The sequence below is a fragment of the Astatotilapia calliptera genome, chromosome 18 (genome assembly GCF_964374335.1).
Source record: "Astatotilapia calliptera chromosome 18, fAstCal68.1, whole genome shotgun sequence".
Taxonomy (NCBI): Eukaryota; Metazoa; Chordata; class Actinopteri; order Cichliformes; family Cichlidae; genus Astatotilapia; species Astatotilapia calliptera.
This window is the reverse complement of record NC_137439.1, coordinates 3,324,927-3,394,915: the sequence shown is the minus strand read 5'-3', so window position 1 is coordinate 3,394,915 and position 69,989 is coordinate 3,324,927. Positions and strand designations below refer to the sequence as shown.

The following is a 69,989-nucleotide window of genomic DNA, read 5'->3' as shown; positions in this document are numbered from 1 at the left end:
ATGCTTCCAAAGACAGTGATTTAAATGATAGAGACGTGAAGACTTCATCCACGTCCATGTTTGTGGTGAATAACCACAGATCTATTGTGTGGTGGGTACACAGTGAAAAGTCCCACACTATCGTCGTCCTGCTAGTGTCTGAAGGTTTGTAACATTTTGTGAAAATGAGGTCTGATGTGTAGCAGAGTGGGTGGAGGATAAAGGGCAGGTCTGTGTTGACAGTGTTGGTGGACAGCGATCAGCTGCAGACTGTGGACTCTCAGTAAACACTGGGAGTTAGTTATTAACACAGCAGAAACAGCGAAGCATCGTCTCTGTCCACGGCTTCCATTCTTCACATGTAAGTACCAAAACTCTCCTGAAAGCCCCTCGTTTCTCCGTGACTCTGTTTCATGTCCTGTGAACGTTTTAGGATGTTGTCTCTGTGGCCCTGTTGTTAGCTCACAAGGTCAAAGGTTGTAGAGGTTCACACGGTGATCGTGTCCTGCTGTGCCCCTCTGACTGGAGGCCTCTGTGTTCCCTGCTGATCAATCTTGTAGAAATATTCCACTGAGAGATTTTTTTTTAACTCACAGTGAGGACTCGGTTTTGTCTCGTCTGCAGCTCCTCCAGAACTCAACTTTTCAACCCCTTAAATCTGTAAGTGTCATTATGCTGGATGTTAATGCTAACTGGATAAACACAAGCAGTAAAGACATAAATGTCTGATTTCCTGCAGGAGTGATCGAGGTCATGTCCCGCCTCGCCCTCTGTCTGTGTGTCGTCGTTGCTCTGTGGTCGGCGTCAGTCATCAGTCTGTCAGGTAGGTGTGATCAAAGACGAACGGGATAAGTAAACATCAATACGTCTGTAAAAGAAAGAAGAGACACGGAGGTTAGGTAGCCACAGATTTTCTGTTACACGGGTGTCTTGGAGTCTCACTGAATTACATAAACCTGACGGGAAATAATGTGAGAGCTTCACTGTCAGCAGGTCAGCCGTGGAATCTGTTTTAGCAACAAAGCATTCATCTGCCAAGAAAGTGAACCTATTGTGCTTTTACCTGTTCCTCAACTGGGCGCTCATATTAAACATGGACAAAGTTTCAGGTAATGAGGTCAGCGAGCACACCTACCTGATCCTGAGCCAATCAGAAGAAAGCTGGCTCCAGTGGACGGTGACCTTAAAGCAGCGGTCCCCAACCTTTTTTGCGCCACGGACCGGTTTATGCCCGACAATATTTTCACGGACCGGCCTTTAAAGTGTCGCGGATAAATACAACAAAATACAACTAGTACCGAAAAAAAGATTTATTCATAACACACGTGAAAAGACCCAGGAAAACCGAGTTAACGATAAAAATATTAACACAATAACAGTGAAAACCGATAAAAACCCTGAAAACCAGACATTTCACACCTGAGCCTCAACTCTCGTGGCCAGGTACCAAACGACTCACGGACTGGTAATATAATATAATATAATATAATATAATATAATATAATATAATATAATTCTCTCTCCTCTGGGAGATGCTTCAGTCACCTCAGACTGTCCAGATGCTCGCTGATGTCCTGGTCCAGATCTCTCCATTTGTCGTCTCATTAGGAACATTTTCCAGGCATGCATACAACACACGGGAATCATATGAATTGATGAGAGTAAATTCACAGAATCCCAAAGATTTAAGTCCAAATGACAACAAAGTGCTTTCCAAAAACGTGATGTTTGGGGAAAAAACAGTTAAAGAAGCCGTTGTCTTAGCATTGGTCTGCATGACTGTTTCACTCTTTCTGTGTGTTCAGTATTCTCGGACCCGCGACGGGCTCACATGCTGCTTCGCTCTCGTCGGGCGAACTCCTTCATGGAGGAGATGAAACCAGGAAACCTGGAGCGAGAATGTAATGAGGAGAAATGCAGCTTTGAAGAGGCCAGAGAGATTTTCAAGACCAGAGAAGCTACGGTAAGATGTCTCTTTAACACACTGTAGTTCAAAATAAGCAAAAATATCTGGCTTTTTGATTTATGGCTGATGAGAACATGACAGGGTAGTGTCGACTTGACAAATACCCACAGGAGGTGTGTGTGTGTTGTTCTGCAGCGATGACCAGATGAGTGCGATTGGTGATGTTTGTTTCTGTGTCTTTACAGCTGGAGTTCTGGACAGTTTACTTAGGTAAGACAAGTTTGTTCAGCTTGACAGTGAAAACATACTAAATATCAGCTTTAAAAATAATACCATGTATAAATTATTAAATATTATTTTAATATTTCTGATGACTGGAATGTGAATGATGTGTAGACTGAGGAGAATTCAGGACAAGGTTCTTCACAGGCTGCATCGTTTATTTCTTGGGATGGGGTGTGATATGCTTGCCTGATTACCCAAAAGCACAAGATTACAGTACATTTACAACAATACGACATCAAATAAGATTTAGCCTGCTTCTGTCTTCCTCCCAAAGCGTCACTAAGGCGAGGCTTTTGACATCTTCTTTCTTTGCAGATAGTCATGGGAAAAATACTCATGTTATCTGACTGTATTTCAGATGGGAACCAGTGTGAGTCCAACAAGTGCAGTCATGGAGACTGTGTGGATATGCTCCAAGCCTACGATTGCCGCTGTCACTCTGGATATGAGGGCAAATACTGTGAATATCGTGAGTCAGTGTCTTTGGTTACCTAGGAGCATTTCTAACGTTATATTAAAAAAAGACTACAAAAGTGAAGCAAGGAGTGTTCAATATAATGAAACTGCATCAAGCAACAAACGACATCTTTAATTAAAGCTTGAGAATCAACGAAAAGAATACAAATTACCCACTGTGCACACAAACGAGCCTAAGTAACAAAGCATTCACGAGGGTTATTTTTTTGCTAAAACTTGTTAGCGAGACTTTGTCTGGCAGCTGGACGTAGCTGCTGTTTGATTTCTTTTACAGGCGGAGTCACATCAATGTAACATTCACTAAAACTTAATGTGAAACCTGAAAAGTTCCCGTGTTCCTGTTTCCCATCTCCATCTAGCTGTAACAGCCACCAACTGCTCCGTGGATAATGGCGGCTGCGACCACGATTGTACGGAGAGCAGTGACGGCCTGTCGAGGACTTGCAGCTGTGTGAATGGATACAAACAGACTAATGACTCCAAGAAATGTGTTCCCAACAGTAAGAGCAGTTCTAGTCTGACTTCACTTGCTGGCTGTAAACAAAATGTTTATTAGCAAGCAAAAATTAAATTCTCTCATCACTTTATATAGACTTGTTATTCAATATATCTTTATGGATTATGATTTTCTGGACAATCCTTTCGATAATGAAGAGCTGACGAGTTGGACAGCACATGTCCTGACACGATTCGCACCTACTGGCTAAAGAAGCTAACTGCACTCCTTGAGTACCTGGAAGCATAAATGAACCACCACATGATTCTTAAGGATTAATCCCATCCAACTACCGACCAATAATATGTCTCATCACCACATGGATGCTCCTGCCAGGCATCATAGGAGCTAGCATGAACAGGCACATGGCAAGACACAGACCTACTAGTAGACAGAGCAGTTGCTCGAGACTATAAGATCAGATGGACCAACCTGTTGCCTGTTTTGGCTACATGACAGCCATGTACTCAATGTCTCACACATGGATGCTAGAACAGGACCCTAAGAGCCTTCATCAACTTAATGAGGATGTGGTGACACTATTAGACACTTCAAGCCAGTTGCACAAGTCAAGTCATCAAGTGAAATTCACTGATGCTGTTTTACTTGCTGTGTTTCCATATGAACCACAGTTAGTAACTGATCTCAGAACAGTGAACGCAGACTAGTGGCAGTTTGCTTCGCACACTGCTCATCCACAACAGGCATGCACAAACCACAGACACAAGCTGCTGGCCTCTCAGCTTGAATGAGATGAAAAGACAGAGATTATTTTATGTTTCTCTTAATATTTTTCCATTGTAGCTTTAATACAGTGTTTTTACAGGCCGATCAGCCTGTGGACAGCTGTTAGCCACCACATCATACAGCCCACCACCGAAAGGCCTCCGTCCCTGGATGGTGGGGGGGCAGGTGGGCAAGAAAGGGGAGAGTCCATGGCAGGTACTACAAAAAAAACCTACAATACACACTGGGTGTGTCATGCTGGCAACTTTAGCTTGTTAGATTTGTATCCTTACAGCAGCCTGCAGTCTGAAATCAAAGTGCTGTAATGGTGATATGGTTATTAAGATCTTAAGACTCCAACATCAGATGTTGGCAACGCCCTCTTTTTATGTTATATACATTTGAATTTGGTAAGAAATCTGCTAATTTGTTTAAATCTGTTGTGTTTTTTTTTTCAAAGATTGAACTAATATGTGAAACAAAGCTGTTTCACAATGTCAAGATGTTATCTTGTCAGCAGAATCCAAGTTGGAGCATTAATACCTGATAGTGTGTTTATCTGTAGGTCCTGGTAATGGATTACAGGGGTCGATTTCACTGTGGGGGTGTCCTCATCGATGAGAGCTGGGTTCTGACAGCTGCTCACTGTCTTGACAACAGCTTAACGTTCAGTGTACGACTCGGTGAGTTTCCATTGCAGATGACAGACACTAATTATAATTAAATGAAAAATAATCATAAATGAATGACATTGAAGTGATTAGAAAGATCAACGCGGTAACGAACTGATTAACAAACTGATTATACTGAAGTACAAATGACTGGAGAGACTGCCTGTAGTTTTTACCTGAAAGGCTGATAGGGTCTTGTTTGTTCGCCCACAGAGAGAAAACACTTCGGTTTACCTTAAATTTAGTTTGTATGACACAGAAATAAACTAGAAGCAATATATAAAGTTATAAAAATCACCACAGTGAAGGAGTTTTTTAATTGCCTGTGATATTGGGAGAACAATAAGGACGAGACTAAAAGTGATTCAAACAAACTGAATAAATTAAATGAATAAAGAGGAGCTGGTAAACCTTGCTGGGCCTTGATCTGTGGGGTATGACCAGGCACGACCTCAAGAAACTATCGGCCATTCTGTAAACCCATCACCCACAGAGATGGGCACTGGGCTTAGATACCTGGGAACCTGAGCTGGAGCAGCACAGCAGACTGGATCTCGTACCATCAGGTCTCTGGTTCTTAGCAAATAAACTCGATATACTGTAGTGGGTCACACCTCAGCCCATAGCCATGGGCTCTAAACCCATATATACTTGTGTATATATGTTGTTTTGTTTTTTTTTTCTGTATATGTCTGAAATAAAGATACAATACAAAAAACCCAAATCCAGGTTTGGGACTGGACTCTTTCTATTTCTGGACTTACCCAAGGAAAGAGGTGCCAGATGGGTGAAGGATACTCATGTCCCTGGCCTTTGGGGTTTTTCCCAGAGTATAAGGGCGCAACTCTATGCAACTACAGGTCATGGAGGATATGGTTCTGAATGTGCTTTTATGCTCAGTACTTCAAAATACCTGGCCTTCTTGGGTCTATATGTGAAATTATTGAAGGGGATTCACTTGCGAGCTCTCGGGAGACTTTACCTCTCATGTGGGCAGTTGTAAAGAACCCTGGACCAGCTGATAAACTGCCCAGAGTTTTGTTTTTGATGAACAGACATAAATTAGCCCAGACAAACACCATGTTCATGCTCATGAGTGTAGTTATTAAAAAAGAAACACAGGCTAAAAGGTTTACAAACTGCTAGGCATGCATAACTGGTGGAGTCGCGTCAGTCTATGTTTGATATTTGGGTGAAGAGAACAGCATCGCTGTCAACTGATCACCAGTATTAATTTGTATTAGATGGCAGGAAGATGCCATGGGACTGATCTGTAAACCTAAACAGGTAGTGAGAGTGAGACTCCATGGCAGAGGCAGCTGGTAGGTTGTCACTGCCCATTGTAGTGACAATCCTAAGGACTCCATACATGAACATTAATTCAACAGTGACAAATAAAGCTGGAATACTACTACTATAATAATGGATTGCATTTATATAGCACTTTTCGAGACCCTCAACGTGCTTTACAGTTCTCACATTCACACACTGGTGGAGGCTACAGTTGTAGCCACAGCTGCCCTGGGGCAGACTGACAGAAGCCAGGCTGCCATATCGCACCACCGGCCCCTCTGGCCAACACCAGTAGGCGGTAGGTGAAGTGTCTTGCCCAAGGACACAACAACCAAGACAGAGCTGGGGATCGAACCTGCAACCTTCCGATTATAAGAAGGTCACCCATGGGGCGACCGTGGTTCAGGGGGTGGGAATTAAGTACATTGAGAAAACTCAATGTACTTAAATTTTGCAGTTTTTATTTTTTATTCAACTGTATATACAATTATTTGAAGTAATTTGCTATTTTGCCATTAAGCACTAAAACTTTACAAAACCAAGGTTGCTGATAGGTCACATTGTAGTCCAGGGGTCTCGACATCCAGGCTCCGAGGGCCGGTGTCCTGCAGGTTTTAGATATCTCCCTGGGTCAACACCCCTGATTTAAATGATTAGTTCATTATCAGGCCTCTGGAGAACTTCAAGACATGTTGAGGAGGTAATTTAGCCATTTAAATCAGCTGTGTTGCATCACGGACACATCTGAAACCTGGAAGACACCGGCCTTCGAGGCCTGGAGTTCGAGATCCCTGTTGTAGTCAGAGTGAAAACACACATCAGCTTTCATTAACCATGAGTCCACGCCCTGTGTCTTTAGGTGACTATGAGCGTCTTAAACAAGAAGGCACTGAGGTCATCCTGGATGTTGTCCAAGGTTTCAAACACCCGAACTACAACACCAAGACCATAGACAATGATATTGCCCTGCTGCGCCTACAGACCCCCGCTCCCACGACTGAGTACATCGTCCCCATTTGCCTGCCAGGACGCGAGATGGCCGAGCGGGTGCTCCACCTGAACGGCACTAAGACTGTTGTCTCTGGCTGGGGCAAAGAGGACATGAACAGCACTAAGCACAGCTCAGTGCTCAACGTTATTGAAATCCCATTGGTCAGCCACAGCATCTGTACTCAGCAGATGTTCCCCCACACGATCTCCAACAACGTCCTCTGTGCCGGTATCCTTGGACAGAGGAAGGATGCCTGTGAGGGTGACAGTGGGGGCCCGATGGTCACTCTGTACCGGGACACCTGGTTCCTGGTTGGCCTGGTTTCCTGGGGTGAGGGCTGTGGACAGCTGGACAAACTGGGAATCTACACAAAAGTGTCCAACTACAATAATTGGATCAATAGTGTGCGTGAAGAATGGGACAGAGGCCATCGCCCGGAAGGACGCCCACGCTTCTGAACCAATTTATCCACAACAGCTGTTTCGGGCTCTGTTCTGTTGAACCCACATAAAAATGTAACACACTTTGTTAAATAAAATGATTTACCATGAAGACGCAGCTGTTTGCTTTTTTAAAACCAGTGATTTCCACTAGTTCCAGACAATTTAAATTCCCTCTGACCTGTAGTGCTACGTATCTGTTTAAAATAATGTGAAATACTCAATTAATCAATGGAAAAATGTCTTCCTATAACAAAACCAAATGGTGTTTGCCTTTAGATGCTCTAAGTGCCAAAAAATATATTTGTATCAGCTGACTCTTTCCAGAAATTACTGATGAATTACTCAAAAAGAAAATCTTTGATGAAAAATGTAGGACTTATTTTCTTTGTATCAAATTACATCCATCAAATAAAGGAAAACATGCAAACATTACAGCTCAGCTGCTCTCAGTGTTTCAAGCCTCTCACCACACAGGTCACAGCCATAGTTTGGTAAGATATCATCGTCTCCTTGAACAGACAGATTTGATCATAGGCTAGGGTGGAGTCCTGTATCCATGAAGTGTACCTGCTAATTAGTACAGAATATGTCTTTGATTGGCTACACCACAGAGACTCTCTGTTAGTTTGATTCTTGGGTATTGAATATAGCTCCTGGGACATGGAACGTTACACCTCTGGTGGGGAAGAAGTCAGAACTAGTTGGTTCGAATTGTTGGCACTACGTTGGACATGTTTCTGGTGAGCCTTGGATCTGTTCATAGTTTTTTTATGGACAGAATATCTAGCTGTAGTAGTTATAAAAGGTTTTTATCTTTGGATGTTGTGGGATTTTCTTTGATGTGGTTCTGTGGCTTCATCGATTGGGGACCTTCAGCTTGTCCTGGAGCAGTTTGTGGCCGAGTGCGAAGGAATCAGGATTAGCATCTCCAAGTCCAAGACGACTGTTCTCAACCAGAAAAGGGTGGAGTGCCCGGGGAGGCATCGTGGTGGGGGGCAGCATCACGCCCCCCACCACGAAAAAAATAAAATAAAAAAATTGCTCGTACTCATGCTGCCCCAACATCATGCCAGTGCATATTGGGAATGGCACAGGCACCGATCGGTTTTCTATCGCCCATTTGCTGGGAGTAAGGGCGCCCTCCGTTTGCGAGGTGCGCCTGCTGCTGGTGGTACAGGGAGGAGAGGGCGGGGCGGCGGGGGATTCTCTGGCTGGCTGGAGCAGCATCTAATAACCAACTCGCAAAATAAAACAAAATAAAAACAAACCAACAAACACAAAAACACCAGACATCATGATACAGACTTATAATTTGCACCGATGTTTTTTCGAAATTCTACACGCGAAAAGTGAGCGCGAGAGCCCTCGGTGCGCCTGCTCGCTGCTGAAGTCAAAGTAAACTTTATTGTCATCTCCGCTACTTACAGTCCAGTATATAGAGAGACGAGACAACGAGGCTCCAGTTACAGCAGTGCAAGTAAACAAACAATAAATATAAGAAGAGTAAGAAAATAAAAATACACTTTAGGACTCGGGGTAAAGGGATCAATAACAATTTAACATTTATAATTTAGAGTTTGATGATTTAAAGTCTCACACAACCCGTTGAAAGGGGCGGTGGGCCCTGCTGCTTCCAAATAGAGCACATTTCATTCATAATGTTGTAAACCCAAGCCCATTATGTATTCATGATTTGAATCATGGGTTGTGTGAAATCCCAGAAATAAGCCCTATAGACAAATCGAATCTGTGAACTAAGGTGTTGGTCTGTTAGGTTATGTTGTGGTGATTCTCGGGTTGGGGGATGTGTGTTCATACTGGAGTGCAAGATTAAAACCAAGATGGACAAGAAAGGTTCAAAGCCATCAGGTGCTCAGTTTATAAAAAAGAGAAAAGAAGAGGAGGAGAAACGAGCAAAAGATACAGGTAAGCAGATGTGTCACTGGATAATGGCAGGTCATCCTGAAACAATCAGAGTCAGAATACTTTATTAATCCCGAAGGAAATTATGTGGGTTACAGGTGCTTCAAGAAGAAATGGTAAAAAAATAGCAACAGTAACAGACTAAACTCCAAACAATACATTATGTTACAGATTTTAATATTAATTAGTCATTGTCAGTTGTTGATTTGTCCTGTTCTCATTGTATGACGAATTATGATGGCTGTTTGGTAGCTGTTTGCATACTATGCATACTCTCTCTCTCTTCATATGTGTGTACGTGTGTGTGTTTCTCTGGCGAAATTCAGCATGGTTCCGACAACAGTTTTATGTTATTGTACAATCCTTAGTACATTTCGCGTGTGTGTGTTTGGGGGAGGGCAAAGGGAGTGTTCGCCCAGGGCGCCAAACAGGCTAGGACCGCCACTGGGGACGAGTTACTACCCAAGGTGTAGGAGTTCAAGTATTTTAGGATCTTGCTCACGAGTGAGACGTGCGATTGACAGTTAGGCTGGCGGGACATTCACAGTCATGCGGCTGCTGTACCAATCTGTTGTGGTAAAGAGAGAGCCGAATGAGAAAGCCAATTTGTTATTTCACTGGTATATCACGCCATCGGCCCTCTGCTCAACACCAGTAGGGGAAGTGTCTTGCCCAAGGACACAACGACCGAGACTGTTGGAGCCAGGGCTCGAACCGGCAACCTTCCGATTACAAGACGAACTGCCAACTCTTGAGCCACGATCACTAGACTAACAACTGTGAGCCTTACTCGTGTCTTTGGAGTATTTTTAATCAAATATTGTGGTTTGCAGTGTTTTTTACTTCAGCTTCAGAAACAAACACATCTCAGGACAGGAATAAAACATAAAGTTAAACCTCGGCCAACATATTGTAGACAATGACCACAGAGCTCATTTTTGAGTGATCAACATTTAACTTTATTTTTATTTTCTCACAAACGATTGTTTACAGCAGCCTGGTCTTAAAGAGGCAGGGCAGGATTATTTCTTTAAGCGCCTGTTATGGTAACACCCTTTAGCTAACACAGACATCTGTTTGCTTTTGTAATTATAGACTCATTACAATAAAAACTGAGGTCACAGGTGGTTTAAATAATATCTGTGCAAATAAAATCATTTCTTTTAGATTCTGATGGCAGCATCAAAAGGAGGACACACCTGAGATCAACAGTAAGACTCTGCAGACACCAAAGATTTTCACAAGGTTTTTTGTTTTGTTTATTAAAAGATAATTATTAACCAGAAGCAGCATTAAAACTCACAGAACACATTTAACATATAAAACTGCTGAATTTCACAGACTTACATGTTTTACATGACGAGATCGTTCAGACTTAATAAGCTGCCAAAATGTTAAAAATTCAGACCGTTTCCCACATAAGTACTTGAATATGTTTGTTTCTTTTCTACTATTTTAACCTGAGTATTTAATATGTTGTATATTTACAGAGCTTTAAGACATCTGATGGAGCATTAAAAAAACTGACAATTAATAATTCAGTGGCTCTTTAAGGCAAGACATTTTTGTTTGTGTTCTTTTGTTTTTATGCCCAGTTTCAAGATTTTGTGCTTTTAGAGATTAATAATTAATCTTCTTTCTTTCTTTTTGTTTTTTTGTTTAATTAAATATAAAAGACCAGGAACATGTTGCTTTCCTGTTCATGTCCAGGAAAATGTTTTTCCCGTGTATCATTCAGAGGCTGATTCATAGAATATTAATATAAACTGTTACTTGATCTCGACATTATTATCAGTTTTATAAGGTGATTTAAACTAAAAAGCTTTCAAATCTCTAACTTGTAACAACCTTTGACTTTACTATGACAACATAAAAAGTTTAAAGATTTCTGTTCTGGAAAATTTCAGCTTTTCACTTATTTAAATGAACAATTCCACGTTGGCATATGTTAACCTAAGTTCAAATTAAATCTCAGGTGAAGTTAAATTGGAGCCTCCTGGGAAATAATTCTTTGACAAATAATAAATGTAAAGGTTTTGTGTGAATTTAACAAGTTTTAACAGGAGAGGCTTAAGTACCTGGAAAGCTCCATATTATCGCATCTTAACTGAAACTCTCAGTGTAACATCATCCATGCTCTACAGTGAAACTGACCTAGGATCAGTGAGATAGCCTCCTAAGGTTACATCCTGTCAGAATAAAATCCAGGTGAGTTCTCATTTAATCAGGTTCACAAGAGAGACGCTGATGAAGATCGAAATCTCACGTCACGGTTTATTATCATCCCTGAGCTTCTTTGTGGATTTTTTTAATGTTTCAGATCAAATTAAAGAGGAGCCTGACTCGTCACGTGTTCACGGGGCTGCATTATTTTCTGTGTAAGTGATTCCACCTAGAGGTAAAAGGTGGGACTGCAGCCACGTGTGCTCAGACTTGGACAAGAAAAGAAAACTGAGTGTTTAGACAGAAAATAATCATTCTTTTTGATTTTCTTATGATTAGTGAACCACTGAGAGGACAAGCATAAAAATAATCAGTTTTTATACTATTTTGTTGCCAATTATGGTTTAAAGTATTTTATTTTAATTTAAATAGAAGTATTGGCTGCAAAGTAATCAATAGTGAAACCAACGGTGAGCAGCAACCTGATAGATCGTAACTGATAATTGGATAATAAATATACTTCTTAGTTCATATTTTGAACTTTTAGATATAAACCACATTTTCGCTCTTTTTGATGTCTTCACCTTTTATTTTCCACAAACTTGGTACAAATGTTGTCCTGTCTGTTTTTTCTTTAAGTGCTTTGTAACAAAGTAAAGGTTTATAAAAGAAATAATGTTATTGTGATTACGTACAGTAAATGAGCCTCGTTTTCTGTAGATGAACATCATGTAGTGTGTATATTCAGTACATTTAGGAGGTAACAGTTCCACCTTCACTTCAGCTTAGTTCAAATTTTATAGTTAATTTGTCTTCTTATGTTATTTGACTTGATTTTAAAACTTTCTATACTTTTTCTCATCATCTCCACTTGTTCAGTTTTTGTAATAAAAACTTTCCTTAAATATTGTTTTTATCAGGTCACATTTTAGATACTTGGATATCTTCAGTATCCTAACATTAAAATAAGTTCAATACATATTTGTTGGGACTTCTTTTTAAAAACAGGCCGTAATCTAGAGGTTAATTCATTCATCTAAGCCTTAATTAAAGTGACGGCGTGTAAAATCCTGCAGAAGAGGAGGACGGAGGTGAAGAAGCTTCAGCACTGCTTCTGTTTTCAGCTGCGGACTCTGAGTTTTGTAAGAAGGATCAGGACTTTCCTCGTCTCCGCTTCAGCTCCTCTTCGTATCTCTGCAGCTGAGACATGAAGCCGGGGTTCGGGTCGATCACGTGACGAGCCGTCTTGACTTTCTGGGAAAAGGGAAATGAACAGTGACGAGCTCTGGTTGTTTCTAAGGATCTGTGGTTGCTCTGCATGATTTGTATTTCTGTACTTTACAAGTTATTTTAATATTTTCTAAATATTTTTGTATTTCATAAAATTTTTCCTGTTTTCTCTTATTTGTTTTATGGACATATTTTTTTTTTGATTACCTGTCATGACGTTTGCAAAACTTCAGTCCTTCATTTCTGTCAAATCATAAAACTCATTTAATGTTTGAAGTTATCGGAGAAACTGTGGGAAAATATTTTAGTGAACAGTATAACATCTGATTTAAACTCTAAATATAAATTAATAATAAAAAGAAATGATGATTAATAAATAGATAATGCATAAATTCAGCTTCTTCTCAACACAACAAGATGTGGAAGATTTTTTAAAGTATTTATGTTGTTTTTCAACAATTTTTTCCAAAAAATTTTAATTTTACGTTACAAAAAGCAAAAAAGACATTAAACAAAGATGTGTTTCTGTTGTTGGGGTTAAACAGATAGTTAATGTTACGAATATAGGTCAGTAAATAAAATTTAATTAAATAACATTTTTTCTTTTTCATTTGAGCCAAATCTGCAGCACAAAACAGGACCAGGGGTGTCAGCCTTCAGAGAAGGGCTGAATTGTTGTATTTGTCCCTTCTGAGCATGAATATAGCAACGCTCAGTGTGCAGCTCATCTTTCAGTGTTGTGTTCAAGGGCACTTTGGATAATAAAAGCTTCAGCGTCAGAAAACAAACCTCTCAGCTGCAGGTTGAGCTCAGTCCTCCACATTTTTGACCTTCATGCAGCAGGATTGGGCTGATTTAGACGGCTCAAAGCACAGTGAGACTTATAAATAGGATGATTGGCATTTTAAAATCTGCAAAATAATACTTATTAAATGATAAACAAAAACTGTATGTGTGAAAAACTCTGAAGCAACCAAAAGTTCAGCACTTTTTCTGTGACTTGTGTTCACTCTATTACTCTTTCAGTCCTCAGACCTTCATTTGAAGACTTGATCATTATTTATCAGCACGTTCTCCCAAAGCGTAATGCTAGGTGACAAATCGTCAACATATTACGTTTTCAAGGCACCCAACACATTCCTAAATGACGAGATTGGAAAAATGAGGAAATATGACAACCGTTTGGACTCAATCTACACATCTTTGTTCATTTTCTTCAAACCTCTTGGGAAAACACTATTTAACGTCATTAAAGTGCTGGTTAAAGTTAGGAATAAAGTTATGGTTAGACTTAGGGAGAAGGTTAGGTATAGGGCTGGAATACATGGCTGGAAGGTCTATTACCGCGGGAGCGTCATTCCACTGGATTTCATCCATAACCTGGTGCGGACCATAAGAACGCGGAAGGTCACTTTTCGCGTTCTCACGGTCCGCTGCGGGACGTGACAAAACGTCGAGATGTTACGTCTCGGGAGAGAGAACAGTATTTATGGAACCTAACAGCTCCTCTAAGAGTGAACAAACTCAGCAGTTTGTTTAATCAATGTGCAGTTTATTTTCCAATAAACAAAGTGTCACATTTATAATCTGCCTCACAGTCAGCAGGAGGAGCTCGGGGTCTGTGGAGGGTGGACAAAGTTCATCACTAACACCAGATGCCAAAGTTGTAACCTGTACAAAAAGTAAAGTAGAGCAGGGTGGGATAGATCCTCACCTGTAAGGCGTCTGTCAGGGACAGTTTGCGGTGCTTCATCAGGTAGGCGATGCAGATCGTGGCCGAGCGGCTGCGTCCGTTCTTACAGTAGACGACGCTGCGTCCGCCGCGGTTCGCCTCCTTCTGGATGGCGTCGGCACAGCGGTCAAAGTGGCTGTACAGGTCCTCGTTGGGGTCGTCGTAGACGGGTATCTGCAGCTTGGTGATGCTGCTGGAGGGAAACGGCTGCTGCTTGGACACGTTGATGCAGAGCGTCACCGCCTCCTGCTGGATGAGCTCGTCGCTGCAGGCTGAGCGGGCGTTACTGATGAACAGAGCGTTGGTGACTTTACACAGCTGCAACATCCTGGCCAGGCTGTGGAAGAACTGACCCTCGTGGGCTTCCTTACACTGTCAGTGAGGCTCACAGGTAACTAGTGCCTGGAGAGAGAGCGGTGTCGGGTTCAGCAGTCTATTTAACACTGAGAAAATGATTAGTTAGTCTCTGACTCTGTCGCAGAGTTCAAGGCTACACCCGTCCATCCACTCTGACTTCCTCCTAAAAGTAAAACTAAAAGGAACGACATTCATTCTTTACTTTTAGTTATTATTTAAATGAATATCTTTTCTGCTTGCTGAAGTAGAAGTGTGAAGGTAGAGCCTCGCGTAACTTCTGATGTGCGTTTGTCAGCTTCTTTTTTTAACTGTACAGTGTTTCACTTGCTGCATACTGAGCTGAATCTTTTACAGATATTACAGATTTGTTTTTTGTTAAAGAAAAAAATAACCTTCTCTTTACATACCAGGTCTTGAATAATCTGGTCGTCTCATATCGTAAAACTCTATCATGTTACTCCATCAGTCGTTAACTTTTGTCTTCTCTCTCCTACAGTTTCTTTTTTCTCATTTTTCTTCATGTGTTTCTCACAGAGGATTGTTTGATTACCTCTAATATTGTATTGTACAGCTTCTGCTGTTACCATATAAAGCGCTTTGTAGTGGTAGTGGTATAAATAATAACACGTTTAATGTATTGATGAAAAATATATTTGCAAGATTAATCAGGACCTTATTCACTGGATCACATATGAGATTCTTTTGCTTTTCCTTGTTTCACATTTCTGTAAATAAAAGCTGGATAAAGTACACATCAGGATATCAGCTCGCGCTACAGGATTTTTAATCACTTAAAATAAATGTAATCATTTAACCTATTGATGATTCACAAAGAAAATAAATCTTAGTTGAAGCATTTTACTTGGCATATGTCATCTCAATAATATAATAAAGGTACAGACATTAAATATTCTCTGTGGCCCCAGTGACAGAGATTTAAGATGTTCAGTTAACCTACAGAAACAGCAGGCAGTGAACGCCTCACACTCGCTGAACACAAGGACGCCGTGACTCACGTGCGGCTGATCTTCAGGCTCCTTCACGCTCAGTTTGTGCTTTAAAGACGCGCCATGTTCGCTTCGTGCTGACAGGAGAGCTCAGACTGCTCCGGTCTGTTCAGGCCTCCTCATGATGACCCGGAGCTGTTCTGACCCGCACACCGACACCGCACACAGAACAGCGCACACACCACAATGCTGCTATATTTACCGCTGCTGACAGCCGCTCTGCTCTGGGTCTTAAAGCTGCTCAGATCCATGACTAAAATAGATGAATATTTGATTTTCATTTGATTTTATTATTATTGTTTTTATATGTTTTTGGAACTGGGTTTGTTTGCATAAAGATTGAAATGATAATTTTAATTACAGATAAATTACATATAAAAAATAAGCATCTGTATTGTATAAATATTGCACCTGTTAATGCCATAAATAATTCTGTAATTTTTTTTGTTTGGATTTGTACTTTTAAATTTATATTAACTTCTATCAGGCTTCATGCACCAGTACTTACTTTACTTAAAAAAAAAACTTAAAATGAATGAAACAATGACTTCACCTCATCATATTTTTATTTATTTATCATCTTAATATACTACAATGCCAACAAAATAAAATAAAATAAGTAATATTCAGTCAATTTCATCTGCTTACTTTGCTTTATTTTCTCCTTATTGTTTGTTTTTGATCCTCTTTTCAGAAAATGATCCCAAAAACAAATTATGTGCATGAAAAGAGTCGATGCGAGCAGGTAAAGTCATTGTTTCATTGTTCTTAATTTTTTATTATTTTTTTTATTTTTATTTTTTATTTATTTATTTTTTTGGGGGGGGGGATTTATTTATTTATTAAAGAAATTAATGATTAAACTGTTATTGTTGTATATGTATTACTGACACTTTAAGAAGAGAGCAGGCAGAGTGGAGTGGGTGGATGATTTGTGACTGAAGGAGAAGGTTTACACGATGGTAGTAAGAGCTGCTGTGATGGCTGCTCGGGTGACATGACACGTGACACATACATGATAAGCTGTAAATCTTATAAATGTCGCAGTGATGATTTTTAGTAATTCTTTAAAAGACAAGTGACATGACACTGTGACAGCGACATCAAACAAATAAACACGCTGTCAGATTATGGTATAAGACCATATTATACAGTGAAAATGGAAATGATGGCGGAGGGTAACACCACCTGGGTCTGGGTGCAGTTCCCCCCTCCAGGGGCAAGGGTACCTAGACCCGGTTCGTAGAGTACGCTTGGGGAGTGTGATCGTGTGTACAGCGTCTCTTTATGTCTGTCTCCACGTTGGTTGAGTGTGGAGTAAGTGCATATGAGAGCATGAGGGTGGGAATAGATGTTTGTATCTGTGTGTGCCTGTATGTCTGTGTCTATATGTCAGGTTGGGTGTCAGGCGCCACCTCTCTGGGGACATCTCAGGCCCTCCAAGGTTTGGAGGCCTATCTCCACCCACCACCACTTCCCTGCCAGTGGCGGACTCCCTCAGGTGTCGGTGCGTTGGTGGTTCTTTGTGTCTGGGGATGGGCGTCCAGGTACACACCGGCTCACTCCTTGGTGGCCACTTATCGGGGCCTGGAGCCTGGGGCTCGCTCGGGCCACTTCGGAGGTGGGGTGCCCCCGGCCTCTCGGCCTGGGGCTCGGTCACTCAGGCGCAGCTGGCTGCCGGCGGAGCTCACGGGCGCGTCACTGCAACTCCCCCTGGCTTCTGCTCCGCGGCTGCTGAGTGAGCCCTCATCTGGGACTCTCCTCAGCTCTTTCTGGGACAGTGGCACAGCTGCCCCTCTGTTGGTCTTCCTTGGTCTCTTGTGTTCTGGGGGCCTCTGGATGTCTGGAGTTTTGATCTCCTCCATACCTGCTTCATGCCCTGGAGGACGGGGCTGTGGCCCCCCCACACCCTCTAGCAGATCATTACATGAAGGAACCTTTTAAAAACAAGCGCGTCCATGCTCACAGGTGTACACACGGGTGATCACACCCACAAACTACACCCTTTTTGGCTCCTACCTCAAAGCACACTGTGTTCTGTTGATCTTATGTGCTGCACAATAATGTTTAACATTTAGTATTTACTGTCATATTCCCATATATCAGGGGTGCTCACACTTTTTCCGCATGTGAGCTACTTATAAAATGACCAAGTCAAAATGATCTACCCACTACAAAAATCCAAAACATAAACTTATTTATAAATATATTGAGGATTCTTTATATCTACAATGTATATACATGCATAACCGCAATATCCAATATTTCACAACACAATTAACTATGTAAATTTTTTGTCATTACCTGAGTTTACTCTGATGACTTGCACTGAATTGAATCAGCCAGGGATGCATAGTCCGGACAGTAGCTGCTGACGGCCAGGTTTAAGAGAAAAAACCGAGAGCTAAAAATTGGAGTTAACTCGCTGACTAGCTTGTCAGTTTTACTACACTTCGCGCCGCTGTTTGCGCATGCGCAGCGACCTAAGCGTCAGAAAAAATCTGCTGTCATCTGACTGGCTTCCCTGTATCAATCAAGTGACGGGATGGATGATAGGCTGGCATCTATTTTTTAAATGCCATGCGATCTACCAATACTACCTTTGCGATCGACTGGTCGATCGCGATCGACGTATTGAGCACCCCTGCCATATATCATTGTGATGTTGTTTATTCTATTACTCTTGTTCTCTTCTGCTTGTTTTCTTTTTTCTTTCTCAGCAGGTGATCCAGGTGATTGATATATGCATTTTTTTCTTCTTTTTTTCTCTGCCCGTTCTGTTGGTTTTTGTCTTTTGCCCTTCTCCCCCGTCCCTCTTCTCAGCTGTTTCTCTTTCCCTCTTTCTTTCTCCCCTTCTTTCCCCCAGTCAAGTCTGTCCCATATTCAGTAAGTGAAAATAAAATAAACAATAAAAGGTGAATCAAATGGACCATTATGGCAAGGCTGGGATGGTCAATTTGGTAAAGTAAATCCGTTGGGCATCTTTCTTTGCCTTTAGACAACAATTCTGAGGGCAAAAGAGCCAAACGGGACAGACAAAAAAAAAAAAAGGAAATGATGGCGGCCTGCGATTACTTACTTTCAATAACTGTGCCAGTACAAAAAATAAAAAATAAAAAACAATAATAAAATAATAAAAAACAACAATAATAACTATTATTATTATTATTATTATTATTATTATTATTATTATTATTATTATTATTATGTAAGAAATAACGTTTGGCAGTAATTTACCGAGAGCGGAACTTTAAAAAACGTCTCAGCTTCATTCAGAACCTTTAATGGTGCAGCACACAGCGGAAGCAGATTCAGCAGAATCCGGAACTGTAGAAGGACTTGTGCTGATCGTTTAATCGAAAGTAAAAATGTCCACAGTGGAGTTTCTGATAAACTTTGTCAACGAGCGGCTGTCTGCCGCCGTGGATGAAATTTTCACGGTGTTTGAAAACACGATCGTCAAATACGAGCAGGACATCGAGCGGCAGCGCAGGCTGCTGGAGAGCTTCTGGAAGCCGGAGATCAAGCTTCAGAGGATCGGTAGGCTAACCGGGATGAATGAGTGTGAGCCTGCGGGAGCTCCGAGCTCTTTATGTCATCCTCGCAGACCAAAGTAACAATAGTAATATTAATAATGATAATAATAATAATAATATGAGAAATGCGGAGTTAAAAGCAGACACCTTCAGCTTTTAGAAAGATCAGACTGAGGTCAGAGCAGCAGAGACGCTGACGGCTCAGCATGCCCACCGGCAGGTAACGTGGCTCCGGCGGATTAGCGGTAGCGGGCTCCTCAGGTCTGTACACTTGTAGAAATCACCGTAACTCACCGAGTCTGTCACAGCTTCTAACGCCAGACTTGTAGTGATGATACAGCACAGCTGGGTGGTGTAGCTCAGCAGCTCACCTGCTAACCAGAAGGGTGGGGGTTCCCTCTGCTCCAGAGTGTCTGTGGGCAGGATGCTGAACCTGAGCTGCTGACTGTTGGATAGGTGCAGAAAAGTGTGTGTGACAGAATGGGTGAAGGAGACATGTTGTAGAGTAGAAAAGTGTCATTAGGACTTTTGTATTTTTTTGTGTGTTTGGTTTGTGAAATTGGATCAGAAGGAAACTAGTACCTGCACTTAGCTGATCTGTACTTGTACTCTGTGTACTGTATTAAATCTACTCTGCAGATACGTTATAACCAGATCTCTCTGAAACCCAAGTCACATCAGTTCCTCCTGTGAACTTCCAGCTACTTTTTCAACAAAGGTTTTGAATTAATCAGAAAATAATCACTATCATCTCAAAATAAAGACTCCCTGAAGCTCCTGGAGGGAGCTTGTCTGTTGGAATGGACGCAAGAGCATTTACAAAGATGTGGAAGAATATGTCAAACATGTTTACCTCTTAAAATTTCCCCAGCAGAGTAGGTAGGGAGGCAGAATAATGCCCTGGCATTTTATTTGCTTCCGACGGCTGGCACAGCTTATATGACACACGAGACGCGACCACAAGGTCTCAAACACCAACACAGAAGTTTAAATCACCTGCTAGGTCAGGATTGTACTCTGTGCTTATTTATGGACTGTTACTAACATTTATCTTGTCCCTGCAGACCACCCACAGCTCCACGTCACTGCAGCAGAGAAGGTTCTTCCTAAAAAGCGTCTCTGTAACCAGGAGAGGAACTGCAGCCTGAACCAGGAGGAACCAGGGCCTCCTCATGTTAAACAAAAACACAAGAAACTGTTGTCCAATCAGCAAGAACCAAAGCGTCCACAGATCAAAGAACAGCACAAACTCAGGAGGGAGGGAGTGCAGTCGGCACTGAAGCGTCACACCGAGAGCTTTGTGGTGACTCCTGTTTATGAGGAACATAGAGAACAGGAACCAAACGATGGCCAGATTCTCTTTCACAGCTCCCCAAACTGGAGTCTGATAGGAAGCAAGCACGTGAGGTCAGGATCAGCCGCAAATGTGGACGAGAAACAAAGAAGGAAGCGCAGAAGAAAGGCCAATGAAAGAAACTGTAGAAAACTCTCACACGTCCAAGAGTCAGCATAAAAAAGTCTGCAAAATGTGAAGTGGGTAAAAAAAACTTGTATGAAAAAGTCCCAAATGCTGAAGCTTCCCAGGATCCGCACACGTGAAGCTGCACACGTGTGACACATAGTTGTAGGTTGTAAACTGTCACTCCACACAAGAAGTTGTGTTCAAGCAAGATTTGCACTAAATGTCACAGAAATACAGCAAACGTGTGTTTCAGGCTGCAAGAAAGCTGCACGAATATCTTTGGGGAAAAATATGTTTCGAAGTCAGTCACAAGCATTTCATACGTTTCAAAGATTTTTATTTGCAAATAAACTGCTGAACGAGTCGGTGTTTGCAGAGACAACGTGTGCTGCAGCTCAGCTTCTGGGTCAAATCCTGATTGTTCCTGCTTTATCACAGCTCCAGGATCAGTTTGTGAGCTTCTGCTCTTCCACCTGCTTTTTAAGGTTTGACCAAACTAACTGTCAGTCGATGACCAGCTGAACGTTTTCCAGCATATCACAAGAAAGTGATACCAAGTCGCTCGGAGGAGAATCAAATGAACATTTTGGATCTGTGACCAGGAAACTCCTGGGATTTACATACATTTGATTTATTTGGCAATAAAATTCTTTTAAAAGTGTGAAATGTTCCCGATGGTTCTCGATTACATCATAAAATCATGTAAAACAGCAAATTTGTGCCAGTAAAAAAAACCAAGTCTATAAATGCAGACTAACAGAGCGAGCTGTGAGGCCATCTTTGAGTTTCTCTGAGGTCCTGGAGGAAAAGCTTACACGTTTGCACCACGTGTGTAGTTCCTGATGTCAGTATTAGAAACAAATTGTAAATATTCCGTTCTTTTTTGTTTTATTTTAATAAATGAGGTGAATTAAAGACCGAAGCTCTAAATTCTAAATGAGTTTGTTACTGAGTAACTGTGCATGTCCTTTCAGCTTTCTTTATTTTATTAATCATGTATAAATGCACTAGTTGTACATAGATTGATACGTCTGATGTTTTGAAGATGTTTTGTCATCTTTTCATTGTTCAGGTTTTTTAAAGTGACACTCGAGTTCTGGACGTTTTCTTTAATAAATGATTCACAAACCAACAGTCGGCTCTCTGGGATCCTTCATCGCACTCGCGAGCGCTTAAGTCAGACATGGCGTCTCCTGCTGTTTCATCACTAAGCCCACACGTTTACAGATGTTTTGCTGTGGCCTCCATGTGAGAAACAGCTCATCGTTCGTTGGGCACTCAGCAGCTTCATTCTTCTGAAGCTCAGATTGAAATGTTGTTTTGACTAATAGACAGCAGGGGGCGCCTCCTCACATGCAAAAGGAAGCAAGAAAATGAACCTGCTCTTCTCTTGACCTCTGACCTCAGTAAATAATTTCCTGATGAGTTTGTCACAGAAACTGTGCTCCTGTGAATTCTGTGGGAAGGGTTTCAGTCAGAACAGCGATTTAACGGCTCGCCTGAGGATCCACACCGGTGTGAAGCTGCATACTTGCAAAACATGCAGGAAGTGTCTCCAAAATCACTCGAGCGTAGCGAGCCACGTGAGAATCTACATGTGGGAGAAACTACATCTGGAAAAAAAATCTGAAGAGGTTCAGCTTCATGACGCCATTCGAGAGGATCATGAGAGTCCACGCAGACGAGAAGCTGTATTCTTGTTAACTGCGCGGGAAACGGTTCACTCAGAGCGGCAGTGTCCACATGAGGACTCGCATGGGCAGGAAGCCGTTTCCTGCAGGATGTGTGGGAAAAGTTTCAGAAGCAGCAGCAACCTGCCGGTCGACACGAGAACCACAGAGTGGAGAACGGGGAAGCTTCCAGGCGGGACGCCACAGAGCTGAAACATCAAATCACAGATGATGGAGAAATCATCTGTGACTGAAATGTCCATCACCCAGAGTCAGAGCGCTGTTAGAGGAGTTATGAATGCACCAACCCCGTGTTTGGGCTGGATATTAGTCTGATGACAGAAACCGGGTCAAGTGTCCTGACAACAGCTTAGTCTGTGGGCTGATCTAGTTTTTTCAGCTCTGAGCTGTTCTGTGTTTCACAAGACGACTGCAAAGAAATAAAGTCCTGTTTTTATTTATTGTTTTACTTACTTTGAACATAAAAGAACGATTCAGTTTCTTCCTCATCGTGATGAATAAATCATTTCATAGGTGTTGATGTCAATACTGGAAAGGTTCAGTCAGTGTATCTCTGTGAAAATACTGTCTTCAGTTTTTACAAAATATCTAAAATACATTTAAACATCATGCTGTTAACTTTTCTAATATTTAAAATGTCAGCAGCTCAAATTCTTGGTATAAAAATGAGACGTGACAAGAAAATGAACGAGGAACTGAGACCGTCGCTTATTGAAAAAGAAATCAGCGCCTTTTGTTAGATTCACGCACCCTGTTTGACACATGTGAAGAACTGGTGATATTCTTCCTGCCTTACAATGTGTCAGATTCATGAAACAAGGTTTGTGTGTGATTCAACCCACAACCCGCTGTTTTCATTACATGCTCATTATAAAAATGTCTTTTTCGTCACAGAGACCTTTCGTATTTCAGAACGGTCTCATGTACAGAGACCAAGCTGAACTTGAACTTACACGACCGGCGTGAGGGCGCCTTGGTGTTCCCCGAGACGAGCCGGAGGAGGTGGTGGTGGAGAGCGTGGTCTGGGCTTCTCTGCTGAGGCTGAGCCAGCCCCGGATAAGCAGAAGCAAATGGATGGATGGACATTTGACATGTTTTCTATGTTCTATTGTAATGTGACCTGTTTTTACATTTTACAGCCCATCCAGACTTTTAGGAATTTGTTTTAGTTTATGACTCACGTGATTTTCACTTACATTTAATCTTTTTGATCCGATTCTTCTGGCAGCAGAAAACCTTCACAGCAGTCAGACTTCATGTTTCTGTCATTAAAAACATTTACAGTCATGTCAGGGTAATAAAAAGACAGCTCTAAAGGTGTTTTCATATTTGTTTAATGCTGGTTTAAAATGCAGGCTGATGCTAATAATGCACAGCATCTTTCATTCTTTTTATTACTTTTAAATGTAATTTTGGGCTTTGACCAGCAGGAGGAACTAAACCCTGATAAAACAGAAACAGACAGGCTGACTACAATGTGCAAATTTTAATCAGGTGCCTCAGATGGAAACATAACGTAAAACCAAACAACATCATTTATATTTCATATAAAATCTGGAAAATTTCACACTTGACTCATAATCAGTTTTTCTGTACAATAGTTCAGTACGTTTAAATAAACCATGCAACACTCGTACTTTAAGTATTTTCAGAGTTACAGGCCCTCTAAGTACACAGAGGTGGGGTAAACCGTGGTCCTTATCAGTTCACCATGTTCTTCCAGCAGGTTCAGGAGAGAGAAACATTAACAGAGGTTTTAAAGTCCTTAATTTCAGATGAAACATTAACACCTCACACATTTAACAAGATCTTCTTCATTTTGACCTCCTTCACTCCTGCTGTGTAGCTTCAGTTACCCTTGCAATACAACAAAGTTATACAATTACTGCTATTATGACACCAGGTGATACTTGGAGTATAAATTACTGTTAGGTGAATGAACCTGAGTAACTGGTGCTAAAAGAATGATTGTTATCCAACATCTACATCTAATATTGCCTCAGCTGCGTGTCCCAATCACAAACACTGCACACAGGAACAAGCTGAGACAACGTGCTCGGACATAAAACTATTTGAAACAGGAGCGATGTAACACAGAATGCAGTCATCTGAAAATCGTTTGAACGTTATATCTGCCTGCAGAAAGCACACTGACAACATTTCAAATGTTGTACAGGCCTCAGAGTACAACCCACTGAATCCATGACATCATCATACGCCCTTACAAACATCCACATTTCAATAAGACCTATTCAATAAAAACTGAAATGCACTTATTACAGATTCACCACATCTACTGGACAATTTGACAAAGATTGATTGTGCAGTCTGACACACTGATCCAGGCCCAGGCAGCTTCATCGAACACAGCCTGCTATACATCGCTTAAAAACTGAAAGCTCTACTTAACGACTTCTGTTCCCAGACGTATTTTCCACTCAGACATTACAGGCCTGACTTTCCTCCTGAGAGTCTGTGGGCTGTTAAACTAACACTGAGTGAAACTCTTCCCACATGTCTGGCAGGACTCCTTCTCCTGCAAATTTATATTTTCATGTGTGCAGACACGTTACGACGATTGATGAAGCTTTTCCCACACTTTGCAAGAGTACGGTCTCTATCTATTGTGAATCCTCATGTGGACGTTCAAACCGCCGCTTTGAGTGAAACTTTTGCCACATATTGTACAAGAGTAGTCCTTCTGGCCTGTGTGGATCTTCATGTGTCGCAGCAAATGGCCACTCTGCCTGAAGCTGTTTCCACACAGTTTACAGGAATACGGTTTCTCGCCCGTGTGGATCGCCGTGTGCCGTTTGAACGCTGAAGCGTCAGAGAACTTTCTCCCACAGCTCTTACAGATGTGCGGTTTGTCACCCGTGTGGATTCTGCTGTGGACGGTCAAATCACTACTCTGACAGAAGGTTTTCCCACATATTTTGCAGGAATACGGCTTCTCTCCCGAGTGAATTAACGCATGCCGTTTCAACGCCGATGACTGAGAAAAGCTTTTCCCACAGGCATTACAAAGGTAGGGCTTCTCGCCTGTGTGGATTCTCATGTGAATCAACATTTTATCTCGAGCTCGGAAACCTCTCCCGCATGTTTCACAAGAAAATGGCTTCTCCTCTGCGATGCCACTTTGGTGATACTTCATTATATAAAGCTGATAGAACTCTTTCTCACAGGTGCTGCAAGCGTACGGCTTCTCTGAGGTTCTGTGTTGGTTCCCGTCATCTTGAAAGTCTTTCCCACAAACATCACATTTACTGACAGAGTCTAAATTGCTGTCACTGTTTCTGTGACGGCTCTGCTTTGGTTTCAGCTCTGCATTTCTAGTTGATCCTGAGGCTACATCAAAGCTTCCTTCGTTCAAGCTCTCAGTTTCAGGAGAGCTGGGAGAGAGGAGCTGATCACAGTTTGATTCTGACTCGCTGAGGTCACTGTCCTCATAAGCAGGAGTCACCATAAAAGTATCGATCTCCTCCTTTAGTAGGAGCTGCTTTCCCTCCTGACTGATGAAGAGTTCTTCCTCTTCCTCTTTGATTTGTGGAGGTTCTGGATCCTCCTGGTCCAGACGGGAGTTTCTCTCCTGGTTACAGAGCTCCTCTTCCTCATTCTGACTGACACACAGAAGATCTGAGGGGACAAACGGACACATGAAAAGTTCCTAGTGTGACGATTACGTTCTGGGGAATGTAACCACATGTTTTTAAACCAGCAGGGACAGTGTTTTTATCTTAGAGAGTTTTGAAATGTGTTCTGCTGCTCTTAATTTGAATATTTCTTTTTAGTTCTACTCACTTCCTCACAAGGATTTGCCCTTTGCTCAGCCCGCAGTGTGAGCAAGATTGTTGTTAATAACTTACCTGGTTAAATAAGGGTTACCCTTAGTATAAATTGGCATTACATGAAAGTACTGCATGTCCCCATTTTAAGTTCAGTTGGTCTGTCTTCCATACAAAACACAGATGTTTAGGATGTGAAGTCATAGTGGGTTTTTTTTTTAAATTCACATCCTGCCTCATTTTACCACCATACCATACCACCTTTATTTATAAAGCACTTTAACATAAAACCAGAGTTCACAAAATGCTGTACATGCTAAAAGCATAAGTAAAGAAAATTAAAATGAGATAAGATAAAATAAATAACTAAAAAACTAAAATAAATTGAAACATGTCAAAACAAATTGAGTCAACCCCTCTAATCAATGCCAAAGGCTTCAGCGAATAAATATGTTTTAAGAAGACTTTTAAATTCAGAGAGAGAAGAGGCCTGCCTAACATGCAAGGGTAGATCATTCCACAACTTTGGAGCAACTACAGCAAAAGCACGATCACCTTTAGATTTATACTTAGTTTTTGGTACCTTAAGGAGCTGCTGATTGGCGGACCTAAGGGAACGGGGAGGTGTATATGGTTATAGTAGCTCTGAGAGGTAGGGGGGGCCAGGCCATTAAGAGATTTAAAAGCAAATAAGAGAATTTTAAAAACAATCCTAAAATGTACAGGTAGCCAATGGAGTGAAATTAAAATTGGGGTAATGTGCTCAAACTTTTTTGTTCCAGTTAAAAGACGTGCTGCAGCATTTTGCACAACCTGCAGGCGCCTAATGGACGCATCACTAACCCCAAAATAAAGTGCGTTACAATAATCCAGCCTAGAAGTAACAAAGGCATGGATTACTGTCTCAAAATGCTGTTTCGATAAGATAGGCTTTATTTTGGCTAATTCCCTCAAATGAAAAAAGCTAGATCTTACAACAGCTCTGACCTGGCTTTCAAGTTTAAGATTTGCCTCTATTTTAACTCCCAGATTAGTGATGACTGGTTTAACATACATTTAACATTTTGTTTTTTAACAACTTTTAAACACAGAAATTCACAAGGAAAAAAAAAATCACGACGTGCTTTTAGTTTAAACAAATGATTTGTGTCGACAGACTTCAGGCCAAACATGCACCAAATGGGCAATACTACAGGACCACACCTGCTAATCTTTAAACCCAGGTGTTTACAGTCCCGCTGCCACAGCTGTAGAAATATCAAGCTTCTAGCCAAGCAGCCCTCAAACCAAACAACAGAATGTTTGGTTTGAAAGAGCTCACTGAATTTGAGCGTGGTGTTGTAAGAAGATGCCATCATTGCAACATGTCAGTTTGTGAAGTTTCTTCCTTCCTGGTTATTCAACAACCAACTGTTGATCAGATTACATAACACATAAGTCACCGATACTATTGCCTCAGTAAATGCAGAGCTCCAAACCAATTTCTTTATATTTAGATAGGAAATAGAAGGTGCTGTGATCAGTAGAAACATGTGCAAACATATGTGGAATTAAAGTAAATAAGGCAGAAACAGAGTTTGCACAACACACGACTAAAGCAAAGATTCTGCACCGTATTAAATCAGAGTGTAATAAAAACTAAATGAATGCAGCATCTAATGATAATAGTAAAGTACGTAAGTATAAAGCAGCTCTTTGGAGGGGCTCCTTTTTTGCAACGCTACCTAAATCTTGTGCTATATTAATGTAATAATAAAATAATATCAATGAGAATATAAACTTAAAATTTAAACTAAAGTTAACTTAATAAATGTGCTCTGCTTAAATCACTCAAGTAGAAAACGAGCAGAGAAAAAGAAGGAACATTTCCTTTGCCTACATAGTAAGGGGTGTCAGGAAAATGAGTACAGTCGGAGGTTAAAGTGGATTTAAGCAGGCTGTGAAAGCCTAAAATTGGTTGTAGTGGCTCAGCTCAGGGAAAGACTCACCACTGCTGTTGAGAGCTGCAGTAGAATTTCTTTGTGAACAGGATGTGATCAGCTGATCTAAGGTTTACTGCTTTTTGTGGATTTACACAACTGAATTTAACAAGCAGATGTTTCATGAGCTGTCCTGCTCCATCCTTTTGCATGGTTTAGAATCAGCTTGCTAAATTCACAAGACCTTCCCAAAAACAGACGCCATCTGGATGAGAGCAAATTCCCTCATCCATTCTCTGCTGCTTGTCTGTATATACCTTTCAGCAGTGATGGATTCTTTCCAGATGTGGATGCTGCCAGTTTCACAAGCACTGATTCATCTCCCTCCATACATCAGAGAGGCAAGCTTTTGAACTGAACACTGATGGCCATTCTCATCTTTAGTCTTGTGTTCAAATTAAATTACCATTCGACCAAAATGGTTTTCATTCTCCCTCGGTCCATTTTAAATGAGCTTTGGCAGCATTTCTGGATCACGCTACAGCAAACTGCTCACAGACATGATTTCTGGACGCTTTCCTGAGACCATGCTGTGATTTCCATGACAGCATCATTTCTGACCTGCTGCCAATTAAGCTAATTAGATACAAAATGTTCCTCCATCTGTTTCTTCTTAGTACCACCTCCATTTTCCAGCCAACTTTTCTTTGAGCTGTCAAAAATGATTTTGTCTTAAAATTGTTCATTTCTCAGTTTAAAGACTTGATGTGTTCTTTATGAATAAAATATGGGTTTATGGGATGTGCAGACTATTGCATTCTGGTTTTATTTACATTTTTCACAGCAGCCAGCTATTTGGGATTTGGGTTGTATGTAATTTGGCGTTTCTCTCTCTTTTTTTCTCTTTGGGAAAAACCTGCAGCTCCCTGCTACCCCTAAAACCCTGCAACATGTCATCGTTTCTTACCGATTCTGTGTAACTTTATCTCAGGCTTCCAGCTGATGTCCAGCAGCTCCTCCTGACAGCGGACGAAGGTTCGCTCCACATCCGTCTGACAGAGTTCATGAGCCGGAGGAAAACACTGAGCTGAAGACATCCTACCTCCAGCAGCTAACGCTGCTAGCGCCTGCGCCGCTGCTGTTTACGACCCGAGTGTCACACTGTCGAGTTCCGGCAGAAGAGAAGGGAGTGAACTGTAGTTCCGCCCGTGTTTTATTGGAGCTCCACGCTGAGCTCCCACTTTTTAAAGGGATTCGGCCGTGAAAGTACATTTTATATTTCAGAAAATCAAGAAGTTTAAGGTTTAGAAAGAGCCAGCTGCGCCCATAAGAAAACATTTAATTAAAAATAATAAATAAGTAACTAAATAAATAAACAAAAATAAAGGAGAAACATCTGCGATCGTTTAACAGTGAGCTACTCATCCCATAATGCACTGCACAGTAGTGTGTGATGCTCCTCTTTTATAGAAAACTATATTTAAGAGCCTGCAGGTCTAAAAAGACTCCCGTGTGATATTATACAAAGTTTGTTTCAGTATTGATGCACTGACTGTGCAGTATTATTTCTACGTTCTTAGAAAACCTAAATGTGTTACTTTATCTCATCTTTAATCTTCTTTTTAAACTTACAGTATTACCTTTTGTGCCAGTGACAGAGTTGCACTATATTTTGTTGTATAGAATAACATAATAGGCGAGCACATTGGTGTGGTGGTTAGCTCTGGTGGCTCACAAACTAACCACCACACTCCTGCACCTGGCCAGGTTCTTCCTGTTTGTGTGGATTGTCTCCGGCTTCCTCCCACACTCCAAAGACATGGGGTTAGGTTAATTTAGGTTTATTGGTGATTTTAAATTACCCATAGGTGTGAATGTGAGTGCTAATGGTTATCTGTCTCCCCACAACCCTGAAAAAGATAAATGATAACAGTAATAGAACGACAACAATGCTATTCTGTAATGATTTCAGCCTCATGTCAGCACTAATGATGGTGAGTCGCCTCCTGGAACACCCAGATTAATCACCTGGGTAGACTTTCCCACCTAGCAAGAAACAGTCCACCAGCAGCCAAGTCAAAGTTTCGACATGTTTATTTTTTAAATATAAAAGATTGCTGTTATATCAAATATGATACAATATATGAATTTAGTTGTTTATGATGGTTTGGAAAAACAAAGAAACACCTGAAACACAGCTCGTTAGTCGGCTCAGATATGATGTTACTGTACAATAAACCTTTGTTTTAAACTTAGATTAAATAAATCACCACAATGCATAACGGATTTTTACAAGATGGACAGGATTATACAGAACTTCAAATGAATGACATTTTTCAAAATACTTCTGAGAAAAAAAAAAGGATTACATTGATATTAAAGGTTATTTGTCAGCAAAACTCAAGCACAGAAGTTAAACCTCATAATTATCAGACGTCTTCATTCGTTTGTGATTCTGTAACAGTCGTTAAGGATAAATTATTTGACACCTTAAAATTCGCACTTTGTTCTGCCTGACACAGAGTTACACTTCATTCAACCCGTCTCACACAGTGTGACACAACAAGCTCTTAAACATCATCACTGTTAAAGTCAGAAGGCACTTGGAGTCTGAAAGCTCTGCTGTGAATCGTGCTCACTCAGAAATATTTGATGAAAGGGATGTTTTTTGAAAATGTAACTAAAGAGACGCTCCTCTGACCCGACACAATTACTCACAAGTTATTCCAGAAGATTATCCGACCCTGCTGAACTCGGCCCGGGGTTTAGTGTTGGCTAACCCACCGTACTAACAGGATGGTCGTGATCTTTTAAGATCCCAAAGTCATTAAATTTTAAAGAACTGAAGTGTTTATGTGGTTATTTTTGGTCTTAAACTACGCACCTGATAGGATGTACTGTTACAAGCAGACTGCTGCTTGCTGATCAACAGCAGACGTGTTTCTAAGTCCCAGGTGTCAGACCGGTAAATGTGTGTGGAGCTGTGAGATGAGACGCTGCTGTAAAACCAGGAGAGCCACAGACGACTAACTCAGACACCTCTGTGTGAAGTTAATTAAAACAAATAAAAATGAGGTGCAGTGCAAACCGCTGGGGAACAGCCAGAACATCACAGGTCTGTCATTAACTGTTAAAGTCTGTGTGGAACGGCTTCTGCTTGAAAAACAAATACTGACCGACTGAGTACAAAGTGTAGCTGCATTAGTCAGATAAACAGATTATTAGCCTGGTCACCTCACAGAGTTTTGGGTTCAAACCATCATAAACAGTCTCATCTCTCCTTGTGTCAAAGGCTGGCTCCTCTAAATTGGATGGCACAGCAAAGAAGAGCTGAGTGTAACAAAAGGCCTTCATGGGGGTAAAAACAGCAAAATTATAAATGTTATTAACTGTTTATATTGGTACTGGGACATACACAAGGTCTAATTTCATAACTGGATGTGAATGTTTCAAATACTGCCGAGCAGCTTTAATCTCTGATATACTGTCTACTAGGGCTGCCACAAACGATTATTTTGACAGTCGATTAGTCGCCGATTATTTTTTGCGATTAGTCGACTAATCAGATCATCATCCATTGGACGTACAGCTTATTGCACCAGCAGCATCTGCTCTTATATAACTATCATTAGCTTACAGCTTTAAGTGTTTAAGGTCTGTGCTAACTAAAGACAAGATGATAGTTTATTAAATTTTAATGAAATTTGCAGATTGTTTCGGTGAAGTTTAATAAACTCCTTGCTAGCTAAAATATAACAGGACACCGGAGTAAATTCTCCAGCATCTCACACTTCTGATAATCAGCTGTCTGCTTGACGTTTATTCAGCTGTGTAAAAACTATAACTTTAATCTCAGCCAAACCGATTTACTCAGGAACAAATAAAACACTGAAAAAAGCCAAACAATAATATTTTTAAATTATCTAAGTGACTTATATATCATGTTTAACCTGAGTAGCGAAAGACGGCGGTGGGTTTGAAAACAATTTGCCGGGAGTCCGGTGTTCTCACGGCTCTAGTGAGCCTTGAACCCCGGCTCGCTATCGAGCTAGTGGGTAACAGACGTCTCCGAAAACGTCGGAGCGCTTTTGAAAATATGCGGTGTCTTGATAAACTGAGCAGATATTTGAGGTTTACACAGCTACATTCTCGCCTGAAAATATGTTAAACGTTTATTTTGTGACCCAGAAAGAATAATAAGAGTAACATTAAAACTAACTAGCTGTTTATTGTTGGAAACTGCGCTGGGCTGCACTATGAATTCTGGGACACAGCTTCTTCTTCTTCCGGGTTTAACGGCAGCTGGCATCCTTGTATATGCAGTGCTGCCATCTTCTGTTTCAGTCTGTTATTACACTCTTAAATCCTGCTACTTATTCCTGCGTCTTTTGTGATCTTACAAAGCTTCAAACGACGCGTCGACTATTAAATCAGTCGTCGACGATTTTGATAGTCGACGTAATCGTGACTAGTCGACTAATCGTGGCAGCCCTACTGTCCACTATAAAACACTGAACAGTGTGCTGAGGAGGGGCTGATATTAACCATTCAGTCGGCATGATGCCGACAGGATACAATCAATAAGCCACAACGGACTGACTTCAACACCGCAAATATGACATAAAGTCACATCACATGCGGCATAACGTGCCGCCTTCAGGAGCAGCAAACGCAGAAGAAGGAGGATACTGAAGAAAGTGCAGATGTGCACCTAGAGAGCAGCTGTTGGACCTTCACTGAGGGCCATCTCATCTGAAGCTCCGCCCACACACGATGGCATTCATTATTTAAGGCTAACAGGTGTTTTTACCTGGAGACACAAAACATTGTACCAGAGTTTGAAAGTAGAAGTCTGAGAGGAGTTTGTCTCACAGCTGCACTTCATTAACACAAATGAGCCAGATGTTGACTGATTCAGAACAGCAGCATGAAAACATGACATCACAGCTAACCACAACATAACAAGCATGTTTAGGACTGATTCTGCATCCCTGTGCCGAACACATGATAGCAGAGCATAAGAACAACTTATTCCAACTGTTTTGTCTTTGTGTTTTCACTTCTATGAGGATATTGAAATACTTTATATTTTACATCTTTCTGGCTTAATCAGATTAATTATCTGGTGTTAAAATGTTAAAAACATGCTCCGGCATTTTAAAGTTGTTAATTCAACTTCCTGAAAGTCAAAAATATAGAAACTGAGCTAGTCTTTGACATCCTGCAGTAAAATAGATGGAACTGATGCCATGACTTAAATAAAGTATTTATAAGGAGTCACTACTACCTCCTTAAATAAAGGTTACGCTGACTTGTTTCACCATCTTGTGGTACAAAGTGGTATTGCATGAAAGCACAGCCCAGCCTTATTGCGCTCTAGTTGATATCTCTTCAGCACAACACACAGATGTTGTGAACATAAAGTCACAGCAGTTTTTGTGACTTTAAATTACCACAAGCATATTCATAATATTTTTCCCGACAGGTGTTTCAGGGCCCTGATATCTCACCTGTATGGGTTCCCGTAGCGACCAGATTGTTATCACTCCCCCTTGGTGCCTTTCCCACATTTTTTGCAAGCGTGCGACGTCTCTGCTGCGTGCGTTCCCATGTGGTTCTTTAGCGTTGCGGCGTATTTAAATCGTTCCCCACAGGTGTTGCAGTGGTAAGGCTTCTCACCTGTGTGCGTTCTCATGTGAACAGTTAAATTGCTACTTCGACTGAAACTTTTGCCACACGTTTCGCAGGAGTACCACTTTTCACCCGTGTGCGTTCTCATGTGAACTGTCAGATTCCCGCTCTGAGTGAAACTTTTCCCACAGATTTTACAGGAATACGGTTTCTCACCTGTGTGGATTGCAGCGTGTTTTTTAAATGCGGATAAGTTGGTGAATCTTTTCCCACAGGTGTTGCAAGCGTACGGCTTCTCACCTGTGTGGGTTCTCATGTGAACCAACAGAGTCGCACTGTGCCTGAAACATTTCCCGCACGTTTCGCAGGAATACGGCTTCTCGCCTGTGTGGATCGATGTATGCCTTTTAAGTGCCGATAGGTCAGTGAATCTTTTCCCACAGGTGATGCACAGGTGTGACTTCTCACCTGTATGATTTCTTTCGTGATATTTCATGAAATAAATCTGATAGAATCTTTTTCCACAAGTGCTGCAGGCGTACGGCTTCTCGCCTGTGTGGATTCTGTAATGTTTCTTCATCTGGAAATTATACTTGAAGGTTTTTCCACAAACGTCACATTTTACAGACTTTTTCCCCACGTCAGGTTTACGCTGACTGTGTGATGTGACAGCTTTCGCGGTGCTTCTGGTACGCTGATGTAGCTCCTCTGGCTGTGGCTCTGCATTTGTCGTAGATCCAGAGTCCACATACTTGTGCTGAGGTTCACTGAGGTCACTTTCATCATAAGTAAGAGTCACCATAATTGTCTCGCTCTCCTCCTTCAGGATAAGCTGCTCTCCCTCCTGACCGGTGTAGAGCTCCTCCTGTTCCTCTTTAATCTGTACTGGTTCTGGTTTCTCCTGGTCCACAGCAGAGGCCTCTTTCTGCTTACAGAGCTCGATGGAAACCTTCTCCTCCTCTTTGCAGTCATCTTCCTGTGGAAGGTCTGCAGAGATAAAAGGGAGAAAGAATTAGTTCATACTGTGATACGACAAGGTTTGTTCTGATGGACGATGACGTCTCGGATTGATGAGGGTCAAAGTGACTGATGATACCTCAACAATTAGCCCGATTTTTATGCAATTTCTCCGATTGCTCATTATGAAAATATCATGTTTATTCTGATATTCATAATAAATGAAATCTTGGCTTCATGTCGCTCCTCCACACGTAACAAACACCTGCAACACAAATGTTTCTGAGCATGTTTGGGCACAAGTTCACGCCCAGACTAGAGATGGCACGATACCACTTTTTTATGTCCGATACCGATATCATAAATTTGGATATCTGCCGATACCGATATGAATCCGATATAGTGTTTTTTTTAATCAACAAAACTGTTTTTTAAATATCTTGCTGCATTTTGTATAAGTTCATACTCAAGTTTAAAACAACAACTACACTAAAGCTATTCTGTTATACCTGTATGCAAAAAAAAATATTTCATAGTTCAGCAATACTGATCAATCTAATAAACTTAAACCTACACCATCCTCCCTATTCTGGTATTTTAAAGAGTACTTAGCGTAAATATTAAGCAACCTAACTAATAGGGTTCCAACTCCCAGCAACAACAAAAATAAATAAATAAAAAATGGGGAACCACCCCTCACGCTCCACCTCATGATGCTTAATCGACGTAATCAACCTTAATTTGATGCAGTGTGAAAAAAAATGCACAGAAATCAATTATTTTTCAAGAAATATTAAATAGATTCAACATCTTTCTTCAACAAAATTGCAGACTGCACAGATGGTACCTTCCCAAAGGAAAAAGTGCTATAGCTTACTAGGGTATATATATTAGACTTAATAGTCACTATATACAGTAATTGACTTCTATTCCTTTTACATCAAATTAAAACTTTGGGTGTCAGATAACTATTTATTAAAAGCTCGACATTTTAAATGAGAATAAGAAAGAAAAGTATGTCTTTGTGCCCCCTTTTCCCTGTTAATGCCGTATCGGCCCCCCTGGCTAAACTTTGCTAGATCCGCCCCTGCACAGTTACCAGCGTCAGCTACGTAGAAAAAGATCCTGGAGTAGAAAGTAATATTAAATACATTCTAACAACAGCTGATCAAGCTTAAACGTGCTGCTGTTGTTCAGCCGCTGGTTTCCTCTTTCTGGTGCAAAGTGGGCCAAAAGCAAACCAGAGAGACGGACTCGCGACAGAAAAGCCGATCAGCTGATCATTAAGCAGTTTCATGATTGAAGTAGCAGCAAGAAGAGGCAGTCGCTCCATATATCGCTTGTCTGATTGTGACCGCTCACATCGGGGCACTTGTCTTTGATCCCACTGAGTTCTAAAGTTGCAGAAACAGAGAGAGGCATCTGCAGAGTCAACGGCCGAGTGCTCATTCCTGTTACACGTCTTTGAAGAAGAACTTCCTCTGGATGTCCCTGCCTGCAGCACATGTGCAGCTGATGCACCGTAAGGTTAATTCTCCACAGATGAGTTTGCACAGTGATGAAAAACAGGCATATAAAACCAACCGAGTGTTTTCTTCATTTATTTTATCCCAGATGTTGCCACCTCAGTGAAGGTTAAAGAGTTACCGACATAAATGAGTATCCTCACAGAGTGTGACCATCAACGATTGCTGGCTCCTTAAACTGGTACTCACACATCAGCACTTTCAGGTCCTCTGCTCCAAGTTAAGTCATTTGTTTGAAACACTAAACTCTTAAACTTGTGTGCAGCCACTGATCATGCAACCCAAGAGTGTACAGGGCTGTGAGCCTGAAAATCATCAGCGTTGGTTCCTAGTCCAGTTGTATCCACAGCATCAAGGTCATGGGCAGATCTTCTATGGGCAGTTCAGAGCATCCAGAAAGGTCTCTGTGCCCCCTCTGCTGAATTCTACTACATATTACTACTACTGCATATTCTACTGAAATACTTCTACAACTAGAAGTAAACTGAAGTGATAGTGTTTGGTAATGACAGAGTTAAACATCATCGTCAGAGTAAGATCAAGCTAAACCTCATTCATCTGTAAAAGTCTTTAAAGCCCGAACAAAAGGAAACGAGCAGAGATGAGACGCTTACAGTCTCAGTGTAAGCGTCTCTGGCTCTGTCCACCATCCAGGGGAAGAAACCTTTTGCACTTGTGCCGTTTCTGGCTGCATTTCTCTCTCAGTGCACTGAGACAGAGCGCGCAGGGTCACGACATGTCCAGTGTTACCCAGGATTACCCGAGCGCAGTGACAGCATCAGCCGCTTGCCTCTCTGCCATTAAGGGCTCGGTGCCTTTCTATTAGAACAGACACTGTTACTCAGCAGTGCTTTATTGTTTTGGTACTTAACTTCGTCTAAAATAATAAAATGAAAGTTGTGTTATTTGTAATGAAGGAATCATCAATAACTGCACATAAAAAAATGTTAGGGCAATATTTCTGTTTCATGTGTTTGAAAGAAAAAAAGTTACACATGAGCAGTAACTGTCACTGGTTTCTGGTGTTTTCCAATAAAACCAGAGTGAATTTATACTGGAATGATACAGCACGGTCTCTGGCATTTTCCTGCGGCTGCTGGCTGGCTTTTACGTGTGCACCGAACCACAAATGTCAGATTTAAAATATATTTTCATTTTAAATTGGAGAAACTAGTCAAAGTCACCACATCCCCGCTTCAGCGGCTCCTTTGTCAGCGGCTCCTCCGCGCTCTCCGCCCCGGCTGGACTCACCCTGTGACGGCTAAGCTAACAGCGTCCGCCCGGCCTGAGAGCGCAGCGCTGGTCCTTCTCCTCCCGGGCCTGCTGCCCCACGTACCTGCAGAGTCTGCAGTCCAGCTCAGGGCCCGGTGCTGCTGGTGCAGCTGCTCCTCGTACTGCAGGACGGTTTTCTCAAACTCCTTGAAGATTTCCTCCGCTACGGCGCTCAGACGCTCCTTCACGAACAGCCTCAGATGCTGAAGAGCGGACATGGTTCCTCCAGCAGCTCCACCGAGCCTCAGCGATACAAAACACCGTCAACCTCCAGCTGCCAGCTTCCGACGTCCACACAGCCGTGAAGTTTCAGTCCACTTCCGCCGGAAGCTGCTTTTCCTCTAAAAATAAAACGCGCTCTACGGAAGCTTAATGCATCCACTGGCCAAGAAATACAAATTAAATTTATAAACATTTATAACAGAGTTTTTATGAAAGAGCTTTTGTCTTCTTCTGGCTGCTTCCTCATCGGGATTACACAGCAGTAAATCCTCGCTCTTTCTCGCCCTATCCTTGGCATCCTCCTCTGAGCTCCTCCTTTCCTCCTGCCTGTCAGCTCCATCTCCGGGATCCTTTGGTCCTTCCAAACCAGCTCAGCCTTGCCTCTAACTTCATCTTCAAACTGCTCCACCTGAGCTCCCCCTCTCATATACTCATTTCTGACCACAGGTATTTAAACCCATCCACCTTCAATGCCTCTGCTCCTCGGATCTTTAAAATAACACAAGGTTTCTCAAGGATCAGGATATGAACCAATCACTCAAGAGACAAGGACACCAACATCTGCCAATATTTCAGTCCTAAATCAAAATAAAGTGGTATTCACCTTAGTGAGGGCTCATTATTGCTTACTAAAATCCCCAGATGCTCTTTGGGATTTTAAGATATGTTATTAATTTGGAAAAAAGGGACACGATTCTTTTTTAAATCAAGCGAACGGATCACTTCTGTCTTGTGAAATCAGGAAACTTTCTAAAAAATAAAATAAAACAACAAAAAAAGTGCTTGAAAATGTTTCCTCTATAGTGACTTTAATAAGCACAGGCCTACAGTATGTGGTGGAGGCACTGACGCTTAAAAGTAGAAGAAAGCAGCAGTCACGCATCCTGTGGATGGTTTGTGAAGTCTCCAAAAGTTGATTCTGTTCATCTGGACGTTTTCAGTGGGAGAAACGTTTCGTCGCTCATCCAAGTGCCGTCTTCAGTCTCTGACTGCAGGTTTCCCCAAATCTTATAAACAGACATTTGCACAATGACTGAAATCAGTCCACTGAGGGAACAATGGGCTGGGAGGTCAGTTCATCATGATTATGCAAATTCTCATGACCATTGATCAGTGGTTGTTGATCAATGGTCATGAGTACCATTCACAGAGAGCTGGGGAATGGCTGCAATCACAGGATTGTATGATGGTGAAAGATGTTCCCTTAGGCCCCCTCCTCGATTCAGAGATGGTCTTTCCTTTTCACATAAACGGCCTCCTTTTCTCCCGCTGCAAACGCTACGTCCAGATGAGCAGAATCAGCTTTTGGAGAGTTACTTACCTGGATGATTGATCATCCATCAAGACGTTTGTGAAGTTGTGTTTGTCCTGTGGACCAAACCACTGAGAACTACATGACGGGAGTTTATGTTTCTGAACTAAAAATGTATTTTCCCCTCTATAATTAAATCAACAGCTTTCACTGCATGTACACTGATGCACTGAGGAGGGCGCCTTCCTTATCCCTCTTTCATTTCCACCATGTACAGTTGCATTATTACAAGCACATTATAGGTTTCAGATGTTCTATAAAAGCCTTCAAATGTGGAGCTTTTGGAACTAAACAACTTTAATTTATTCAGATCTAGAAATACTTGTTCCCTCCTGTTAGTCTCTCCTCAGCATTGGACTGGAGATATCAATGATGTCAGTGTGATTTTTCAACACTTTCCAAATTTATCCAGAGGTGTGATTGGACCGTTTCATTGGCTGAATCTGGCCATGTGTCTGACACCCCAGACAGTGAGCAGTCTTTGAGTGACTGAAAGAAATGTTAAAGGTGTTCTCATCAAAATCACCAACGTTTAATTCAAAAAGACATAAAAGAGATAACACGATCTTTAACATCTTTGAGGCTCTTGCCAGCTCTACTCTTGCTTTTCTCTACAAACTTATGTTGACTGGACAACAGAGAAAAATGATTTCTGCACCATAAACAAACACCTTTTTTTAAACAGACAAACAGAAAAGTGTGTGAGTGACGACAAAATACGGAAACATGTGAAGGAAGTGATTTTATTGTCGGGGTTGGAAATTTATCACACATGCAAACAGCGATGTCGAAGCCGTGTATCATCAATATTTTATTAGCAAACCAGAGAGAAGTTAACAAAAGAAATCATTACTGCAGGAACTGAACATCTGTGTTTCTGTACAGATCCAAATATACTACAATATATACTATTATACAGGTGGATTACAATTCATGTCATTAGTACAGCAGTCACAAAGAAAAACTTCAAGTCTGTTACAGCAGTGTCGTCTGATCTGAGCAAACTCTCCTCCTGATTCGTGCTGCCGACCTGCTTCCTCTCTGACTGATGATGATGATGATGATGATTCGGCTATGGGCATGCTATGCTAACATTCCCTGTTTTCCTCAAAGTGCTAAAGATTCATCTGAACGGCAAAAACAGAAGGACCGTGATTCTGAAACAGACTTTTTTTTGCTAAACCAGAAAACAAAAAGGCCAAAAAAGTGAAAATACAAAGACTCCAGTTCAAATTAAACACAGTCGAGATAAAAGAGTTGAAGCAGAACCTAAGTGTAAAACATTTTATGCACAGTTTAAGGCCTGATGATTCATTACAGAAGTAACATGCAGAGGTGGAGAAACATCTGTGTTGGCGGAAACTGCCTTCCATGTTTGTGATGGAGCAGAGATCGGTGCCACTCGCAGGTGTCCTGTTTTACATTTCACACGGATTTAACAAACGCGATACAGCGTCAGTGAGATTTAGAGTTCAGAGTCATTTCCTTTGTTAATGCTAAACTAACCAGCTGCTCCAGAGCACAATGAAAAACATCTGCACATACCTACATTTCTACAAAAGCATCGAATCAGAGGACTGTGAGCAGAAATGACCCAGTTTGTTCCTGTAAAAATCAGATGGATGTTTGAGACCTCTGGTTTGATGAATCATGAAAAGAAACTGCTGTTTTCCTCAAGAAGTCCCTGAAAAATCAACATGCAAAATAAAAGTACACAAACACACACACCAAAACACTGTACACACCAGTGTACATCTCCTGTTAGAAAACACAGGAAACTCTAAACTGCTGCTGATGCAACAGTTTAGAGTTCACACTGAACGTGGACGTCCCGTCAAACAGTGAAGACGAACCTGCTGAAAACTGTGCCATCAGAGAGGATTTCAGGCAGCAGCGCCTCTGAATAAAAGTCCTAATTTTTAAACAAATCTTCAGCCAATCACATGTTTTTACAAATAATTCAGTACTACTACCCAAGAAAAGACTGAACCTCTGATGAAGCTCAAAGCTGTACAAAGGTTATGAAAACATCTCGAGTGTGTGGCCCAGAAATGATCTTGAACTTCTTGTTTTGGTGCCGAGCTGCACAAACTTTGCCACAGCTAACCTTGTTAGTTAGCTCTGTTAGCTAGCTGCATGACTAGGTTTGTTACTATAACGACGCCAGCAAAAAAAAAACAACAACAAAGCAAAACCCACCTCTGAACATCAAGCACTGAAGAAACACATACACGTGAAGCCTCCCTTATAGAGCCTGTCCATATGTGACAGTGGCAGCATTTGCATTAACGTGCTCCTCTGGCTTCAGTCTGCCTGCCAGATGCTGAAGAGTGAGCTCTAACATCTGGATCTGTTTCACTGTTTCATGCTGAAAGAGGGAAAAGTTTCCTCTGCAGCAGGAAGAGCAGACACTGACTGAACGTAGAAACCACAAGCCTGGAGGCCAACTTAGAGTTGTAAAACCCTTTCTGCAGTGTGTGGTGAGCAGCTCTGAACGAGCTCCTCGTGAACTAAAACTAAGATCTGCATGTATAGGTGACAATAGCTGCTTGTAATTCACAACTAAGACGTCCATCTTCAGTGAAACCAAACACTCTGTGTGAACAATGAAAACATTTAAAAATGTCCAAAATCATCTTCATCAGAAACCTGGGACCCTGCTTCTGTGAGCTTATTCAGCAGCTGCATAAAGAGCTTTATGTGATAATGCTTTCTCTGCGGATTTGTCTTCAAACACACATTTACTTTCAGGTAATTCTGACAAAAACAGCAGCTTCTTTATGATTCATATAGAACGAGCAGACATGTGGACAACAGTGTGAAAGACACATGAACAATGAGAAGAGTCACATGCTGCGACTCTAACCTGCCTGATGTTCCAGACGTGGAAACACAATCCACAAAAGCTGATTTGACACATCTAAAGATACTTTTTCTTCCTGCAGCGTTACAGGAATAAAGGAGCGGTTAAAGCCTCGGGGAAATAAAAATAATAAACTCTTGTTCTCTAATCTGGTGTCGCCACACTGAGGGAAGATTTAATTAAATCTCTCAGTTCCTGTTTGTGGTTTGGTTTTTACAGACGAGAGCTGATGATCGACGGTCACTTTGTGTGCCGTCGATCCTCAATTTGTACAAGTGAATTCTTTCTCATTCAGAGAGTGAAAAACTGTAATATATGATTCCCAAAAGCTGTTGTTTTAAAAACAATAGTTTAACTTGATTTCCACAATCAGTGCATCTCTATGAGACGCCTTCACTGACAGCAGGGCCACCTGGTGGTGAGTCTGGGAGGTTCAGCTGAAATGTGTAGGTGGTGTTTAGACCTGGAAGTTCAGTTAAGATGTTTGCATAGGACAGAAGCACAGAGGCCCAGCGAGGACTTCCTCCAACCAAAACTTAGATCAATCACGAGAATTTAAACTCCAGTGAAAACTTGAACCTGGTTTTTCTTTGGCTGTGTTCTGCTTTTGAAAAGAGAAAAAATGAAGCGAGAACCAAACCTTAAATGTTAGGAAGGAGCAGAAGGTTCATCTTCAGAGCAAAGAAGAAGAAGAAAGCCTCCCGAGGCCACACCAAAGCACCACTGAGACATGAATCCCACCTGAATGGAGCTTTAGGTTTCTTACTTTGATATTTGGGCCTTTTATGAAGTAACCTGATCAGCTGATGAGCACATGTTTAACTTTTGGGATGTGAAGATCAACTTGTTCACAAAGTATTTTCAGAGTATCTCCACAAGGAGGAGCCGTTCGCTTTAACCTGCACAAACCTCCGCAGCTCATTTTGGATTTTCTATAAATTCTACAAGCTAAACGCTTTTTGATTTCGCTGACTCCCATAATACTTTAACTGTGCTCCTGTGGCTAAGACTCATGGGAAAGGTAGTTGTTGAGCATAAGATAACAGTCCAGTGCAGAGTTATTTTACAGTGTTTTCAGGTAAACCGAGGAGAAGCTTCGACCTCTAGGAAGTTCATTACTGCTGCACATTCAACACGGCGCCACCTGCAGGCAATAAATACAATTTCTCTTCGTTGCACTGCACTCAAGTTCATATTCATGCTCACATCTCAAGGCATTTCATCTTTAGCTTCTAAAGCACCAGATATTTGCTTCATGTTTATGTCCCTCTAAACCTCACACAAAAGTCTTTTCAGGTACTGATTTCAAGAGTTTTAATAACAAACACAAAATAGTCCAGAGCAGAGTGGATCGTAACATTTATGTTCAAACACGTCGTGTCGAGGTCGTCTTGGGAATTTTATAGTAAAAAAATCATAAGTGACTCTTGTTGACTACATGTGCATCTCTAACACATCTTTGGCATTTTATTGCTACATTTACACAGATTCTCATGAATCTGCAGTGTTTGGAGATCAGATGAAACTTAAATTTAGGTGTTAAAAATTTAAAATATTTAACCTGGGATACATAAGGTGAATAAAAATACAGCTGGAACAAATATGTGAGAAATAAATTAGTTCTTGTTTTTAACACGTAACACTTTTTGTCAAACCCACATTTACACACTGGCAGTGAAGTGGGGTACACAGGAACCCAAACTAAGATCTTTTAAGAAGCCCGACCAACCAGAAACATCCATTAATGAAGCTAATGGCCACTCGAGCTTAGCCTTTGCAGACCCGCAAGTAAAAATATTAAAAATTTGATGAACTGTAAACAATGTTAATCGTATTTAACTTATTCATTTGGACACTGATAAGGCTTAAAGTTTGCATTAATGGGGGCGTGGCCCTGACAGGTGGGTGGTGACACAGGCAGGTGTAGCTGTTAGGCTTCAGCTAATCAGAGTCACTGAACGGGACCTCTCGACTGTGTTTGTGCTGTTGGAGCATTCTGGAGAATTTTTCAATGACGTTTAAAATTGTGACGAGCGACCCATCAGCTAAGAGACCGTTCCAGTATTTTATTTGTCTGTTGATTAGCATTAATCACCAGACATCTGTGCCTGTGTGCAGCTTATGGATGCAGCTTTCTGCTCAAACCAGCTACTGTTAGGTGGTAACTGAGCAATAAAACTTCTCATTTAAATATGGTTACACTCATCTGATGCTCAAAAAGCCATAAAAAGAGCACAAATACAACAAGGCCGTCTTTTCCATACAATCAACCTAAAAAGCAAATCAAATGTCAAGTAAACAACAAACAAAACAGAAGAAAAAATTAAAAGTGCAAAACACAACGGTCCAAATGGGACGCGGACCACCAAACAACTTGTACTAACAAACCAGCTCATGTGGACTTTGGAGGTCTCGCACAGCACATGTTCAATACTGCTACAGGCACAGATATCGACAGACGCCTTATTACTGATGTTGAGGCGCAGGTGGCATCACACAAAACTGCAATATGTCACACGTGGAGATGAGAGCGTGCGGTTAAATTTTAGATACAACAAATAGAAACTGCAGTTAGTTCTCTGCCTGGAGGTTGTGAGGGGCTTCATTCTGATTTTTCTAGAATATAAACCATTAAACTGGGGATGGTTAGAGGGGCAAAAAGGTAAAGTAAAAATATAAAGTCATCAAGGAGGATTCAGACAATCAAGCAAACACAGATCAGAGTTCTCCCTGCAGAGCTCAGACAAACGGAGGGTGGAAAGCAGATTCTGAAGGCGTTGATGCGTACGGAGGCCGGTGCACTTTTCAGAGCGTGCACTTTGACGGAAGCATGTTTGCAGGACGCGACGCTGGCGGCGGCCAGCTACTCTCCTTCCTGGTGGCAGATTAAGACTTCTTCTATCTACAGGAATGCGTCTCACCGGATTTTCCTCCTCGGAGATCCGTAAGTGTTCACAGCGAGAGGATTAGACGTCTGCAGGTGGGAACCGCAGGCCTAACGACAGAATCCCGTCACCTTATGGACGACTCTGCGATATACTGTGAGACAGTTGTTCACGATACATCATCAACTTAAGAGAAAAACTTATTTTGAATCAACGTGGGGATCACATCGTTGTATTTATTCATTACCGTGTTAAATTTTCATAGAGCGGTGCTGACAGGCGAGCTACAGTGGATACAGTGTAAACACACATGGCAACGGCTTCTGCAACAGATCTGTGAAACGGGTGAATCGATGACACATCGCAGACAGCGCGTCACAATATATCGCTTCATCGACGGCTGTCCCACCTGGAGTTCGCAGCGGCGAGGACAGTCGGCCCGCTCTTAGTCATGCAGTAAAGACAACGCAACACGATGAAGACCAAAGCTTGAGGATCCGACCTGAGGTGTTATGACCCACAGATGCCGGTCAGGCGGGTGCGGGGGTGGGGCGGTGCTGGGGCTCAGGCGTGATCAGGAGTGATCCATGGGTTCGGTGGCGTTACTCTGCCCGGCGTCCTGGCTGTCCATCTCCTCCGGTTCCTCCACCTTCTGCTCAGGTTTGATGGCTGCCGTTGTCGACACTGCAGCTGGCGGTTTGTGGTCGGCCGTGGACACCGACTGGTCCTCACCCGCCTGGCTTCCGGCCGTCGGCTCCTGGGCAGCCCTACCCCCGGAGGCGGTGCTCTGCTGCTCTTTCAGGTGCCGCTCCATGGAGGCCTGGATGGAGGACACCATTTCCTGCAGCTTCCTTCGCTGCTGCTCCATCAGGCTGGGGTCGAGTCCACGGCCGTCCTTCATGGTGACGAAGCCCGGAGCCATGCGGACCAGCTCCCTGGTGGTGTCCTCGGGGATGTCCGACAGGTCCGGGGGTCCTCGGGACACGCTGGCACTCAGGTCCACGCCACTGCTGTGCTGTCGTGTGATAGGGCGGTGTTCTGGTGGTGAGGAGCCTCCGGCGCTGCCCAGAGAGTGGCCTTTTCCCTGAAAGGCTGTGACACTCTGCAGCTGCTCCTTTTTACGAACAACGCCACCGCTGCCCAGCCGCAGCACGCCATGAGAGGGACTACCCTCTCTACTGCCCCTACCGGATGCCTCAGAGCGTAGCTGCACCAGGGCCTCCTTCACCAGTTCCTCGACATCAGGCCCAACAGGGAAGTGACCGGCAGCGTCCACGCAGAGCTCCAAACGCTCCTCTGCTGCATTATAAACAAAGGTTTTCCCTGTGAGGTGAGGCAGCGTGCAGTGCTTCCCGTCCATCAGGCCTGAACGAGAGAGAGAGAGAGAGGTCATTCCCAGCTTGACATGATTCACAGTCTAAAATAATCCTTATTAATCTCATCCTGGGTCTTGGTCTGAAACAAGCCTTCAGCTCTGCCAACTCTGATTGGCTGCCCCTCACAAGAAAAGGTTTAAATCAGTAGGCAAGAAACTTTTATTCTCACATTCAGACACAATTGATATAGAAAAAAAATCTGAACTGCAATTTATGGGAGACTTCTCAGATACTACAGATGGCCAGCGTCCTCCGCCTTCCCCCAAAGAGCCAATCAAGTTGAAGCAGGAAACATATTCGTGTTATTGCATTGATGCCTGTGTATAAGCTCACAAACATTTCAGCAGCTGTAACGTTGTGAAACTGTGCAGTGCAGTGGGAGCAGAGCATGTGAGGGCTGTCAAACTTTATTGTTTTAGATTTAACTTGTAATTTTGTTTTTCTTTAAGCTCTCTTATTATCAAACTAAGCTCATGCTTTTAGTTACGCGCTCTGAAACACCTGCAAAGATTCAAATGACCATATTAGCGATATCCCCTCTTAGCGCCGTCACACAGATCCAAGAGTAGAAAAACAGTGTTTGGAGAAAGTGAGTTCGCGGCTGACTTGACCATCCACCATTGTAACAATATATCTATGACAGGTAAACAAAAGCACAATAGGTCAACTTTAATAACACAGCTGTTCTCCCTCCCTCGGGTGGGATGTACCAAATATATTGACAAAGGTTCAAGGGTTTGCTTTCATTTATGCTGCGGTTAGCTCCAGAGCATCAGATAGAAACACAGCAACAGTCTGACAATCTGACAACAGGAAATAAGAAGTCGCCATAAAGGATCCTGTGTTATTAGTTTTTGGTTTGCAATAACTTACAATAAAGAATATGACAGATAAAAACAAACTGATCCTTTAATCACACCAATCTGCTTTCAGACATGTCTGAGGAGTCACGTGCATGTGACAAGAATCGATATATTTCAATCAAACTTCATCTGACTGTAAACTCTGACATATATTCCTCTGTGCTGCAGAGGACCAGAGCTCAGCACACATCAGTGAGCCACTCCACGTTCCTTTATTTACCAGAAATCTGGGCACTATCATCTAATCGAAATCCTCTCCACATGTTTACAACAGACCCCGTTTTCTTCTCTGGGAAGGAGTTCCTGTAAGGTGTGTGCTGGGAACCCGGAATATGGCACAAATGTGGACCACTGGGCATTGATCATCAGGTCTGGGAAGAAACATTTCATTTCCTGCAGCCTCGTGGATTTTATTCACTGAACTTTTCTGCTCTCAGGCGTCACCTGATCAGTCGCGTGTGTTTCTGCTACATTTCTGCACATGTTTAAAATCTGTCTAATAATTAGTTAGCAAAGAAGCCTTTAAAAAAAGTAGCTCACGTATGATAAGCTCCGGTTCACAGTGATGCAGACACACAAACGCACATGTATAAATGTACCTGCTCTGTTACACAGAGCCTGCTTACCCATGTCTTTCTTAACGATGTTGTAGAAGACGCCGCCCTGCTGGAATAAGTGTGGCAGCTTCTTTGCGTACGACCAAACATCCTCACCTGAAACAAAGACAAACATTTTAAAAGGATCCAACGAATGAGACGAGGTCCTAAACACAACACAAGGTTAAAATGTGTCTGTGTGAGCAGGACGCTACACAGGACAGCACAATGTAGGACCACAGAAGTCCTCGGTGTCAGAGTGCACAGCTTTGGCAGGAACGTGAGCGGTCAGAGCAGCACAAAAATAAACAGAGACCGAAACATCTGAATGTAAGACACAAGAGTGGAAATACAGTTGATACTCTGACCTCGCCATTGTTTGGCTTACAGTGAAGCCGCTGATATGTAAAAATATATTTAAAACTGAAAGCAGTGGTGGACAAACCTACGAAATGTTTCTTGAAAAAGGTGTGACATCACATTTATTTCTACATGATGAATATGAAGCTGCAAGCAGCAGCTATCGTCAGTCATTTATAGAAACCTCTGTGGTTCCAGTATGTTTGCTTTCACACTCAGTGAAGCTCACACCACATACAACATCTACAGCTTTGATGCTGATGGTAAAGCCAGGCTAGCGATTCCCCCTCGTTTTAACCTCGCACTGCTGCTCATGCTGCTGCTACTCTGTAGGAACATTCACATTTTTATATTCTACATTTCATCTACATTTACCGTCTCTTGTTTTAGAGGTCCTCTAATAAATGCCATTGTCCTTCAGCTGCTTCATATTTAGTCTCAACAACCTCGACAGAAAATATCAATCCACTTGTACTCTCCTGCTGTGATGAAAATGATCCATCTCATCTGAGACATAAACCCTTTTTTATTGCAATAACAGTCATCTAAGCCAATAAATAAATGTCCAGTCTGTCACTGATCATTGTCTCCATTAATTCCCAAATCTAAAACTTAAAGTGGAATGTGTCGATGTGGGTTTTTCTGCTGAGAAAACCTAAAACGGTTCATTAATGATTCAGTTTCAGGCAAAGTTATTATAGTGAACCAAGAATAAATTGGCTACAGTAAAAATAAAAACTAGACTTTGCAATAAAGCTACTGTAAACAATATTTTTTCACTTTATTTTTCAACACAACCAGCCTGAGGAACATCTGGTGCATCTGTTTAATGAGTCTGGGACTTGAATGTGTATGAAGTGTGTTAACCTTTAAAATTTTGCACCTGACAAAACCTCCAAATATATAAGAACAAAACTAAAACTACCACCAAAACTCATGAAAACTAAACTGAAACTCATCATTTCCAGACAATGAAAATTGAAAGTGAAATGAGCAAAAACAACAACTTAAGCTTAAAATGAAATAAAATCTGGTTTAAGGTTAAATTTTATTTGGTGTACAAAACCACTGTCAATAAATAAAGGCGATAAAACCATATTCAGGTGTTTATTTAGCTTCAAATATCCTGTCAGTAAAACAGGGACTTCAACACTGCACTGATGCACTGAGTCCATTTGAAAGTGCGTGACGGTGCATTTCCTTTTGTTTGTGTGTTTATATGTAATGCACGTCGCACATATTCAGCTACAGGTCTGCTCCATTCAGCTGTGTGAACTCTGAGCTCTGGGCTGGAGGCACTGTCTGGTGAGCGGATGCTTTGTTTCATCCTGGCCGGGGCCGGGCGGGGGGATTATTGAACACGAGCTCGGTGCTGACAGGAAGTGCAGCGTCAGGCCTGCGGAGCGCTCGGAGCGCAGCCGAAACCTTCCTGAATATCGACAGACGCTCTGTGTGTGTCACACGGCCCGATCTGTTTATCCTAACGCAGTTGTGACCTTTGACCTGATTGGCAGGTGAGACGGGGAGGGAGCGAGTTGCTCGAGTCAGCAGATTCTCACACTCACACACAAAACAAGTCTCTTGTTTGCTCATGGCAGCTGATCAGAAACCTGGGAGCTCAATCAGCTGCTGAGAGCAAACGGCAGTTTTTTGATCACCTGCCTGCACCAGCCAATCAGAAACCAGCAGGCATGTGCGCTGCACACCTGGAGCTGTTCTCTTTATTCACACACAGACACACACAAACACACTTCAGCTTACTCTGCAGTCTTAAGCAAGCAGCAGCATCATTGCAAGAAGACAATAAATTAAACACGACGATGATCCATCATCATCATCACCACATTCAATAATATGAGTGAACACAGAAAACAAAGACATCCCCATGCTGGAGAAACTGGAACAGGAGATGTTTACTGTACAAATCGTTATCATTCTGACTGATTATTAATCAATAAAATAAAGTGCTGTATGACATTAACCTGACAGCACTCTCTATAAACACACCGTCAGCCCCAGCACAGTAGGTTTGTATCGTCAGGAGCTCAACCTGTGAACAAACATTGACTATAGAGATGCTAATTATAATGAAAATATAAACAAGAGGTCAAATTAATGAAAGGGCAGACAGCAGAACGAGTTCAATCGTTATCTTTGAATGATTAATGATCAAAAGTTGAACTTTAAAGCAAACTGAAGCACCAGCACTGTCATGTTTGAGGAAATGTTATTTTTTCCATACCAGGGTTTTCTCTGCATGTACTAAAAACACATTTGACGCCAATCGAAGCTGGCTTTCAACCAAAGGAAAATCACTGCGACAGAAGATATTAAAACATACGTCGGGTTTAGTTTTACTCAAGGTTGAAGACATCTTTGCTAATAAAATGGCCAAAAAGACTTAAAGTCAGTCGACACATTCTTTGCCTCAACTACAGTCATGGATAATTGCATGTTCACCCCCAGAAGCCAGGACACATTTTTATCATATTTTATCCTGCTTTTATTAAGTCTAATTGAACCTTTGTGCTTCTTTGTATATTTACCTGTAAATAACTCACTGCTAAGTCACAGATTAACTCTGTACAGTAACAAGCAACAGCCAAGAGCCGGACTGAATGACTGATTCAAGTTATTATAACTGAAATACACGTTTCCTTATGCAAGCATAGGAAAAAGAGGACTGTTTTCCTTTAGCTTTATTGTAGAAAGGAATGTTTCTAAAATCAAACTAAGAAGTGAATTATTAAAATAAGAAAGTAGCAGCAGCCACTTGGCTCTGTTAAACCTGACGAGCGGGTTTTAGCTCCTGAAGTGCAGAACAACACAGGAGAAAAATAGTTTTCTCCTGGCAGCCTTCAATCAGACCAACAAGCTTTTATATCTTAGATCAAATGTGACAAAATCAAAGCCTGAGGATCAAATCTGGCCCTTTGCAAAATTGAATCCAGCATGGATTTCATTTAATAAGGCAGACGATTTCAAGACAGGCCCACTATCTGCTGAAAACGGAGACGATCACTGATTTCAAAGAACGTAATCAGTGTCTCGGCTGTGATATTCGAATCCACATGTCAGCAAAGAATTCAGGATTCACAGCATCTTTAAAGTGAAAAGAAGCTGCAGCTCCAGCACAATAACTTTCCTCTAGTGACATCTCAAAGTGACACAGCTTGTTTTTATGTGCAGCCAGTTTCGCTTCAGAAGGCCGTACGGTACAGGTAAGCTGTGCGACCAAAGATCTTTTGCTCTGCTTTATATCAGGATGGATCTTATGCTCTGAAATATCCTAAACTTACACTTCCTGTCACATTCAGTCTTGTGGCACAGGTTGCTGTGATAATACATTACTTTGCTTCACTCACTAACTTACTTGGTACCCTACATGTAACCTTACCCATCAACGTTGCTAGGAGACAAAGGGAGGACATCTCAAGGTCGATGCTGTCCTGGAGTTCCCGGCTGCTCATTCTTCCGGGCGTCACGGCGTCCTCGCTCTTCACTGAATGCAGGGCGGAGTGCGAGCTGGAGGCTCGGGGAATGGAGGCCGCAGGGCTCTTGTCCTCTGGGCCTTTTAAGATCTCCACAGTCACCCTGTCACCATGCTGCAGCGCCACTGGCTCGTTTTCCTCGCCATCTTTTGGTGGGACCAACTCCTTAGGTGGGAAACCGTAGCGGATGCATTGCTGCGCCGGCGGCACGCTGAACTGGTTGCTGATGCTCCTCTGCAGCTCAGAGAAGGTCGTGTGGGCCTGCAGAGTCAGCATGGCCTGTCTGCCGTCGCTCGTAGTCACACGAATCTTTTTCTCCTTACTGGACGAAGACGGGGAGGAGGACTTGGTGGGTGTGGCTGGAGCTGAAGAGGAGGAGGTTTCTGGAGAGCCTCCGGGTGAAGAAGTCCGGCCCTGGCCTTTCTGCTCCTGCTTCAGTTTGTCAGTCCGACGCTTCTGGGTGACGAAGGCCTGCTCGCTGATGCTCTGCTGGATGCTGCGCTCTGCTCGGCTCATCGTTAGCTCCTCCTTGTGCAACGTCTTCGCTTTCTGTCCCGTCAGGATGATCTTTGTGGGCGGCTGGGGGTCCGCCGGCTGCTGAGACTCTGAGGCATCAGTGAGGCGCTGGACATGAGCCCCGTCGATGGACACGGGGTTGTATTCGTCCGGGTTCTTCTTGGCCGTGTGATGGAGGATAGTGTTGACCACTTTCTGCACCAGGATCTCACTGCCAAACTCGCCCGGGAAGTGCTTTGTGACGAGCTTCATGGCCACGTCGTACACGTTGCTGTTCAATGAAGGGTCAGTCTCATACTGGAACCAGTACACTGTCTCTCGCACCACCCGACCCCCCCACTCCAACGTGATGGGGAAGGCCTCGGGGAGGTTGTCATACTCCTTCCCCTCCCAGTAGTGTTTGAAGCCACACCCACACTTCCCTCCCTGGGAGCGGGTGTTGGTTCTGTCCCCATCCAGATAAACCACCGAGCCGTTTCCACGGATATGGCGGACTGACGTGCCGTGACACCAGTTGCAGGTGTTGAGGGAGCTCAGTTTGTAGTCTGGGAGGAGAACATCCCTTTGGGGGTCGTAAGAGCAGACCACATTGTTGAGGGGGAAACTGTAGTTCTTATCCGGCCGCAGCTGGCCGTGTGTGGATTTGGCTAAGTTGTAGAGCTTACCGCCGGGAATCAGCCACTCCGGTGGGATGTGGAGCTCAGAAAGGGCGCCACAGATCAGGCAGCGATGCAGCCGATTTTCCATCACTGACTTCTTTGCCGCCTCTGTGACCTCCTCTGGATGGATGCCAATCACGCCAGTCCTCCTGTAGACGTACTGGTGAACGTCAGCCACCAGCGACGGGTGGATGCTGTGCTTCTCCATAAATACCTCCTCCATGGCGTTAACTAGCCTCATCAGATATTTATCCTGCAGGCTGCGATCTCCGCCAATCACGCAGCTCCCATCCGCTTCTAACTTGATGTACTTCTTGATGAGGTCCTGAGGGACGCCCCAGGCCTTTGGCAGCAGACGGGGTGGCAGCTTTGGCAGCACCGTGTTCTTGATTCCCACCAGAGGGATGTAGTGGTTCCTGCTGGAGCTGCTCCAGGCGATACAGATGGGTTTGTTCAGCTTCCCATCTTTCCCCTTGCACTGCTCCTCCGGCACCAGTCCAGGCAGGAAGGTGGCAGAATAGTCCCCGGAGCTCCTCATCCCACTCAGGGAGTCCAGGAGAATTATGGGTCGGTGGAGGACGTTGGCTAAGCCAAATATGTGGATGTTGCGTAGTCCAAGGGGTACGCCTTCTGGTGGGATGAAAAGAGGGTCGCACTCGTTGATGATGTCCTCCCACTCTGCAGCATCTATAAAGTCCTGAAAAAGTGCCTTGTAGCGTTCCAGATTCTGCTTGAAGTTCTGTTTGAGGTTTTCACGGAGGGCATGCCAGAACAGTTCTCTCCCCACCAGAGCTCTGGACACAGCGTGGACCAGGCAGTGCCCATCTCCGTCCACATGCACCGGGATGAGACACTCTCTGTTGCCGTTGGCTTTCTTCACCTCCTCCAGAGTGTCGTGGAGGTATATAAGGCTGCCTGACCTATCTTTGCCATAGCCTATGGTGGAAACATGGTCCGGCTCAATGAGAAAAGCTCTGTCTCCCAGGATGGAACAGTCAAACATCTCCCCTTGGTTCATCTCCCTCAGAAGCTTGGCTTTGCCGGTTTGTTTGTCCATGCCATACCTGGTGAGCACGGGCGACAACAGCTTGCAGTGGTAGTTAGAAAGCCCCATCACTTTCACCAGCTCGGTCCCCTTCTTCGGGGCCCCGGTGACGCCGAGCAGGGCGTTTCTGAGCAGATTGTGAAGCACGACATCGGGGTCGGTGACTTCCTCAACGTTCTGCAGGTTCTTCTGCTCGTGGCGCTGACCACACTCGGTACACTCGATGCTAACGGAGCCGTAAGCAGGAAAGAAAAGCCTCGCCTGACATTTCGGGTCTGGGCAGGTACCAGACAAAATACGCTTGTCTTTTTTCTTTGAGCTCTGCAGCAGCGACATTTTGGCTGAAAAAAGGCTGACGCTGTGTGTCAGCTTCACAAAACCATGATATTCACACTCCGGCGAGGCTGTCAGGCGAGCTTTGACTCCGCTAACGACAGTTATTTTACAAAATAACACAAGAACAACACGGAAGCGGCTGTTTTTTCCTTTAGCTGTTCGCCGTTGCTAGACGTACATACGTAATGACGTCAGTTACTGGGATTTGTAGTTTTTTCTCTTTATCTATGTTTAAACAACTACGCACCAGCATCAAAATGACTGCATTTTTATCTTTTCCCTGTTCGAACATTAGCTGGAAACGCGAGAAACTCAAACAGTAAAACGCGTATGTCGGGTTAAGTCGTGTACATTTACGACCTTAAACCCAGGTTAACTGCATTTACCAGAATGCAACGCGTCACAGTGACGTGTGTTGTGTAAGGAAGTCAATTCGGCAGAATCATGTCAATTTGGACTGACTGGGTTTGCTTTTCTTCTTCTAACGTATAGTTTTGGTCCCCACAAAATCCAGTGAAATACAGTTTTCACTTACGTTGTTTATAGACTTTTATTGTGCCCTGTGGTTTGCACGATCTGGGGCACAAAACCAACAGAGTTTGGATTAAAGACACTGACAACACGAGTTTACCGGTTAGCTTAGCCGTTAGCCATCTGGGAAAATTAGCAGGGTGCCGAGCAGGGCTCGCATTGAATATTTATCATTCCATTTAAATGTCGTTGCTGTAACCAGCGGTAACTGGATCTGGGACGTTTAGGGAAACCAACCGTCGCCGAACTCCATTTAGAAATATGTGGATTTAAGTTTCCTTGTGCGCCGGTCAATACACTGAATTCACAGAGCTATATTAAAAGCTTTGTACACATTTTAAGCTAGTTGTGACCAATGCGTCTTAAATGCGATGCATCAGAATGCACTTTATTTCAGGGCGAACCAACGCAGGCTTGATGCTGCCGCCTGGTGCGACTCCCTGGCAGGTGACTCGGGGAACAATGACATAATGGTTTTGGAGCAGTGACCAAGCAAAACAGGACCCTCTGAACACTGCAAGGACAGAAACACAGTTCATCTTCTGAATGCTAACTGTAATATTTAATAAGACTTAAATAAGATTGTCTCAGTGTCACGTTAAGCACAAATGATTAAAATGATGGTAGATGTTTACAAAATCACCAGTAGAGATGATGCATTACAGTGTAGCCCTGCAAGGTAAGGAGCTTTGCATTGTAAATGAGTTGTAAAGTATGTTTAACTCAAGTATATCAGAGTCTAGCTCAACCCCCTAAATAAAAAACAATGTTGAGCTTTGGAGCTCTGAGATGCCCGTTTTCTAAATAAGGTTGCATGAACTCCTGCACTCCTCTAAATGAATCTATTAAACCAAAGAGTGCCTGAGATTGGACCCAGGGACATGGCTAGAAGGGGCTGGGAACGGCTTTGCAGGTGAACCACAGTTGGACAAATTGCTGTCACTGAAGGGAAGCAAATACTAATATAGCGTACTAATAAAGAAAAATTCTATATGTCCAATTTGAAGGCACATCTCAAGGTGGCTTATGAAAAACCAGACCTGTGATCCCGTTTAAGCCAGTGTGACATATTTTTATTTGTCTTTCCTGTGTGCGTTTTGTTGTGCTTTTCCTTACAACACAAAGCACCTTGAGGCGACTGTTGGTGTCAGTTGGTGCTATATCAATAAAATTGAATTGAATTGTGCTGTATCTATCAATGTGACCTGCCCAGGGGCGTCTAATGTAAATAGCATTTTACTTAAATTTTTTATATTGAGGTCCAGTAGGTACCGTACTTGTTAAATAAACAACCAGAACCAGTGTAAACACTCGTCCACCCTTTGTAAAGCAAATAAAACAGAAGCTTTGCAATTTGGTGTAGTACCTGCGATACTATTTGTAGTATTACATTGTACTATATTCGTATTACTCTCTCCCACAGTCTAATTTTTTCACTCTTCTTTAGCACAGACTATGATGAAAGATCTCTTACCTGAGTGGGCGCCGTGTGCACATTCAGAGCAGTGGGCCAGTCTGAATGCTTTTGTGTGACATCAGGAGAAAATATCCAGCGTGAAACTTGCCTTGAACAGGTTCATCTGTTTTCAGTTCACAGTAGATTGTGGGCCATGTAAGAGCTTGAGTAGCTTCTGCAGCAAAACGTGAGAGAAAGGTCATTTTGACTTATACTAATTTTATAAAGTGTGATTTTGGTGCTAAAGAGAAGGCGTCTCTTTGTGATCATCTGCACACCAAAAACATCTAAAATAAAAATTTCACACCATCTTTTGGCAGTAAATTATTCTTTGCTTTAAAAATGCTGCAGAAACAGTTTTATTTTTGTGAATTCGCAGAGGCACTGCCCCTGGGACTGTATCAGCATGAGCGGCCAATTCTGTGGTGACCCCTTGTGGCAAGAGCTGAGAGTAGCTTCTTTTTTATTGCATGGTTGAATACGGTTTTGTTTTTCTGCTTTTACTGTCAGACGTAACAGAAACCTGACACCATTTTCTGTGCTGCTGCTGTCCAGCCTGGCTTTGGATCTGGATTTAAGACTGCTAAATGCATTTTTCTGAGGAACAGAATATTGAAAACTTTCAGTATTTATTTATTAATCTCATTCAGTAACAAACAAACAAAAACACACAGATATGTTTGAAATTCTGTGAGATCCTCTACATGCCAAATAACTTTGTCAAATGAGAAGTGTTCATGTTTATGTAAAACATTTGTACATGATAATAAATGTCATATATGAGTAAAGATAAATAAGTTCTCTACGTACAAAGACACAGAACAAGACCAAATCTTTTTCTTTGGTCTCAACAGTTCTGACCACAGATGACTGAATCTTTGAGCACCATTATATGATTATATAATTCACCTTTGTTCTTCATAGGAATGCCCTTTGATTTTGAACTACTTAGTTCTTTTGAATAACCACATGATGGCGGTCTTATCCTTTTCGTTTTTAATCTCAGCACGAGCAGCAAACTCAAATCCACAAAACTTGTCATCATATGTTTGTTTCAAACGAACCACAGAGACCTTATTGAAACTTTTATTTACTGTGGTAAGAAAGAAGGGAAACAAACTGCCAGACAAATGTGGAAATCCAGCATCACCTTCAGAGACGTTACTTAAGTTTAAAGCAAAAAAGGAGACACTGAGGTTTTAAAATCTTTAGTTGTTAATATTTTTACAAGGCAAAAAGTCACGAAGACACTTTGCAAATGTAACATAATTGTGAAATTGACCAAACTATTAATTAAAACATTAAAAATATTAACAAAGTTATCAGTAAGCTTTAAATGAGCCCATAACCTGCTGTGTTTATGTTTTGAATTAACAAAACTAAAAGGGGCCAATAAAAATATTGTTTTAGATGATAAAAGCTTTTACCAAAGGAAATGAATAAACTTCAGCCCAAACATTCAGACTGCACAACAAGATTTTAAGACTTTTTTATTAAAAATAAAATAGTCTGATCTGTTTAAGAGTAAATCTACGTATAAACATAAGATACACTAAATTATAATGAAAAACTGGCAATACACGATTATTAAAGGCCTTATAAAAACACTGTTTTCACTGTTTACTTGAAAGCACAGTATAGAGCCTTTGTTAATTTTATTAGTACCAACAGTCAGGATTAATACAAGATGCATACACAGTATTTCCACTCACAGGTAAATATTTGTATGCAGACTGACTATTTTTTCCCAGAAGTACACACTGTGTGAGTGTTACGAGTTTAACAACACTCCATCTACTCACCTGTAGTCACACAGAAGCCTCTTCTGTGAAAGCCCATTTGAAATGGTGCTTATAATCAGCAAATACACTAAAGTGTGCTCAAGTGCACAATTACCTCTCTGGCTTTGCAACAACATCACTGATCTCTTTATAACTTTTATTTTATTTTGGAAGCACAGTGTGGATCTCCAAAAGATCGGCTGCTTTGGCTTCAAAATAAAAGTAATAAATCAAATTGTATGTGGACTGTAGGGGCTGTTGGGAACTTTAAGGATATGTTAGAAATCACGTGGCCCTCAAAATATATAACACCGTCCAGTCATTTTTAGGATTCATGGGTTTGCAGCTTAGCACCTTTAAACGTGTTAACAGAAGAACTTTCAGGTCAAACATTTAACAGAAAGTCTGAAGTGTTTCAAAATACTTCATCCTCTAGCTGGGTTTGAAAAAACAGACAACTGATCAAAATATTGCAGCAAAAATAATAAAACAACATAATAAATGAAATTGTACGAAAGGCTTTTTAAACATGTCTAATGTGCCCACTGCAGGGGCTGATGGGAGCTTTGAGGACCTGTTAGAAACCACGTGGCCCTCGTCTGATCTCACAGCTCGTCCTTGTTTGGCCTCAGCTGCATCAGAGCGCCACTTCTCCCCAGGTTCACCAGAGGAAACACCACTGCACAAAATGCTTTTCCTCCCAGCTGCTGCTCTGTGCTGTCTGTGTTCAGGTGAGTGTTTCCAGCCAATCAGGAGCCAACAAAGTCAACCTGTAACAAACACTGTCACACTAACCTTCATCTATCTGTCTGTGTCTCTACAGCACTGGTTACCATGGCAGCAGAACAGCTGATTCAGGAGCAGTTATCGCAGACTGGGAGAGTTGGTGAAACAGTTGCCATAAGCTGTAAAAGCACTGACCAGTGTGACAAAAAACAGATTTACTGGTACCAGAACACAGAAAAAGATCCTCTTAAAGTGATTCTGCGCATTGATCTGGCTGATGGGGCAGTTAATTCACGCTACAATCACCCCCAGAAACAAGATTTCAATGCTTTAAGAAAACCAGGTGGCTGTGAATTGGTCATCAAAGATATTAAACCCCAACATACAGCCACTTACTACTGTGTTTGTTGGAAAGGTTCCCACAGTGAGAAATGATCCCTGCAGCCTGAACAAAAACCAACAGATGAACAGATGTCAGACAGTGTGACAGGAAGAGAGCAGTAAACCACAGCCAGCCTCTATGTGATCAATAAAAAAGAAGAAATTAAAAGTTTCAAAGAAAATTGTTTTCAGGTACTCTGTTCTCCTTCTCTTACAAACAGCACAAATTTGTGGTGAAATAAATTTTCTTTCCCTCCTAATGTGATATTTTTTTGTTTAATTTTTTTCTTCGAAAATCAAGTTAAATGAAGAGCAAAACACATACCGACATACTATACATACAAAGACAATAAGATAGTTTGGTCTCAGTATCTGTATCACTAGCTTGTAAATAAATCTAAAGATGGACTAGAAAGGACGCTGAGTTGTTGCTACATTTTAAACTAAACTAAAGAGTTTATATGTTCATGTGAGAACGTGCTGTTTGGTTGAAAATGTAATATAAACTTTTTTTTTTATTGATGGAGGACGTTAAAGTGATCTTATCTAAAAGTTTATAATACTAAAAATATTCTGCAACATTGCTCCTGAATCCATGTGCTGATCTCTGCTGATGACCGTTTTATATATACATGGAAAGACAGCAGGACGGCGTACTTGAAAACCTAAAACTAATTGCTGATGAGAACTTGTTTGAAGTGAGTCGGGAGGAGATCATATTAACAGACAAAGAAATGCAAATTAATTTTCTACATGTTACATTTACAAATATTACCTTTATTATTTCATTTTATTTTATTTAAATTGCAGAGAAAATGATGGATATTGGCCCTGCGACGGACTGGCGACCTGTCCAGGGTGTACCCCGCCTCTCGCCCTATGACACCTGGGATGGGCTCCAGCGCCCCCCGCGACCCTGAAAAGGATAAGCGGACGCAAATGGCTGGATGGATGGATGTCACAGTGTTGGCTGCAAAATGACCATTAGCTGAATCAACCACTCAAATAGCTGATGTAGCTGTGGCAAAGCTTTAGTTTCCATTTTATAGCAGATTTACAGCTGAGCACTGTACAAGTCTTAGTTGATGACGTTGTTTTCTAGACACATGCAATGACATACAAAACACAGAGGATATGGATGTTAAAAGCCATAAATCAATAAAAACAGAAAGAACAGCTCAAAAGACCAAAAAGAAAGAAACATAAAAAAATTAAAAGCAACTCTCGTACTGTATAACACTGGAGAGTGTCTATATGGGTCCACACCTCTGAGTGTTAGATACAACACTGTTGAGTGTTAAATTAACACTTTGACAGTGTTATGTGTTTAAAAGTAACCTAGTCAGTTTTGAAGATTAACAATGGCTAACACTGAGCAGTGCTGATTTTCTAACACTGGAAAATAACTCAAAATGTTAGAAATATTCCAGTGTTAGAAAATCAGCACCGCTCAGTGTTAGTCTTTGTTAATCTTCAAAACTGACTAGGTTACTTTTAAACATATAACACTGTCAAAGTGTTAATTTAACACTCAGAGGTGTGGACCCATATAGACACTCTCCAGTGTTAATTTAACACTGGAGATTTTGCTGTGTATTGGGGCAGACTGCACGTAGTTCAACTGTAGAAGCAGGCAAAGGCACAAAGGCGCAGTAGGTTTCTTTAAATGTGTCAAATGTGTCCACTGCAGGGGCTGATGGGAGCTTTGAGGACCTGTTAGAAACCACGTGGCCCTCGTCTGATCTCACAGCTCGTCCTTGTTTGGCCTCAGCTGCATCAGAGCGCCACTTCTCCCCAGGTTCACCAGAGGAAACACCACTGCACAAAATGCTTTTCCTCCCAGCTGCTGCTCTGTGCTGTCTGTGTTCAGGTGAGTGTTTCCAGCCAATCAGGAGCCAACAAAGTCAACCTGTAACAAACACTGTCACACTAACCTTCATCTATCTGTCTGTGTCTCTACAGCACTGGTTACCATGGCAGCAGAAATGCTGATTCAGGACCAGAAATCAAAGACCAGGAGAGCTGATGAAACAGTGTCCTTAGCGTGTACAGGCATTAACCAGTGTGACACCAATTTTGTGTACTGGTACATGAGAAAAGATAGAAAAGATGAGGGAACATTAACAGCGATTCTACGTTTTGATCGTAGTGGTGAAAAAAAGCCCACAGCTTTCAGTCATCTTCTAAAAGACACATTTTCAGCTATGAGGAAAGAAAATAGTGGTGAGCTGGTGATCAGCAGATGTACGATTGATCATTCAGCCACTTACTACTGTGCCTGTTATAAAGGAGGTGCCCACAGTGAGAAATGATCCCTGCAGCCTGAACAAAAACCAACAGACGAGCAGATGTCAAACAGTAAACCACAGCCCAGGCTTCACCTCCATCACAGACGGAGTAATAAAGATGAAGAAATAAGAAAGTCGAGGTTTACTCACAGAGCAAGTCAGACTAATATTATCACATAACTTATAATATTAATCATTTGTAATAATAATGGATTGCATTTATATAGCGCTTTTCTAGACACTCGAAGCACTTTACAATACCACTATTCATTCACTCTCACATTCACACACTGGTGGAGGCAGCTACAGTTGTAGCCACAGCTGCCCTGGGGCAGACTGACAGAAGCGAGGCTGCCATATCGCGCCATCGGCCCCTCTGGCCAACACCAGCAGGCGGTAGGTGAAGTGTCTTGCCCAAGGACACAACGACCAAGAGTCAGAGTCTGAACCGGCAACCTTCTGGTTACAAGACGAGCTTCCTAAACCCCTGAACCACGGTGTAAGACTGCTGCTGCATAAATGTGATCTTCTACGCTGGTTACAATTTTTTATATACATATAAAAATCAGCAGGGCATGTCACTCGAAAACCTAAAGCAAATTACAGAAAAAAAGCAGTTTGAAATCCTGTTTACAGACGAGATGCTGTGATAAGGTTTCATTAATTTTATTTTTACATTTTTGTATTCACTTTATTTCATTTTATTGTACTGAAAAACAGAATATTGGCTGCATACTTACATTTATTCACTTAGCTATGTGGCAAATTGAATCACATGGAAGCTCAGCTGTTACTTGGAATCCAACCAAAAAACGATCATGAACGATTGAAGATTGTTGTAACGTTTGAATGATACGTGTAAGTTTTGTTTGGCTGGAGCAAACATCGAACGATGCCGTTACAAGTTCAATAAGCTAAACGTGACTGTTACACTGAGCATTAAACACTGGGAACCGTGTGAGTACACACGCCAATAGATATATGACAATAAATAAGCTGTTTTTAGATTTGTTAACTGGACATGTCGTATATTATACTTTTAAAAGTATCTCCTGCGTTGGCAGGTGACGGTTTGAAACAAAACGGGTCCAGGACTGATAATAATTTTGGTATTTTTCGCAATTTTGCATTTTCCAGTTATCAGCCACGGACTCAGTTTCTGTACATCCACAGAAACTGCAAAATAAGGTCATTTAAGAATAGAAATGAAAATAACTGCTCAAAGGACAAAAAGGAAATACAATAATAAAAAGAACAAATCTATAGCTTTAAAAAAAGTGACTCTTTTACTGAGTTTAAAACCACGTTATAACAAAAAGTGTCCATAGTAGTGCAGACTGTATGAAGTTCAACTGTAGAAGCAGGCAAACTCACAAAGGCGCAATAGCTTCCTTTAAACGTGTCTAATGTGCCCACTGCAGGGGCTGATGGGAGCTTTGAGGACCTGTTAGAAACCACGTGGCCCTCGTCTGATCTCACAGCTCGTCCTTGTTTGGCCTCAGCTGCATCAGAGCGCCACTTCTCCCCAGGTTCACCAGAGGAAACACCACTGCACAAAATGCTTTTCCTCCCAGCTGCTGCTCTGTGCTGTCTGTGTTCAGGTGAGTGTTTCCAGCCAATCAGGAGCCAACAAAGTCAACCTGTAACAAACACTGTCACACTAACCTTCATCTATCTGTCTGTGTCTCTACAGCACTGGTTACCATGGCAGCAGAACAGCTGATTCAGGAGCAGTTATCGCAGACCAGGAGAGCTGGTGAATCAGTCTCCATCAGCTGTGGAGGAACTGAGTTGTGTAGCAAAAATACTGTGTACTGGTACCAGAAGAAAGAGAGAGAAAAGCTCACAGTGATTCTGACTGTTAACAGGAATAATGGTTATGTTTATTCAGATTTCAACCATCCACAGAAAAATGATTTCTCAGCTGTAAGGAAACAGAATGGCTGTGAGTTGGTAGTTGCAAGAATTAGCTCTGCTCATTCAGCCACCTATTATTGCTCCTGTTTGAAGTCGGGTACCCACAGTGAATAATGATCTCTGCAGCCTGAACAAAAACCAACAGACTAGCAGAAATCAGACACCTGAGCACTTTCCTCATTTCTTTTTCCTTTAAGGGTTTAGAAATTCACTGTAAACAAATACAAGTTTCTGCCAGCTTAATCCTTATTTTCCTTAATTATCCTTAATTTTTTATTTAAACACATCTTTTTTTATTATGTCATTAATAAATATTGTATACATGTATATTTGCTGTATATACATTTTGCTCTTTATTGCCGTGGTCTTTCCCTTACCGCATGAAGTGCCTTGAGGTGAATGCTGTAGTGATTCAGAAGTGTACAGATATAATTTAACTGAATAATATAAATATATTTGCATTTTTGTTGATATTGCAAAATAAAACTAAACTTTATATAATTACCCCTTTCCAACAAAAAACATTTATTAGTAATCCTATCTTATTATTAAAAAATTTTGTTTAAATGTATTTAAGTGTAATTGCAAAAAGTCAGAGCACTGTTGAGCCAACCATTCCTTTAACATTAAGTAGTCTAAGGAGCTTGGAAAGAAAAGCGTCTGGACTTCTTCAAGTTACTTGAAGACGTTTCACCTCTCATCCGAGAAGCTTCTTCAGTTCTAAGGTCAAATAGTGGAGAGTCCCAGATTTAAACCCAGTGGGAGTGACCCCCCCACAGAGGGACAAAAGGACCCCCTGATGATCCTCTAATCGCCTGAGCCAAGGTGTGAAACTGGGCGTGGGTCCCAATCAGCCAGAGTTTCCGGTGAGTTCATTGTGAAACCTGGCCCCACCTTATCATGCGAATTCCTGAGGTCAGATGGCCCAGGATGTGAGTGGGCGTTAAGGCGTATGGAGAGGGAACTCAAAACTGGATTATAGATGGCAGAGAGTTGGTGTCGTAAACCCCGCCTCTGTTCAAAGATGGTCGCTCACAGTGGACATAGATGCTTCTTTCACTCCTCTTTCAAACCATCTGTCCTCTCTGTCCAAAATGTGAACATTGGCATCCTCGAAAGAGTGACCTTTGACCTTTAGATGCAGATGGACTGCTGAGTCTTGTCCTGTGGAGGTGGCTCTTCTGTGTTGTGCCATGCGCTTGTGAAGTGGCTGTTTGGTCTCTCCAATGTAGAGGTCTGAGCATTCCTCGCTGCACTGTACAGCATACACCACATTGTTAAGTCTGTGTTTTGGCGTTTTATCTTTCGAGTGAACCAGTTTTTGTCTGAGTGTGTTGCTGGGTCTGAAGTAAACTGGGATGTCATGCTTGGAGAAAACTCTCCTGAGTTTCTCTGATACACCGGCTACATAGGGGATGACAATGTTGTTGCGTCTGTCCTTCTGATCCTCTCTCGCTGGTGTCTGATCTTCTTCTCTCCTCCTCCAGTCTATCAATGTGTCTTTTAGATCCCGTTGCTAAAAGGCTGCTCAAGGTCCCACCATTACTTACTGCTTCAATCTTAAATATCGCCAGTCTATCTCTAATAATGTACCACATGCCTTCAAGCTGGCTGTAGTTAAACCTTTACTCAAAAAGCATCTCTAGACCCAGCAGTCTTAGCTAATTATAGGCCAATCTCCAACCTTCCTTTCATATCAAACATCCTTGAAAGAGTAGTTGTCAAACAGCTAACAGATCATCTGCAGAGGTTTATTTGAAGAGTTTCAGTCAGGTTTCAGAGCTCATCACAGCACAGAAACAGCTTTAGTGAAGGTTACAAATGATCTTCTTATGGCCTCTGACAGTGGACTCATCTCTGTGCTTGTCCTGCTAGACCTCAGTGCAGCATTCGATACAGTTAAACATCATGTTCTATTTGTCACAGCTGGCGGGGCGAGCCATGTATTGAAGGACCCAAGATGCAGGCACTACTGATGTGAGTGGGCTTTTATTGAGGAGGACGATGTACAACAAAAGGCAAAGGATGGCAAGAACAGAACTGACAAAACCTAACTGGAAAAACTAAGAATAAAACAAACCTGAAACCTAGAGACACAAACGGAGACGGAGGGAAACGTAGACAGATGCAGGGGAACCACACAGGATGACAGAGGGCGATAACACAGACAAACCAGCAACAGGCAGGAGAACACACAGGGCTTAAATACTCACAGCAGTAATCAAGGGATGGGAGACGGAGAGGAACACACCTGGGAGAAATCAGATCTGACGAGACACGGGAAACGTAAACGAAACACACTCACATGAGACAGAGACTTTCAGAGTAAAACAGGAAACTCACAGACACGGAGAACCAGGCGAGACACTGAACTTAAAAGACAGATTCACGAGCAGACAGTGTGACACCATGGACAGACAGAGGGAACTCAGAGAAGTGGTGCCAGGCAGATGACAAACAACTTGTTCACACCTGCATTTTAACAAGTTAGACAGTGTGTTTGTGTTGGTCACTCACAGCATGCTGATGACAAGGTGTTTAAAATCAGAACTGACAGGCCATTTCATCTTCTCCACTCCACCGCCTACTGGTGTTGGCCAGAGGGGCCGATGGCGCGATATGGCAGCCTCGCTTCTGTCAGTCTGCCCCAGGGCAGCTGTGGCTACAACTGTAGCTGCCTCCACCAGTGTGTGGATGTGAGAGTGAATGAATAGTGGCATTGTAAAGCGCTTTGGGTGCCTTGAAAAGCACTATATAAATGCAATCCATTATTATTATTATTATTATTATTAGTGCTTCCACTTAAAGCTGCTAAGCTATTGGTACAATCAGAATAGTGTTCCCCTCATCATCTCCACACTTTAACCTTTCAATCCAAAATCTGGACTCATCACTGAACATAACATTCGTCCAGATGTTCAGGTTCCAGTGAACATGCTGACACTCTGAATCTTTCCTGTTCTGATGCTCAAGTTCATCAAGGACATATGTAAAACCTGCAGGATACAGGCGCTCGAGACCCGGAGTTCGACACCTGTGCCCCTTAAAAATGAATGCCTAACCCTAAACCTAAACCTACCAATAACTTATTTGCAACCCTGACAATGAAACCACATTCTGAGCCTCAAAAATTCCTTCAAATTTGTGAGGACCGGTATGTGTGTCCTCACAAGTGACTGTTTGTCCTCACAAAGATCGGTAGACAGGAACACACACACACACACACACACACACACACACACACACACACACACACACACACACACACACACACACTTAGTGATTCTCCTATATATGAAATCCCGGAGATCATCCATATTATTATTTTTCAGGATTTGAGGAAATTGGTGATGATAAATAATAATAACCCACTAATCTGTAATTTAAAAAAAACAAAAACTTTTATGGTTCAGAAAAGGTAAATAAAAACAAAATATAAAAAGTTACTTGTAGTTTATCCAAGAGAAGCACAGTTTCAAGGCAGTTAGCAGCCAAAATAATAAACTCCATGTGACCTTTCCTGGAAGTGAAATATGATACTTTACGCTCATTCACCTCAGCTGACAAACTCAACGGCAGAAAGGTTTTTGTATCAGTGTGTTTCAGTGTGGGAGGATCCGGTGATGAGTCCAACAGCTATCTCATCTTTGGCTCTGGAACAAAGCTCTATGTAACAGGTAAGGCTTAAAATGTATTTCACCTACTTGATTTTACTGTTTTTGTTTGTTTTTTTTACTTAAAAGTTTATATTCTGTGCCCTTAAATGTTTTAAATGTTTGTAAAATAGTTTTAAAAAAGCAGTGCACTTAGTCTAACTTTAAAACGACAATCTAAAAGCTGTCAGAAATGTATTTAAGCTTTTTTATGTAGTGTGCTTTCCATCTTAAAACCCTGCAGACATTTAAAGAAGTGTAAGAAATAATTTAGTAACTTGTTCTCTGGTCTCAAACAGCTCCGCTCTAATGAGACGTAAGACTCTGCTTTCTCTGTCTTTCTCTTATCAAAAGAAAATTAGATTCACAAGGACTGTGGGATATTTTCTTTCTCTCTTCTTTCTCTTAGTGTTGCACAATGTCTAATGTTAATTAAATCAAATTTAAGATATGATAGGAATTTTGGAAATTATGACAGATTAGAAGCATATCTGATCACAAATCTGTGTCACTGGGTGTTTCTTAATTGTTATTTGTCTCTGTGTTGTGTATCTATCTATCTATATATTATTGAGTAGTTGAATTGTTACATCTAACTTGAAGGTTATGCACCAAAATACAAATGGGCTTTTAAAAATGTTTCTATTTTTTTATCACTTTGCATTTAAAGGTTTTGCTGATGGAACGATGAGCCATATTTAAGCAGCTTGTTTAAAAAATCAAACTGTGAAGAATCCTGTGATTAGAAGGTGGTGTAGTAACATCTGTAAAATGATGTGGCGCAAAAATATTCCACACATACATATAATTACATTTTGGTTCATGGTGTTAATATATTTCTTCAATTTTATATGTTTAACATGACCAAATAAAACAACTGTATGAAGGATGCGACAATTAGGAAGAGCCTGCTGCCGGTGCCGTACCTCAGCCTTCATTAGAGAAGGTTTAAATGATTTATTACTAAATTTTAGACTTAACAGTTAAAGCGAGTTAAGTGCTAGAAAATATCTCTTGGTAGTTGTTGTGTATTGTTTCAATGATTTTTCATCAAAACAGCATAAATGTGAAATTTGCTATTTAGAATGAGAGGAAGTTATCTTTGAATATATTTGATTAGTGATTGTGCAACTATGACAAACATGAAGCAAATATATTCAAAGATAGCAGAGACAGCTGGTTTGCTGAACGGTTGTTTTAAAAAAGTAGATAAAGAAATAAAAAGAATTAATAGTGAGCCGGTGAGCAGGAAAACATACACATGAGCAGAAATTACTTTGCACTTCTAAAGGTGCAGCAGAGCAAGTCAAACATTGTCTTGTGGATTTAAAAGACGTTTCCTTTATCTTTGACGACAAGACTTCATGACCTCAGCTGCAGGGGATTCAGATAAAACCACAAACTAGTCTAATCTGGAAAAACAGGCCAGTGATTTCCCAGGATACACATATAAACTAATATGTATCTTTATGTCATTGTAGACTAGTAATGCATTTATCATATACTTAGTATTGTGGATTCTTTAGCCATAATTCATAGTAATATTTCACTGTAGCTATTATACCAACATAATCTGTATATTTCCATTTATTCACAGGGAAGTTTGGATAATAATGATTATGAATGACATAATTTTAATTTTCTGTATGCATAGATAAAAATTAAATTCTGTTATTAAGATGCACGTATAAAACTGCAGAAGATTTGTGATAAATCATGGTACATATGTGCAGTACATAAGTGGGTGAACATACTGTGTATGTGTATATGAGTGGTTAATGATTATGGTCCATGCTGACAGTGTGAATGTGTGTCTGTGCTGCTTGTTGCTGTTAAACTTTAGATAAGCCGACAGTGAAGCCGGAGGTGACCGCTTACAAAGCAGCAAACAGTACCAGCCTCGGGGGGAGGAGCGCCCTGGTGTGTCAGGCCTCAGGAATGATTCCTCCTCTGGTCCAGTTCTCCTGGAAAAGAGAGAAGAACGGCCGGCTGGAGGATCTGCCCCCTGCTGAGGTGGAGCAGCTGGAAATCAAAGAGCCAGGACGCATCACTTCCATCACGGTGCTCGATCAGGGTGATATCTACTCATATAAATACCTCTGTGAAGTCCACCATGAGAAAGGCAAAGTGACCGGCCAAAACAAAATAGGTAACTAACACTTCATGACTGAGTGATTCAACATTCAGAGAATATTCAGAGAGCAGAGGAGAAGGTCATTGACATGACTTTGTTAATTCTTTCCTTTTCTTTTACAGAGATTAGAGGACCTTCTCCTCCCCCACCGCCTCCCCCACGCTGGTTTAAAGAGAGGCTGCTGTGTCTGATGTACACAGTGCTGATAGCGAAGAGTCTGGCGTACTTCTGTGGACTCTCTCTGCTCGGGATCACGAGAAAGAAGGGACGTTCAACCAACAGCACACCTGCTAACTGACTGTCTTTATACAGCTTTTATCTCTCAATTACATTAAAATTAAACTTCCGCTATATTAAACATGATGAATTTATGCTACTGACAAACTTGAAATGTTCACTGTCAGCAATACTTTGCATTTGAGTGACATATTCCTTCAAAATGAATGTGATTTATTGTAGATAATTAGAGTTTTGTACACAGTTGTCCTCATGAGAAAACTTCCTGTCATCTATCGCACACATGAAACAGAAGCTGTTATTAATTTGTAAAAACAAAAATACTTTGCTTGTGTTTGCAGTTCAACAGCTTGTTGTGTTTTATAGACAGCAACAAACTGTGCCAAGGAAAACCCATTGGTACAAAAGCAGCTTTTAGTAATTTTATGTCGTTCATATTTTAAATATTGTTTTATTAATAATACTTTTTTGTTACTGTAAGAAAAAACATATTATTTTTTTATTATTTTCAGCTTTCAGCTGTTACAGATTTACTTCTCTCCGTTTGACTTATTCTTTTATAGTGTCAAATTTTAATAAATCTATTTCTGCACGAGACTTTCTTCAAGAAAAAATTATTTGAAATATCGCTTTTCATTTTTTATGTCTTCTGTAGCAAAGTAAGCTTACAAAAATAATTATTGTGGAGTAATTCCCTATGAAAAATCTATGAAAAGCTTTATAGTTTGTTGTAAACACCAGTAAAATATTTCTTTAGAATCAGATTTTGATATTTTTGACTTAACCAAATATAATAAATGATTCATAGAGAAATTAAATGGCCAAAAATAAACAGGAAGCTCAAAAAAATTGAGTCTGTAATACTTGTTAATAAAGTTTTTCACATATGGTTTATTTTTGATT

General features: G+C 41.7%; 6 protein-coding genes and 1 long non-coding RNA gene across 15 annotated transcripts; 4 read left to right on the top strand and 3 right to left on the bottom strand.

Moving 5' to 3' along the window:
- The first annotated feature begins 231 nt into the window (after positions 1 to 231).
- On the top strand, positions 232 to 7,376 carry proca (protein C (inactivator of coagulation factors Va and VIIIa), a). Its single transcript, XM_026149285.2, has 10 exons — positions 232 to 340; positions 576 to 639; positions 719 to 802; positions 1,785 to 1,942; positions 2,131 to 2,155; positions 2,529 to 2,639; positions 3,007 to 3,147; positions 3,970 to 4,085; positions 4,435 to 4,552; positions 6,693 to 7,376. Exons 3-10 carry the CDS (start codon positions 733 to 735, stop codon positions 7,280 to 7,282), a joined length of 1,329 nt encoding a protein of 442 aa, XP_026005070.1. The 5' UTR covers positions 232 to 340; positions 576 to 639; positions 719 to 732; the 3' UTR covers positions 7,283 to 7,376.
- Positions 7,377 to 10,125: 2,749 nt separating this feature from the next.
- On the bottom strand, positions 10,126 to 29,274 carry dusp28 (dual specificity phosphatase 28). Of its 8 annotated transcripts, XM_080292513.1 has the most exons (5): positions 29,040 to 29,178; positions 23,565 to 23,630; positions 23,322 to 23,409; positions 14,298 to 14,717; positions 10,126 to 12,607 (listed from the first exon to the last, which is right to left on the bottom strand). In XM_080292513.1, exons 4-5 carry the CDS (start codon positions 14,640 to 14,642, stop codon positions 12,506 to 12,508), a joined length of 447 nt encoding a protein of 148 aa, XP_080148639.1. In that variant the 5' UTR covers positions 14,643 to 14,717; positions 23,322 to 23,409; positions 23,565 to 23,630; positions 29,040 to 29,178; the 3' UTR covers positions 10,126 to 12,505. The 8 variants fall into 8 exon arrangements, with proteins under 8 accessions (XP_080148639.1, XP_080148638.1, XP_026005178.1 ...); XM_080292512.1 differs by having other exon boundaries at positions 23,322 to 23,630; XM_026149393.2 differs by lacking the exon at positions 23,322 to 23,409.
- On the top strand, positions 19,048 to 21,809 carry LOC113010340 (uncharacterized). Its single transcript, XM_026149379.2, has 2 exons — positions 19,048 to 19,219; positions 20,280 to 21,809. Exons 1-2 carry the CDS (start codon positions 19,048 to 19,050, stop codon positions 20,726 to 20,728), a joined length of 621 nt encoding a protein of 206 aa, XP_026005164.2. The 3' UTR covers positions 20,729 to 21,809.
- Positions 29,275 to 30,148: 874 nt separating the features above from the next.
- On the bottom strand, positions 30,149 to 38,647 carry LOC113010742 (uncharacterized). 2 transcript variants are annotated; one of them, XM_080292510.1, is made up of 3 exons: positions 37,523 to 38,647; positions 33,583 to 34,690; positions 30,149 to 32,882 (listed from the first exon to the last, which is right to left on the bottom strand). In XM_080292510.1, the coding sequence occupies exons 1-2, from the start codon at positions 37,674 to 37,676 to the stop codon at positions 33,615 to 33,617; spliced, it is 1,230 nt and encodes a 409-aa protein (XP_080148636.1). In that variant the 5' UTR covers positions 37,677 to 38,647; the 3' UTR covers positions 30,149 to 32,882; positions 33,583 to 33,614. The 2 variants fall into 2 exon arrangements, with proteins under 2 accessions (XP_080148636.1, XP_080148635.1); XM_080292509.1 differs by having other exon boundaries at positions 30,149 to 34,690; positions 37,523 to 38,645.
- A 1,074-nt stretch (positions 38,648 to 39,721) lies between these two features.
- Positions 39,722 to 55,013, bottom strand: vcpip1 (valosin containing protein (p97)/p47 complex interacting protein 1). Its single transcript, XM_026149151.2, has 3 exons — positions 51,333 to 55,013; positions 47,606 to 47,692; positions 39,722 to 46,105 (listed from the first exon to the last, which is right to left on the bottom strand). The coding sequence occupies exons 1-3, from the start codon at positions 53,980 to 53,982 to the stop codon at positions 45,315 to 45,317; spliced, it is 3,528 nt and encodes a 1,175-aa protein (XP_026004936.1). The 5' UTR covers positions 53,983 to 55,013; the 3' UTR covers positions 39,722 to 45,314.
- LOC145421768 (uncharacterized) lies at positions 49,223 to 59,039 on the top strand. Its single transcript, XR_013903133.1, has 2 exons — positions 49,223 to 49,449; positions 58,302 to 59,039. It is a non-coding gene; the product is annotated as an uncharacterized LOC145421768 (long non-coding RNA).
- A 7,563-nt stretch (positions 59,040 to 66,602) lies between these two features.
- Positions 66,603 to 69,683, top strand: LOC113010741 (uncharacterized). The gene is made up of 3 exons (XM_026149942.2): positions 66,603 to 66,739; positions 68,559 to 68,864; positions 68,972 to 69,683. Exons 2-3 carry the CDS (start codon positions 68,654 to 68,656, stop codon positions 69,145 to 69,147), a joined length of 387 nt encoding a protein of 128 aa, XP_026005727.2. The 5' UTR covers positions 66,603 to 66,739; positions 68,559 to 68,653; the 3' UTR covers positions 69,148 to 69,683.
- Positions 69,684 to 69,989: the final 306 nt, after the last annotated feature.

What these genes read in the sequence shown, in the direction of transcription:
- proca (XM_026149285.2), top strand. Translation starts at nt 733, where the DNA reads ATGTCCCGCCTCGCCCTCTGTCTGTGTGTCGTCGTTGCTCTGTGGTCG. An exon ending in TCAAGACCAGAGAAGCTACG is followed by an intron (nt 1,943 to 2,130) that starts GTAAGATGTCTC and finishes GTGTCTTTACAG; the next exon opens with CTGGAGTTCTGGACAGTTTA. An exon ending in CAAGAAATGTGTTCCCAACA is followed by an intron (nt 3,148 to 3,969) that starts GTAAGAGCAGTT and finishes GTGTTTTTACAG; the next exon opens with GCCGATCAGCCTGTGGACAG.
- LOC113010340 (XM_026149379.2), top strand. Translation starts at nt 19,048, where the DNA reads ATGTCCACAGTGGAGTTTCTGATAAACTTTGTCAACGAGCGGCTGTCT. An exon ending in GATCAAGCTTCAGAGGATCG is followed by an intron (nt 19,220 to 20,279) that starts GTAGGCTAACCG and finishes TTGTCCCTGCAG; the next exon opens with ACCACCCACAGCTCCACGTC.
- dusp28 (XM_080292511.1), bottom strand. Translation starts at nt 29,169, where the DNA reads ATGTCTTCAGCTCAGTGTTTTCCTCCGGCTCATGAACTCTGTCAGACG. An exon ending in GATAAAGTTACACAGAATCG is followed by an intron (nt 26,005 to 29,039) that starts GTAAGAAACGAT and finishes TTGTCCCCTCAG; the next exon opens with ATCTTCTGTGTGTCAGTCAG.
- LOC113010742 (XM_080292510.1), bottom strand. Translation starts at nt 37,676, where the DNA reads ATGTCCGCTCTTCAGCATCTGAGGCTGTTCGTGAAGGAGCGTCTGAGC. An exon ending in CTGGACTGCAGACTCTGCAG is followed by an intron (nt 34,691 to 37,522) that starts GTACGTGGGGCA and finishes TTATCTCTGCAG; the next exon opens with ACCTTCCACAGGAAGATGAC.
- vcpip1 (XM_026149151.2), bottom strand. Translation starts at nt 53,982, where the DNA reads ATGTCGCTGCTGCAGAGCTCAAAGAAAAAAGACAAGCGTATTTTGTCT. An exon ending in TCTCCTAGCAACGTTGATGG is followed by an intron (nt 47,693 to 51,332) that starts GTAAGGTTACAT and finishes TCTTTGTTTCAG; the next exon opens with GTGAGGATGTTTGGTCGTAC. An exon ending in CATCGTTAAGAAAGACATGG is followed by an intron (nt 46,106 to 47,605) that starts GTAAGCAGGCTC and finishes TCTCTCGTTCAG; the next exon opens with GCCTGATGGACGGGAAGCAC.
- LOC113010741 (XM_026149942.2), top strand. Translation starts at nt 68,654, where the DNA reads ATGATTCCTCCTCTGGTCCAGTTCTCCTGGAAAAGAGAGAAGAACGGC. An exon ending in GACCGGCCAAAACAAAATAG is followed by an intron (nt 68,865 to 68,971) that starts GTAACTAACACT and finishes TTTCTTTTACAG; the next exon opens with AGATTAGAGGACCTTCTCCT.